Source organism: Schistocerca serialis, chromosome 1 (assembly GCF_023864345.2).
Source record: "Schistocerca serialis cubense isolate TAMUIC-IGC-003099 chromosome 1, iqSchSeri2.2, whole genome shotgun sequence".
Classification (NCBI taxonomy): Eukaryota; Metazoa; Arthropoda; class Insecta; order Orthoptera; family Acrididae; genus Schistocerca; species Schistocerca serialis.
The window spans coordinates 305225668-305297756 of NC_064638.1; the positions used below are offsets into that span (position 1 = coordinate 305225668).

The 72089-nt window shown below is 44.7% G+C and overlaps 1 protein-coding gene across 1 annotated transcript; it reads right to left on the bottom strand.

The window, feature by feature from the left end:
- Positions 1–19472: 19472 nt before the first annotated feature.
- LOC126468896 (glucose dehydrogenase [FAD, quinone]-like) lies at positions 19473–58041 on the bottom strand. Its single transcript, XM_050096591.1, has 3 exons — positions 57978–58041; positions 45134–45465; positions 19473–25874 (listed from the first exon to the last, which is right to left on the bottom strand). Exons 2-3 carry the CDS (start codon positions 45461–45463, stop codon positions 24288–24290), a joined length of 1917 nt encoding a protein of 638 aa, XP_049952548.1. The 5' UTR covers positions 45464–45465; positions 57978–58041; the 3' UTR covers positions 19473–24287.
- Positions 58042–72089: the final 14048 nt, after the last annotated feature.

Sequence of the window (72089 nt, forward strand, 5' to 3'; positions counted from 1 at the left end):
ATACTAATAGAAATGGGCTCCCGAGATCACTGAAGAGTTTTATCTCATGCCGCTCTGGTCATCGTCAACTTACATTTGGCACAGGGTCTGGTGTAAGCGAAATGATTGATTTTACTGCGTGTAACTCTCGTTCCATTTCTCAGCGTTGTGAGTTAAATCCCAAACAACTCTCCTGCGATTGTGGAAGGACACAATACATCCCTAACAGTGATTCACTCGCCAGGAATGTATGAAACTGATACGGTCACGTTTGTTCGCAACGCACCACACAATAAAAGCGGATACTGAGTGTAAAATTGTATCTAGTTCTCCCACCACGTAAGGGCACCATTTCTTCGTAATTGTGGACAGCAGACATATAGAGCTTAACAACGGTTTAGTGCACTCATAGTGCCACACTTGACTCTGTACGTCTGCAGGAGTACAATACGCGGAGGCTGCTTTGGTGGAGCGGACACGCCTTTCGTGACTCAGCCGCTGCCGTCGTTTGAACTTGCGTGTTGGAACGAGTGAATAATAAAAGAAAAGTGATTCACAGGAACTTGAGTTATTTATAAGGAAAGACACACCCCAGATCAGACAAAGGACGGGCTGTTTGAAAAGGCTACTTCCTTGTTATGAAACATCAGTGACGTTTGCCGTCGGCATGTTTATAGAGTGCAGTTCATAGAATCCCTGGAAAGAACTTAGTTCGAGTCCCCAGTTAGGTACAAGGTTATAATCTATTTGGAAGCTACACGTGTCGTACACTCCGTTGCAAAGCAAAACATTCCTTCTCAAAACCCTTTTAAAATTTCCTGAAATCACATGGCAACAACCTAAATTCAAAACACGGAACTTAATTAAAAATAATCATAGATAAGCTCTGCTCGTGAAAGAAACAATTTTCACTCTTTTCTATAGAATGCTTTTTCGGTTAAACAGAGACTGACAAAAACCGGTTAGCGAAAACCCTTTGGAATTATGTATTGTTAATTACTTCGCTCTCATGAAATAATTCAGTAATAGGTAACTGAACTGAAAATAATTTACGAGGAAGAAGAATGCCAAAGTCGCTTACAACGTACGCAGATATCAAGGACCTCAATTCCACAAATCTATAAAGCCTAATCCGCAGTTACAGGCGGAAAGATACAGTCACTTGTGCAGCCAAATAAATATACGCTACTACCATACGAAAGAGATTTCCTTGAACGGATGCATGCCTTTCGTGAAGGCAGATACCACTAGACAGTTGAGTCACATGAATAAGTTGAAATACTCAAGTTGGAAACTTCTACAGACTAACACCACGCCAATAGAAGTGTGCAACTGCGAGTCAAGGACAATCAATTTAATTTTGCTCGAATCTCAAGTCTACCGCTGGTCATCATACCAGAGTAGGGGAGTATTTAAGTTGACTGTTTAGCTGAGTGAGACAGAGTGACTTTCGCTTGGTAAGTGAGAACATGACGAAGCCATAGCGATGGCGCAGTAGAGGAACGAAAAAGACTGCAAACACATTCCTAAGAGGAATGGACATGAATACTTCGGTCCTTTGCGTATTTTTCTAAATACACCACGACCCATCCTTCAACAAGAATATCGCCCGTTCCTTCCTTTCAACTACATCTGATTTGGGTCAACGCTCTATCTCTACTGATATTTCCAGAATGAGATTTTCACTCTGCAGCGGCGTGTGCGCTGATATGAAACTTCCTGGCAGATTAAAACTGTGCGCCCGACCGAGACTCGAAAAATCTGCCAGGAAGTTTCATATCAGCGCACACTCCGCTGCAGAGTGAAAATCTCATTCTGGAAATATCCCCCAGGCTGTGGATAAGCCATGTCTCCGCAGTATCCTTTCTTTCAGGAGTGCTAGTTCTGCAAGGTTCGCAGGAGAGCTTCTGTAAAGTTTGGAAGGTGGGAGACGAGATACTGGCAGAAGTAAAGCTGTGAGTACGGGCCGTGAGTCGTGCTTCGGTAGCTCAGATGGTAGAGCACTTGCCCGCGAAAGGCAAAGGTCCCGAGTTCGAGTCTCGGTCGGGCACACACTTTTAATCTCAAAGTTTTTATTTCTTCTCCATGGATTTTAATTCCTACTCCAAATTTTTCTTTTGTTTCCTTTACTGTTTGCTCAATATACAGATTGAATAACATCGGGGATAGGCTACAACACTGTCTCACTCCCTTTCCAACCACTGCTTCCCTTTCACGTCCCTCGACTCTTATAACTGCCATCTGGTTTCTGTACAAATTGTAAATAGCCCTTTGGTCCCTGTATTTTACCCCTGCCACCTTCAGAATTTGAAAGAGAGTATTGCAGTCAACGTTGTCAAAAGCTTTCTCTAAGTCTACAAATACTACAAATTCTGAAGGTGGCAGGGGTAAAATACAGGGACCAAAGGGCTATTTACAATTTGTACAGAAACCAGATGGCAGTTATAAGAGTCGAGGGACGTGAAAGGGAAGCAGTGGTTGGAAAGGGAGTGAGACAGTGTTGTAGCCTATCCCCGATGTTATTCAATCTGTATATTGAGCAAACAGTAAAGGAAACAAAAGAAAAATTTGGAGTAGGAATTAAAATCCATGGAGAAGAAATAAAAACTTTGAGATTAAAAGTGTGTGCCCGACCGAGACTCGAACTCGGGACCTTTGCCTTTCGCGGGCAAGTGCTCTACCATCTGAGCTACCGAAGCACGACTCACGGCTGGTACTTACAGCTTTACTTCTGCCAGTATCTCGTCTCCTACCTTCCAAACTTTACAGAAGCTCTCCTGCGAACCTTGCAGAACTAGCACTCCTGAAAGAAAGGATACTGCGGAGACATGGCTTAGCCACAGCCTGGGGGATGTTTCCAGAATGAGATTTTCACTCTGCAGCGGAGTGTGCGCTGATATGAAACTTCCTGGCAGATTAAAACTGTGAGGACCGGGCCTGAGTCGTGCTTCGGTAGCTCAGATGGTAGAGCACTTGCCCGCGAAAGGCAAAGGTCCCGAGTTCGAGTCTCGGTCGGGCACACAGCTTTAATCTGCCAGGAAGTTTCATATCAGCGCACACTCCGCTGCAGAGTGAAAATCTCATTCTGGAAACATCCCCCAGGCTGTGGCTAAGCCATGTCTCCGCAGTATCCTTTCTTTCAGGAGTGCTAGTTCTGCAAGGTTCGCAGGAGAGCTTCTGTAAAGTTTGGAAGGTGGGAGACGAGATACTGGCAGAAGTAAAGCTGTAAGTACCGGGTGTGAGTCGTGCTTCGGTAGCTCAGATGGTAGAGCACTTGCCCGCGAAAGGCAAAGGTCCCGAGTTCGAGTCTCGGTCGGGCACACAGTTTTAATCTGCCAGGAAGTTTCTACTGATATTGTTACTAAAGGGTCGTAAAACACTAACAATCCTTCATTCTTCCTACAGACGTTGGGTCTATATATGCACCCAGTGTTGGACAGACAATTCAGTGTCTCAGTATGACCCGCTATGGAGTATCATCAACGAGCTACTACACACATCAAAAAAGGTTTTGCATAATCGCGGTTCCCAGAACTCCTGAAGATAGACGTTGACTGTGGATATTGTTTCACAGACACTGTCCCTTTGACTGTTCAGAGATGTCACTAAACCAACCCAAAGATGTAAACAACCAACGTGAGCAGCGCCTATTAGACGGACGGGATCCGACAGCCGATCAGATCCAGTCATTCCACCAGGAAGGAGGTACACGGCTCGTGTTGTCTGTGGCTCAACCATGCCTAGACGTCAATACCGCGGTTCGATCGCGTCCCCATTGTTACTTTGTGCCAAGAAGTGCTCACAACAAGGAAAATGTACGGGCGTCCCTGAGTGAGCCACAGTGATGTTGTTCGGACATGGAGAAGATAGAGACAGACAGGATCTGTCGATGACATTCCTCACTCAGGCCGCCCAAGCGCCAGAACTGCAGTGAATGACCGCTACCTACGGATTGCGGCTCGGAGGAACCCTGACAGCAACGCCACCACGTTGAATAATACTTTACGCGCAGTCACAGGACGTCGTGTTACGACTCAAACTGGGTGCAGTGGGCTGCATGATGCGCAAGTTCACTACCGACGTCCATGGCGAGGTCCATCTTTGCAACCACACCATGCAGCGGGGTATAGATGGGCCCAACAACGTGCCGAATGGACCGCGCAGGACTGGCATCGTTTCACCGATGAGTGTCGCATGTGCCTTCAACCAGACAATCTTCAGAGCCAGCCTGGTCAGGCTGAACGCCTTAGATACACTGTCCAGCGAGTGCAGCAAGGTGAAGGTTCGTGCTGTTTTGGGGCGGTATTATGTGGGGCCGACGTACACCGTCGGTGGTTATGGAAGGCGCCATAACGGCTGTACGATACGTGAATGCTATCCTCCGACCGATAGTGCAACCATATCGGCAGCATATTGGGGACGCATTGGTCTTCATGGACGACAATTCGTGCCTCCATCGTGCACATCTTGTGAATGGCTTCCTCCAGGATAACGACATCGCCCGACTTGAGTGGCCAGCATGTTCTCCAGACATGAAACCTATCGAACATGCCTGGGATAGATTGAAACAGCTCTGAAGGATCTACTCCGAATCGCCGTTGAGGAGTGGGACAATCTGGACCAACAGTGTCTAGATGAACTTGTAGATAGTGTGCCACGACGGATACAGGCGTGCATCAATGAAAGAGGACGTGCTACTCAGTATTAGAGATACCAGTGTGTACAGCAATCTGGACCACCACCTCTCAGGGTCTCGCTCTATGGTGGTACAACATTCAATGTGTGGTTTTTATGAGCAACAAAAAGGGCTGAGCCGGCCGATGTGTCCGAGAAGTTCTCGGCGCTTCAGTCTGGAACCGCGCAACCGCTGCGGTCGCAGGTTCGAATCCTGCCTCTGGCATGAAAGTGTGTGATGTCCTTAGGTTAGTTAGGATTAAGTAGTTCTAAGTTCTAGGGGACTGATGACCTCAGATGTTAAGTCCCATAGTGTTCAGAGCCATTTGAACCATTTTTTGAAAAAGGGCTGAAATTATGTTTATGTTTAATTCTATTCTAATTTTATGTACAGGTTCCGGATCTCTCGGAACCGAGGTGATGAAAAACTTTTTTTGACGTGTGTATTTGCACACAGCTGTATTCGCATTGCCTGTGTATTGTTTCCAGGGGAATTTCATATCATTTGTACATGTAGTCATTGTGATATTCTCTCAAGCACAAATTCTCCGTTACGTTTAAGCCGGGCGTTTGGATGTATGTACATCTGTAATCTGTCGATCAACATAAAAGGTACATCTTTACGATATATTGGGTGTTTCAAAAAGATTGATCCAGCTTCACTGGACTATATGTTCTACATGAATTAAGATAAATACTAGAGGAAACTTTTAATTTACACTCCTGGAAATGGAAAAAAGAACACATTGACACCGGTGTGTCAGACCCACCATACTTGCTCCGGACACAGCGAGAGGGCTGTACAAGCAATGATCACACGCACGGCACAGCGGACACACCAGGAACCGCGGTGTTGGACGTCGAATGGCGCTAGCTGCGCAGCATTTGTGCACCGCCGCCGTCAGTGTCAGCCAGTTTGCCGTGGCATACGGAGCTCCATCGCAGTCTTTAACACTGGTAGCATGCCGCGACAGCGTGGACGTGAACCGTATGTGCAGTTGACGGACTTTGAGCGAGGGCGTATAGTGGGCATGCGGGAGGCCGGGTGGACGTACCGCCGAATTGCTCAACACGTGGGGCGTGAGGTCTCCACAGTACATCGATGTTGTCGCCAGTGGTCGGCGGAAGGTGCACGTGCCCGTCGACCTGGGACCGGACCGCAGCGACGCACGGATGCACGCCAAGACCGTAGGATCCTACGCAGTGCCGTAGGGGACCGCACCGCCACTTCCCAGCAAATTAGGGACACTGTTGCTCCTGGGGTATCGGCGAGGACCATTCGCAACCGTCTCCATGAAGCTGGGCTACGGTCCCGCACACCGTTAGGCCGTCTTCCGCTCACGCCCCAACATCGTGTAGCCCGCCTCCAGTGGTGTCGCGACAGGCGTGAATGGAGGGACGAATGGAGACGAGTCGTCTTCAGCGATGAGAGTCGCTTCTGCCTTGGTGCCAATGATGGTCGTATGCGTGTTTGGCGCCGTGCAGGTGAGCGCCACAATCAGGACTGCATACGACCGAGGCACACTGGGCCAACACCCGGCATCATGGTGTGGGGAGCGATCTCCTACACTGGCCGTACACCACTGGTGATCGTCGAGGGGACACTGAATAGTGCACGGTACATCCAAACCGTCATCGAACCCATCGTTCTACCATTCCTAGACCGGCAAGGGAACTTGCTGTTCCAACAGGACAATGCACGTCCGCATGTATCCCGTGCCACCCTACGTGCTCTAGAAGGTGTAAGTCAACTACCCTGGCCAGCAAGATCTCCGGATCTGTCCCCCATTGAGCATGTTTGGGACTGGATGAAGCGTCGTCTCACGCGGTCTGCACGTCCAGCACGAACGCTGGTCCAACTGAGGCGCCAGGTGGAAATGGCATGGCAAGCCGTTCCACAGGACTACATCCAGCATCTCTACGATCGTCTCCATGGGAGAATAGCAGCCTGCATTGCTGCGAAAGGTGGATATACACTGTACTAGTGCCGACATTGTGCATGCTCTGTTGCCTGTGTCTATGTGCCTGTGGTTCTGTCAGTGTGATCATGTGATGTATCTGACCCCAGGAATGTGTCAATAAAGTTTCCCCTTCCTGGGACAATGAATTCACGGTGTTCTTATTTCAATTTCCAGGAGTGTATGTATAGGACTAAAAAGTTCTCATTTTTAAAAGAATCATTCGATTTTTTGTGCATGTGTATATATTTTATGTACAACCTTGGGGTATTTCTTACAATTACGGTACGTTTAGATTCAAACTTTTCATTCGTCTTTCACAGACGTAAATTTTCCCTACACCGGACGTATGAAAAGCATCCAGATGAAAGTCATATTCTTCCTGTACTATTGTTAGTACGTCTTTAGTTACCACATTCACCACTGTTGCTACAGGCCGGTGCAGTTCACCCAAAGTTGTCGGAAGGAAACGCACACATATTAAGTCTTTGACAAACCTTCACAAAAGTAGTTACATACCATGAGATCAGGCGCTGTTCGAGGCCAGTGGTGCAATGTGGGATCTGTACGTTCCTTACTGTCAGTCCGCCTTGAAGAGATCACGCTCATAAAATGCCTTTATGTGCAGGTGCCAGCACTGTGTTACTCTGTCCTGTTGAGAAATGAAATTTTCGGCTCGTTCTTGTCTCGACGTACGTTGTATGACGAACGAACGAGCGATCAAGCAACCGAGTGAGTGAGCTACCCGTACCAGGAAGCCCTTACCAGAAACCACAGACAACCGGACGCGTCCACGGACCCGTCCGGCGACTGGATCTGCCGCGACCCGTTCACCTGGGTGAGGCCGAAGGGCTCGCGGCCAGGTTCTTGATCTGGCTCCGTCGGGTCGGTCGGTGGACCCCTACCTGCTTGCCCCCACAGCTACGTGCAGTCCCACAGTCCATGTTAATGCAGGCGGGTAGGATCCACCAAGCAGTCGCCGGTGACCACGCACAGTCAGACGAGTCTGTGGATGGGTCAGTAGACCAATCGGGCTGTGAATGGGTTCCTTTACCAGCAACCACAGCAACTGGTTACATATAACTGGCTTTGAGGTAAGCTTCTACTTTCTATACATTAGCTAAAATCTATATCTACGCATTTCAAGCCACAATACAACTCATATGGACGGTACTTACTACCTCTCCTGAGTCAACCTTTTCATCTCAGAGTAGCACTTCCAACCTACGACCTCAATTATTTGTTTCATATATTTCTGTCTTCCTTTACAACTTTTACTCTCTGCAGCTCCCTCTAGTAAAATGGAATCTGTTCCCTGACGTCTTGAGAGATGTCCTATCATCCCGTCCCCTCTTCTTGGCAGTGTTTTCCATATGCTCTTTCCCTCGCTGATTTTGCGGGGAACCTCCTTATTCCTTACCCTATCAGTCCACCTAATTTTTAACTTTATTCTGTAGCACCACATCTCAAATACTTCAGTTCTCTTCTGCTCCGGTTTTCCCACAGTCCATGACCCACTGCCATACAATGCTGTGCTCCAAACGTACATTTTTAGAAATTTCTTCTTCAGGCTAAGACCTGTATTTGATACAAATAGACTTCTCTTGGCCAGGAATGCCCTTTTTGCCAGTGTTAGTTTGCTTTTTATGACTTCCTTGCTCTGCCCGTAATGGATAATTTTGCTGCCTAGGTAACAGAATTTCCTAACGCCATCTACTTCGTTATCAACAATTTTTATGTTAATTTTCTCGCTGTTCTAATTTCTGCTACTTGTCATTATTTTCGTCTCTCTTATATTTACTCAACTCATATTATGCACTCATATGACTGTTCATTCCATTCACCAGGTCCTGTAATTCATCTTCCCTTTCTCTGAAGAATAGCAATGTCATCAGCGAATCTTAACGTTGACAACGTCTCACCTTGAATTTTAATCCCACTTTTTTATTTCCGTCATTGCTTCTTCGGCGTATAGACTCAACAGCAGGGGCGAAAGACTAAATCTCTAACTTACACCATTATTAAACATTGCACTTAGTTCTGCACAGCTTGGGCGAGACACTCATCATTGACACCCGTTTTAATTCATGCTCTTCGGTCTTTGTCTTCCAGTTTCATGGTTCCAATTTTTGTTTTTGTACGTATTGCATATAACCCATCTTTCCCAATAGCTTACACTTATTTTTCTCTGGATTTCAAACATGTTGCACCATTTGTCATTATCGAGCGCTTCCTCCAGCTCGAGATATCCTATAAACATGTCTTGTATTTTTTTAAATCTTTCTTACATTATGAACTGCAACGTCAGAGCTACATCTCCGGTATCTTTGCCTGTCCTGAAGGCCAATCTAATCGTCATGTAACAGCTACTCAATTTTTCATTTTTCTGCATATTATTCTTGTCAGGAACTTGGATGCATGAAAATGGACACAAACAGTCTCGACTACAAAAACTTTAATTTTGTGGTAACCGGTTTTGGTCACTTTCTGACAATCCTCGTATCATGATATAGGTGGTGACGGTGAATGGAGCGGGTGCTTTAACTCCATGAACATCAACCGAAACCAATTACCACAAAATAAATGTTTCTGTGGTCGAGATTGTTTGTGTCCATTTTCTAGACCGCTGGTCTCCATGAAAATGTCCGAAAAATTATTGGATGCATGAGCTGTCAAGTTGATTGTGCGAAAACTCTCGCACTTGTCGGGCTTGCATTCTTCGGAATTGTGTGGGTGATGTTTTTCCGAAAGTCTGATGGTATGTCGCAAGTCTCATACATTCACACATCAACGTGCATAATCGTTCTGTTGACACTACCCCAAATAATTTTAGAAATTCCTATAAAATGGTTCTGTTCCTTCTGCCTTATTTGGTTTTATGCCTTCCAGAGCTGTTCAAAATTCTGATTCTATTTCTGGATCCCCTATCTCTTACCGATCGGTTCTATTTCTCCATCTATCACATCAGACAAGTCTTATTCTTCATAGAAGCCTTCAATCGACTTTCTCCGCCTATCCGCTCTCTCCTCTGCAATTAAGAGTGAGATTCCCGTTCAATATTAATGTTACCACCATTGTTTGTAATTTCACGCAAAGCTGTTTTGACTTTTCTGTATGCTGAGTCAGTCCTCCCAACAATCATTTCTTTTTCGGTTCCTCACAATTTTCTTCTAGCCATTTCGTGTTAGCTTCCCCGCACTTCCTATTTATTTAATTCCTGAGTGACTTGTATTTCTGTATTCGGGAATTTCCCTGCACATTTTTGTACTTCATTCTTTCGTCGATCGACTGAAGTATTTCTTTTGTTCCCCAGAGTTACCTTCTTTATACGTATGTTTTTCTTTCCAACTTTTGTGATTGCCCTTTTTAATGAAGTCTATTCCTCTTCACCTATACTGGCTACTGAGCTATTCCATATCGCGGTATCTATAGCCTCAGAGATCTTCAAGCGTATCTCTCGATTCGATAGTACTTACATGTCCCATTAATTTGCGCATTGTTTCCTCCTGACAAGTGTCTTCCAGGTGCGATACCCGTGGTCTCTGGATAGCGTCTTTGAGTAACAAACAAAATGTCGTCGGTCCCGGATTCTAAACCCGCAGCTGCTTAAATTCTGATTAATACTCAGTATTGGCGGCCGAAGACTTCCGCCAAGAGAAGTCACCCTCATTCTGTCAACGGCCTTGTCAAAGAGGGCGAGGAGCGGACAGAGATTCAGGGCACTCTCTTGCCCTTGTGGTGGGAAATTACCCCTAAGGCGGAAGAACGAGCAATTATCAACGGCGTGAGGATGCAGAAGGCAATGGAAACCACTGCATTAAAGACAAGTAACATGTATCCACAGGACATGTGGCTTATAATTGAAAACGGGTCATGATGATCTCACCATTGGCAAAAGATTCGGCAATAGCCCCCATTCGGATCTCTGGGAGGGGACTACCAAGGGGGAGGTGACCATGAGAAAATGATTGAATAATCAACGAATGGATAATGTTCGACGAGTCGTGACGTGGAATGTCAGAAGCCTGAACGTGGTAGGAAAGCTAGAAAACCTGAAAGGTGAAACGGTAAGGCTCAATCTAGATATGGTAGAGGTCAGTGAAGTCTAATGGAAGGAAGACAAGGAATTCTGGTCAGATTAATATAGGGTAATATCAGCAGGATGATATCAACAGCAGCCCAAAATGGTATAACGGGAGTAGGATTCGTTATAAATGGGAAGGTAAGGCAACGAGTGTGTTACTGTGAACAGTTTAGTGATTGGGTTATTCTTATCAGAATCGACAGCAAACCAACACCGACAACGATAGTTCAGGTACACATGCCGACGTCGCAAGCTGAAGATGAAGAGATAGAGAAAGAATATAAGGATATTGAAAGGTAACATAATACATAAAGGGAGATGAAAATCAAATAGTCATGGTGGACTGGAATACAGTTGTAGGTGAAGGAGTAGAAGAAAAGGTTACAGGAGAATATGGACTTGGGACAAGGAATGAGAGAGGAGACAAACAATTGAGTTCGGTAATAAATTTCAGCTAGTAACAGCGAATACTCTGTTCAAAAATTACAAGAGAAGGAGGTATACTGCAAAAGGCCGGGCGACACCGGGAAGATTTCATTTAGATTACATCATGGTCAGACAGATACTGGACTGTAAGGCTTACCCAGGAGCAGACACAGACTCAGATCATAACGTAATAGTGATGAAGAGTAGGCTGAAGTTTAAGAGACTAGTCAGGAAGAAACAGTACTCAAATAAGTGGAATACAGAAATACTAAGGAACCACGAGATACGCTTGAAGTTCTCCAAGGCTATAGATAGAGCAGTAAGGAGTAGCTCAGTAGGCAGTACATTTGAAGACCAATGGACTTCTCTAAAAAGAACAATCACAGAAGTTGGAAAGAAAAACATAGATACAAAGAAGACAACCGCGAAGAAACCATGGGTAAAGGAAGAAATACTTCAGTTGATGGACAAAAGAAGGAAGTACAAAAATGTTCAGGGAAAATCAGGAATACAGATACATAAGTTGCCGAGGAGTGAAAAAATAGGAATTGCAGGGAAACTAAGACGAAATGGCTGCATGAAAAATGTGTGGAAATCGAAAAAGAAATGATTGTCGGAAGGACTGACTCAGCGTAAAGGAAAGTGAAAACAACCTTCGATGAAATTAAAAGCGTCGATGGTAACATTAAGAGTGCAACAGGGATTGCGTTGTTAAATCCAGAGGAGATAGCGGGTAGATGGAAAGAGAGCACTGAAGACCTCTATAAGGAGGAAGATTTGTCTGGTGTGATAGAAGAAGAAACAGGAGTGGATTTAGAAGAGACGGGGAATCCAGCATTAGAATCAGAATTTAAGAGAGCTTTGGAGGACCTAAGATCAAATGAGGGAGAAGGGATAGTCCCTAGATAACATTTCATCAGAATTTCTAAAATCATTAGGGGAAGCGGCAACAGAACCACTATTCACGTTGGTGTGTAGAATGTATGAGTCTGGCAATATAACCTCTGACTTTCAGAAAAATATCGTCCAAACAGTTCCGAAGACTGAAAGCGGTAACAAGTGCGAGAATTATCGCACAATCAGCTTAACAACTCATGCTTTCAAGTTGCTAACAAGAATAAATACAGAAGAGTGGAAAAGAAAATTGAAGATGTGTTAGATGAGTTTGGCTGTAGGAAAGGTAAAGGACCACAGAGGCAATTCTGACGTTGCGATTGGTAATGGAAGCAAGACTAAAGATAAATCAAGACTCGTTCATAGGATTTGTCGACCTCGAAAAAGTGCTCGACAATGTAAAATGGTGCAAGATGTTCAAAATTCTGAGAAGAAACAGGGGTAAGCTGTAGGGAGAGACGAGTAATACACAATATGTACAAGAACCAAGAGGGAATAATAAGAGTGAACAAGCAAGAACGAAACGCTCTAATTAAAACGGATGTAAGACAGGGATGTAGTCTTTCGTCCTTACTGTTCAATCTGTACATCGAAGAAGCTATGATGGAAATAAAAGGAAGGTTCAGAAGTGGAATTAAAATTCAAGGTGAAAGGGTATCAATGAAACGATTCACTGATGACATTGCCATCCTAAGTGAAAGTGAAGAAGAATTACATGATCTGGTGAACGAAATGGAGAGTCTAATGAGTACTTTATGTGGATTGAGAATAAATCGACGAAAGAAAAAAGGTATGAGAAATAGCAGAAACGAGAACAGCCAGAACGTTAACATCAGGATTGATCGTCAGGAAGTAGATGAAGTTAAGGAATTCTGCTACCTAGACAGCGCAATAACCAATGGCTGACGGAGCAAGGACATCAAAAGCAGACTAGCACTGGCAAAAAGGGCATTTATTACAGAATTCAATCAGCCGTTCTCCTCTCTCATCCCTAGTACCAACCCCAGGGTGTTCCATTACCCTTTCTTCTACTCCTTCCCTTACAGCCGCATTCCAATCCCCCAAGAGTATTAGATTTTTATCTCTCTTTACGTACTGGATTACCCGTTAAATATCCTCACATAATTTTTCTCTTTTTCTTCATCTTCTTCTTGCGACGTTGGCATGTATAACTAAAATATTGTTAGAGGTGTTGGTTTGTTGTCGATTCTGGTGAGAACAATCCTATCACTGAAATGTTCACAGTAATTCACTACCTGCCCTACCTTCCTGTTCATAACGAATTCCACTGTCGATATACCATTTTCTGCTGCTGTTGATATTACCCTATACTCATCTGACCAGAAATCCTTGCCCTCTTTCCGTTTCACTTCACTGACCATTGACCATTGCCATAGCATTTCGCTTTTTAGATTTTCTTCCTCATTCGATCTTCTGCCGTCCACGTCCCACCTCGTAGAACGTTATCCTTTTTTGTTTATTCAAACTTTTTCTCATGGTTCCCTCCCGTTTACAGTCCCCTCCAGGAAATCCGAATGGTGGACTGGTCCGGAATCTTTTGCGAATGGAGAGATTATTATCATGACACTTTTTCAGTTCCAGGCCACATGTCCTGTAGATACACGTTACGCGTCTTTAATGCAGTAGTTCCATTGCCTTCTGCATCCTCATATCATTGCTGATTCTTCCGCCTTTAAGGGCAGTTTCTCACTCCGAGGATAAGAGAGTGCACTGGATCTCTGCCCGCATCTCCGCCGTGTTTGACAAGGTCGCTGGCAGGATGAGTGTCATTGTTATGCTAGAAGTCATCGGCCGCCATTGTTGAAGAACTTTATTCAAGATGCAAGCAGTGGCAGAGTTCGAACCCGGGACCGAGGACGCTTTGATAACTAATCAAAGTCGCTATCCCTAGACCACGTGTACTCTGATTTGTCTTGTCTTCGTGGTCCTTACGGGAGATATGTGTTGGTAGCGGTAGGACCTTTCAGCACTGTGGCGCAAATACCTATTTTTAAGTTTCTCATTAGTGTTTCACGAAAAGAATGACGTCTTTCCTCCAGAGGGTCCCATCTGAGTTCACGAAGCACCTCCGTAGTACTCGCGTGTTCATCGAACTTACCGCTAACAAATCTAGCAGCATTCCTCAGAATTACTTGCTTGTCTTCCTTCAACCTGTGATGGTGGGGATCCTGAAAACTCGAGCAGTGTTCAAGAATGGGTCACACAAGAGCTCTGTACGCGGTTTCCTTTATAGATGGGCTGCATTTCCCGACGATCCTCCTAATAAACCGATCTCGACCATTTGCCTTCCGTATACACGACCTTACCTGCTTGTTCCATTTCATCTCGCTTTGTAACGTTACACCGGGATATTTAATCAATGAGACTGCGTCTGGCAGCACACCACTAACACTCTCTTCTAACACTGTTGTTCCTACTCATCCGCATTAATTTACATTTTAGCACAGAGCAAGCTGCTTCAAGTTCCTTATTTCATTCACATAGAAGAAACAATCTAGTAAATTCCTCTCAGCCTTTTTGAACTAGCCTTTGGAGAATGTTGGAATTAAAGTTCATGGACACTTCTTTGACTATGAGGTGGTGTTGGGGCCAAATGTAAATGTAGCTTACTGGAAGAAGCCGTCACCAGTGCCTTCAGCCATTCCCAATGTGTTGTATCTACGCCGCCCAACATCAGTTGGAATGTTAAACTACCTGCAATGTCAGTTTTACATCAGTACCTAATCCTAGCTCCCACATTAAGTTGCAGTCACGTTGGGTGATTTATCACCGAACGACGTAGCATAAGCAGCAGCAGCAACATCAGCGGAGTGAGCTCATTAGCAGAAATACCACAGCTAATCTTTACGGACAGCCAGCAAATCTCATCCGCAGTTTTCTCCTTAACTCAGAATCAACGGACTATCGACATTACAAGCAACATCCATCCAACGCATCTACAGTTTCAATCCTTTGCACACAGAAGATTTCGTTTCAGTTCATAGTTAGTCAAAAAAAATTCATTCCGTGACATGCTACACCGAGAGCTTAGTCGATCACTCATGTCACCCACATCTACATATACGAGGTGTGGCTAGAAAAAAACCGGACTAGTACTAGTGAAACAATAAAACGAATGCAATAAGGCTGAAAGTCGCGTGGCCTGTCACGTGACTCTCGCTCCGCCTACTGCTCGAGTTTCATCTGCCTCCTGCACTCAGTCTGCCCGTGGCGTCTGTTTTAAGTAGTTGACGTTTTGTCTGTGCGTCGGAAAATGTTGAGTGTACAGAAAGAACAGCGTGTTAACATCAAATTTTGTTTCAAACTAGGAAAATCTGCAAGTGAAACGTTTGTAATGTTATAACAAGTGTACGGCGATGATTGTTTATCGCGAACACAAGTGTTTGAGTGGTTTAAACGATTTAAAGATGGCCGCGAAGACACCAGTGATGACACTCGCACTGGCAGACCATTGTCAGCAAAAACTGATGCAAACATTGAAAAAATCGGTAAACTTGTTCGACAAGTTTCCTTGTCAACTCCTGTTAACTCAGACACTGCTCTGATTGTTAAACGGCGATCTTGTCGAACAAGTTTACCGAATTTTTCAATGTTTGCATCAGTTTTTGCTGACAATGGTCTGCCAGTGCGAGTGTCATCACTGGTGTCTTCGCGGCCATCTTTAAATCGTTTAAACCACTCAAACACTTGTGTTCGCGATAAACAATCATCGCCGTACACTTGTTGTAACATTACAAACGTTTCACTTGCAGATTTTCCTAGTTTGAAACAAAATTTGATGTTAACACGCTGTTCTTTCTGTACACTCAACATTTTCCGACGCACAGACAAAACGTCAACTACTTAAAACAGACGCCACGGGCAGGCTGAGTGCAGGAGGCAGATGAAACTCGAGCAGTAGGCGGAGCGAGAGTCACGTGACAGGCCACGCGACTTTCAGCCTTATTGCATTCGTTTTATTGTTTCACCAGTACTAGTCCGGTTTTTTTCTAGCCACACCTCGTACATCTACATGGATACTCTGAATATCACACTTAAGTGCTTGGTAGAAGGTTCATCGAACCACGTTCATAATAGTTTTCTATTCCAGTCTCGAACAGCGCGCGGAATAAACGAACGTCTATATCTTTCCGTGCGAGCTCTGATTTCCCTTATTTTGTTATGATGATCGATCATCCCTATGTAGGTCGGCGTCAACAAAATACTTTTGCGTTCGGAGGAGAAAGTTGATGATTGAAATTTCGTGAGAAGATTACACCGCATCGAAAAACGCTTTTGTTTCAATGATGTCCACACCAAAACGTCTATAATGTCAGTAACATTCTCCCCCCTATTTCTCGGTAATGCAAAACGTGCTGCCCTCCTTTGAACTTCCTCGATGTACTCCGTTAATCCCATCTGGTGAGGATCCCTCATCGTGCAGCAGTACTCCGAAAGAGGACCGACAAGTGTAGTGTAGGCAAGCTGCTAAGTGTTCTGCAATAAAACGCACTCTTTGCTTCGCCCGTCCCACATTTTCTATTTGTGCTCCCCAGTTTAAATTGTTCGTGACTGTAATTACGACCTCTAGATTTGACTAATTTATCGTGTAACCGAAGTTTAACGGATTCCTTTTAGCACTCATGTGAATGACCTTACACTTTTCATTATTTGGGGTAAGTTGCTAATTTTCTAACTGTACCGGTATCTTCTCTAAATCGTTTTCTAATTTGTTTTGATCTTTTGTTGACTGTACTAGGCGATATACGACAACATGATGTGAAAACAACCGAAGACTTGTCCTCGGATTGTGTCCTAAATCATTTTTATAGATAAGAAACAGCAAAGGGCCTATAACACTACCTTGGGGAACTTCTGTTTTACTCGATGACTTTCCGTCAAATACTATGAACTGTGCGCTGTCTGACAGGACTAATTGAGACGATGTTCCATGCCAATGCAAGCTGACTGCGAGTCGCTTGTGTGGTACAGTGTCAAAAGCCTTCTGGAAATCCAGAAATACGGAATCAATTTGAAATCCCTTGCCACTAGGACTCACACTTCATGTGAGTAAAGAGCTAGTTGTGGTTCTTAAGAACGATGTTTTCTAAATTCATGTTGACTGTGTGACAATAGACCGTTTTCTTCGAGGTAATTCATAATGTTCGAACACAATATATGTTCCAAAATCCTCTAGCGTTAATGATACGGGCCTGTAATTTAGTGGATTACTCCTACTACCTTTCTTGAATATTGGTGTGATCTGCGAAGCTTCCCAGATCTTAGGTGCGGATCTTTCGTCGAGTGAACGGTTGTATATGAGCTTTAAGTATGGAGCTAGAGCATCAGCATACTCTGAAAGGAACCTAATTGGCATACAGTCTGCATCGGAAAACTTGCTTTTATTAAGTAATTTAAGTTGCTTCACTACTCCGAGGATATCTACTTCTAAGTTACTCATGTTGGCAGCTGTTCTCTATTCGAATTCTAGAATATTTATTTCCTCTTCTTTGGTGAAGGAATTTCGGAAGGCCGTGTTTAGTAACTCTGCTTTAGCAGCACTTTCATCGATAGTATTTCCATAGCTATCGCGTAGAGAAGACATTGATCGTGTCTTGCCGCTAATATAATTTATGCACGACGAGAATCTCTTTGGATTTTCTGCCAGGTTTCGAGTAGAAGTTTCGTGCTGGGAACTAGTATAAGCATCTCGCATTGAAGTCCGCGCTAAATTTCAAGGTTCTTTAAAATACAGCCAATCTTGGAGATTTTGTGTACGTTTAAATTTGGCATGCTTTTTTCGTTGTTTCTGCAACAGTGTTCTGACCCGTTTTGTATGCCGAGGGGGATCAGCTCGGTCGCTTGTTAGTTTATTTGGTATAAATCTCTCAATTGCTGACGATACTATTTCTTTGAATTCAAGCCACATCTAGTCTACTCTTACCAGCACATTGTTAATTTGGAAGGATTGGAGATTGTCTCTCAGGAAGGCGTCAAGCGAATTTTTATCTGTTTTTTAACTACGAATATTTTTCGTTTATTTTTGGGCGATTTGAGAGTTTTAACTTGCAGCCTCACTACTACTACGACGACCCTGTGTTCACTAATCCCTGTATCCGTGTTGATTGTCATTATTAGCTCAGGATTATTTGTTGCTAAGAGGTCAAGTGTGTTTTCACAAGCATTTACTAAACGAGTGGGCTCATGAACCAACAAAATGGTTCAAATGGTTCCGAGTACTATGGGACTTAACATCTGAGGTCATCAATCCCCCAGAACTTAGAACTACTTAAACCTAACTAACCTAAGGACATCACACACATCCATGCCCGAGGCAGGATTCGAACCTGAGACCTTAGAAGTTGCGCGGTTCCGGACTGAAGCGCCTGGAACCGCTCGGCCACTGCGGCCGGCCATGAACCAACAGATGGAAATAATTTTCAGAGAAAACCTTATTTACGAGTAGTATATATTTCTTGCTCTCGCTCTGGAAACTTAATCTTATTGCTCTTCTTTACTTAGGACATGAATTTGACCACTTGTTTGTGTGAAGATCAGTCATACACTGAAGATATGATTGTATACTTGATAGCGGACATGATTAAGGAACAGAACATGAAGTGTCAGAAAATGAGGAAAGTGGATCAAAGGAAGATGTATAGTACTATTTCTTCCAGTATTTCACGAAATTGTAGAATTTCAAGCAGAGCCATAGTTTATGGTTGTGGATAAATCATTGTTTCTAGCGTATCCCCGCATCTCGTGGTCGTGCGGTAGCGTTCTCGCTTCCCACGCCCGGGTTCCAGGGTTCGATTCCCGGCGGGGTCAGGGATTTTCTCTGCCTCGTGATGGCTGGGTGTTGTGTGCTGTCCTTAGGTTAGTTAGGTTTAAGTAGTTCTAAGTTCTAGGGGACTGATGACCATAGATGTTAAGTCCCATAGTGTTCAGAGCCAGCCTAGCGTATCCCTTGCACTCGCACCGCACGAGTCAAATGTCACGTGGTTGTTCGGAAAATCTCGATACGGTATCGAACGCTGCGGTGTACAGGGCAATGTCGAGCCCTTTCGAGCTCTAGTATCGTTTGCCCAGCCCTACTTTTTACAAGTCGATGCAAAGATATAGTATGCTGAACATTTTAGCTGTCGATATTTACAGCAGAGTCGAGTAACAGGAGTTCAGATGGTTCAAATGGCTCTCAGCACTATGGGACTCAACATCTGAGGTCATCAGTCCCCTAGACTTAGAACTACTTAAACCTAAGGACATCACACACATCCATGCCCGAGGCAGGATTCGCTCCTGCGACCGTAGCAGCAGCGCGGTTCCGAACTGGAGCGCCTAGAACCGCTCGGTCACCGCGGCCGGCTAGTAACAGGAGTGTTCTCTGTTTTCTTCACAGATTCATGCGGCCCAAAGCTAAATGAATTATGAATATTTATGACACAAATCGAAACAGATAGAAAATAAAATTTTATTTTATCAGCAGCTCTTGGTGGTACATAAATATGACTTTCTGCAAATATTGAACGGTTGAGTCACAACCCAGGTACAAAATGTGAAGGCCTTACGTTTGATAACTAATACTAGGAATACATTGAGCGCGTCGAACGTTATTGACGATAAAAATTACTGAACTTATCTAGTGACAGAGCAACAGCGCTCTGTCTTCAGGACCAGTTAATGTTACTGGTCTGTGAAAATGGAATTTCATACACCCCCTATGGCGTCAGATTGAACATAAAAGAAAGACAACTCTTCCCTTGTACCACTGAGTCGAAAGCTGTTTATTATTTCAAGAATACTGGTCTCCGACACAGTCTGACACGTTCAAACATACTCATAGTTACACAGTTCCCATCTTACAGAAACAAAGAAACATTGTCAATTTCCCAGTTACATATATATATGAGATCTGTTGTTTTTTTTTTCCTACTGACTATTCTTTCTGTTTACTGCCACTATTACGGTAACACATATCGATAAAACGAATATCGCACTAGGCTGATTTGGTATCGCTCTGTCGCGTGGGCAGAAACAATTCCGCTTGGTACATCATTTTGCTTATAATTGGAAACAAACCGACGCTTTCCGTTGCCACTGAGCGTTTGCAAGAAACTTGTGACGAGCAGTACTTATTTGGGGCGACTCGAGCAATAACAAAATTGCAAATATCTCCTGAAACACAAAGGAAACGCACATGACGACTGTAGGAGAGACACCCGTAGCTGAGTCCATCAAAATAAGCAAGGTCCTGTGACTGCGGTTAATCCGCGTTTAAAATATCTCTGTGATTAATTGCCGGTCAGAAATCCGTCGGCAGTCAATCACACGTTTGATAGCTGTTTGCTCCGTGTATTTGAGTAGAAGGCACACCGGAAATGCAAAGATGTTAGAGATACGAATTTGCACACAGTCGCTTATATACGTAAGTTTTCTAGACAATCATTGTCACATAATCTCACTTTCGTCAAAAAGCAGAAGCGTTTATATCTCGCTACTAGTCCATTCGTCTATGTTTGGTGAAATCGAAAACAATAGAAGAACACCAAATTTTTCGAGATACGTTATCGACATACTTCTCGAACTGGCCGGTGCGACTGCATCAGTTCTTGAAAATAAAAGAACTGATAACTACAGTACAAAAAAAGAAATGTATAGAGTCTCATTTTGGTTACTATTTTTTTCGTTTTTTGTATTCAGTTCGAATACCTACGTCATTTAAACATTAAATTTATGAAATATGTGGTAATTAACACATCTAATAGACATTTTTATGAAAGATCCAAGTCTCCTTATTTCTAACTATATACTATACACAACCTTACAGTTTTCATTAAAATTCTTAGTAACGGGTCTTTTATACAAGATTGTTAATCAAGACTGTATAGTGAAAAAAATTTACAAACTATATTATTTCTACCATTTTTCATTCTATGCTTCGCGTAAAATGCTCATAGAACGTGCGCCTTTCTTTAAAAATTCCAATCTACCATGAATCGAACCCAGGTCTCCATGCAGCGAACAAGCACGCAACTAGAGAGACACACTGTTCGTCAAAACATTCTATATTAGTTTAGCATCTTAAGCAATGCCGGAAAATTTACAAGTCTATTTTCTCCAGAATTTTTGAGAGTTGCATCGAACTGCTTCGGGAGAGGTGTATTTGATTTTGAACTCCACACATCAGAAATACAAAATAATACAAAAGGGCGATTGTAGGATAGTCCTCCGTGTTGGTGGAAAACAGAAAATGTGCTTTCATATGGAGGCACAATTTAATTCAACCCCTTGTTAAGTCTGATTCACAAATTAATAAACTTTCTGGATTCGTCTCAAGTATAGGATACGGTATACGATACCCTGATTCTGTCCCAGTACATCTATTCAACAAGGGCTCATAGCTCTTAAGGTATGCGTTTTAGAGTCCATGTTTAATGGACTTTTTTTCTTGTTTTGGTCCATACTACTACCTCTGAAAGCTGACTACCCTACAATCTTAACAGCAACGGTACCGAAACATATATTCCACTGTCAGACGTGTCAGAACGGTTTTCGCTTGTAAATTTCGACTCCCTTACTTGGGACCGATGACCTCGTTGTTTGGTCCCCTTTCCCCAAATCAACCAACCAACAGAGGCCCTTACCTCAAATTGATAGATTAATCCTTCTCCATCATCCTAGAAAGTTTGTAACATCATCACGTGATCACCCTGTATATGCACGCTTACAAGGTGAAAAGTATTTAAACCGAAAAACTCTAGGAGGTTGTAGGGGACATCAAAACAAATATTTTTCCCTAATGTCATTTTTTCCTATGAGGAGTATTTAAACTGGTGGACGCCGTATTACGCTCTTCAGTTGTTAGAGACCGTATTACGATCTTCAGTTGTTAGAGGGCATATTACGCTCTTCAGTTGTAGGCAACTGCTGTCGACCAGTGTAGTAGTGGATTGTCTCTGTTTACTAATGGAGCGATACACCTGAAGTGGGTACACTGATGTGGTTGGTGCGTACTACGTAGCGCACCACAACGGACGAGCTGCACAGTGGGTTTATCAACAACAATATCCTAATCGCCGTATCCCGCATCATACGACCTTTGCTGCTGTATACCAACGTCTGCGTGAGACCGGGTCATTTAGCAGATTACCTGGACTGGGACGCCGTCGCACGGTAAGAACGTTGCAATTTGAGGAAGCTGTCTTGCAGCATGTGGAGCGGGATCCTTCAATCAGCACTCGTGCAATTGCACGTAACATGGGGACGAATCAGACGAATGTAAGAACAGTCCTTCGAGAGCAATTGTTACGTCCATTTCACTTACAGCGTGTCCACAACCTGGAACCAGTTGATTATCCACCCAGAGCACAGTTTTCGCAGTGGTACCTGGGACACTGTGAAATGCATCCTACATTTCCATCCTCTGTGTTGTTTACCGATGAAGCAAAGTTCGGGCTTGATGGAGTCTTCAACATGCACAATTCGCATGTTTGGAGTGAGGATATAACCCACATGCCACAGTTACTAGCGCCCATCAAGTGCGGTTCTTCGTTAATGTTTGGGTCGGTGTTGTTGGGGACCATTTAATTCGGCCTTATCCGCTACCTGGGCCATTAAATGGCAGGCACTATTACAATTTTCTCGCCAGAGCGTTGACAGAATTGCTGGAAGACGTCCCGCTCCCTACAAGACAACGAATGTGGTTCCAAGACGACGGGGCGCCGGCACATCTCAGTCGTCGTGTGCGTCGATTCCTGGGCCGACGGTTCCCAGAAACGTGGATTGCCAGAGGTGGTCCTATACCACGGCCTGCTCAGTCCCCAGGTATGTCCCCTCTGGACTTTTTTGTGTGGTGAGAGATGCGCAATCTTGTTTACGCAACCCCTGTTGCATCAGAAGAGGATCTGGTTGCCCGGATAGTAGCAGCAGCAGGAACAATTCAGGATACTCCTGGGGCTTTTTGCCCGTGTCAGACAGAACATGATCCGACGGTGTAACCTTTGTTTACGTGTCAATGGAAGCATTTTTGAAAATCTACTGTAATTGAAACTGGGCTGTGTTAATGTGTTGTCTCTTGGTCATTAAAAAAATGGAAAAGTGTTTGTTGGTTTAATTAATTTGCCGCCAGAGAAATCTTCCTCTACTGGTTTAAACACTCCTCATTGGGAAAAATGACATTAGGGAAAAATATTTGTTTTGATGTCCCCTACAACCTCCCAGAGTTTGTCGGTTTAAATACTTTTCATCCTGTATACAGGGTGTTACAAAAAGGTACGGCCAAACTTTCAGGAAACATTCCTCACACACAAATAAAGGAAAGATGTTATGTGGACATGTGTCCGGCAACGCTTACTTTCCATGTTAGAGCTCATTTTAGTTTCGTCCCACCTACGCTCAATAGAGCACGTTATCATGATTTCATACGGGATACTCTACCAGTGCTGCTAGAATATGTGCCTTTACAAGTACGACACAACATGTGGTTCATGCACGATGGAGCTCCTGCACATTTCAGTCGAAGTGTTCGTACGCTTCTCAACAACAGATTCGGTGACCGATGGATTGGTAGAGGCGGACCAATTCCATGGCCTCCACGCTCTCCTGGCCTCAACCCTCTCGATTTTCATTTATGGGGGCATTTGAAAGCTCTTGTCTACGCAACCCCGGTACCAAATGTTGAGACTCTTCGTGCTCGTATTGTGGACGGCTGTGACACAATACGCCATTCTCCAGGGCTGCATCAGCGCATCAGGGATTCCATGCGACGGAGGGTGGATGCATGTATCCTCGCTAACGGTGGACTTTTGAACATATCCTGTAACATTGTGTTTGAAGTCACGCTGGTACGTTCTGTTGCTGTGTGTTTCCATTCCACGATTAATGTGATTTGATGAGAAGTAATAAAATGAGTTCTAACATGGAAAGTAAGCGTTTCCGGGCACATATCCACATAACATATTTCCTTTCTTTGTGTGAGGAATGTTTCCTGAAAGTTCGGCCGTACCTTTTTGTAACACCCTGTATAGACACCGGCACCTATTAACTTTGACGCTCTGTAGTGTCTTCGTATTACGTTTCAGAACATGAGTTCCTATGTAAAAACTGATCTCCTTAAGTGCGTTCTACAACCTTTAGAAATGTGTAACATGAAATATGAAACACGCTGTAGATTAGCTGTAAGATAGGTTACTGTGTCACTACGAATATGGTCTGATGAGGACGAAATTACGTGAAACGGTTATCTTGACTGGCATACGGGAAAGGTTGTCCCTTCACAGCTCCTCCTTGAGCGGGTGAGCGTCGTCGCGGCGGCGCCAGTGCTGGGCGACCATGTGGGCGCACTTCTCGCCGATCATGATGGCCGGCACGTTGGTGTTGCAGCGCACGATCAGCGGCATGACGGACGCGTCGGCCACGCGCAGGTTGCGCACGCCGTGGACGCGCAGCTGCGGGTCGACGACGGCGTCGGCGTCGCCGGCCGGCCCCATCTTGGCGGTGCCCACCGGGTGGAAGAGCGTCGTCGCGAGGTGCGGCAGCGCGCAGCGCCAGTAGTCCTCCGTCAGCGGCGGCCGGTCGGCGCACGCCGCCAGCGGCAGGTCGCGCACCGAGTAGCCGGCGGCGCGCATCGCCCGCGTGGCGCCCACGCGGTGCGCGAACGCGACGCCGGCCACGTGGTTGTCGAGGTCGCGCGGGTCGGCGTAGTAGCCCGCCTCGACGAGCGGCCGCAGGCGCGGGTCGGCGCCGGCCAGACGCACGCGGCCGCGGCTCGTCGGCGCCAGCAGCGTCGGCATCGCCAGCAGCGCGTCGTCGCGCTCCGTCAGCCGCGCCAGGGCCGCCGCCGCCTCCTCCCCGTAGTTGTAGAACTCGGCCAGCGCGCCCGACTGTCCTCTCTCCACGTACGAGTAGTGCATCTGCACGTCCGGGTAGCTCGGCGAGTCCAACTCCGGGAGCCCGACTCGGTTGGGAGGCGCCCGATCCGTCCGGACGAATCCTGTAAACGTGCTGGTCCTGCTGGCCGACAGGAACCCCGTCCTGTTCAACAGGTACTCGAAGGCGGCGCCCTCGAGCGACTTCTTCGGCGGAGGCTCCCTCGTGTAGTAGAGCCCAGGGTAAACCTGGTGATCCTGTAGATTGTATCCGACTTTCAGATCCTTTATGACAGTTATGCCGAACTCCTCCAGGTGGTCCTTTGGTCCTATTCCCGAGTGCATCAGTATGTGAGGGGTGTCGATAGCTCCTGCCGAAACGATAACCTCCTTCTTAGCTCTAACTTCCTTCACCTCGCCGTTTTTTATAAACTGTACACCATACGCCGCCTTTGCCTTAGGATCGACGAGCACCTTCGTCGCGTACGCGGACTTGGCGACGTGCAGGTTCTTCCTATCTTTGGCTGGCGCTAGGTACCCTCGAGCGGCACTCCACCTGGTGCCGTTCTCGATGTTGCAAGGTACGTGTCCGAACCCCAGGTTCGGCTCGGCACTGTAGTCCTGGATAATTTTGAACCCCAGCTCTCGGGCTGCCTCTTCCAGAGCGACCGTGTAGGAAAGTGGGGACTCTGACTTTGTGGCCCGGATGGCACCATCGCGGCCGTGGACGGACTCGGTGTGCGGCCTCCTCTTCAGCTCCTTCTCGTCGAAGGCCTCCAGCTTCTTGAAGAACGGGAGGACGTCCCGGTATGCCCAGCCGTCGTTGCCCAGCGCGGCCCAGGCGTCGTAGTCCTGAGGGCTGCCGCGGATGTGGATCATGGCGTGGAGCGCGCTGGTGCCGCCCAGAGCCTTGCCGCGCGGCATCGGGCAGCGCCCGCCCTTGAACGCCAGACACGACCGCCCGTCTGGCTCGGTCAGGTAGGCCCAGTCCACCTGCAACACGACCAAGCCTCGTATAGTCCGTCTGTAAACTTTGTATACTCACTGATATACTTCGGTATCCAGAAGTGATGGATAATCGCCTAGCATTGCAAGAAAATGTACAGAATACGAAGAAGTATTTGCGGGGTAACGAGCGTTGAATCGTCTCTAATGTTACGAGGGCTATCCACAAAGTACATTACGTTTTGGAATTAAAAATAAAGTATTGGAAATTTTTTTTATTGTATACAGATGAAAGCCACGCTTAAATACTGCTTTTCTACATAGTTGCCATTTAAATTAAGGCACTTATCGTAGCGATGGACGAGCTTGGAAATTCCTTCGTCGTAAAATTCGGCCGCCTGCGCCTTCAACCACGTGGTTACCTCTTCCTTTGGGACAGAAAAGGTGTGGTTTTTGTAGATTTCCTGGAAAGAGGCACTACAATAAACTCTCAAAGATATTGCCAAACTCTGCACAACCTCAGAAGAGCAATACAAAACAAGCGTAGGGGAAAGTTGGGCTCAAAGATCTTGCTGATTCACGACAACGCCCGGGCCCACACGGCAAATGCCACTCGTGAAGTTCTCGAATCTTTTAAGTGGGAGTTGTTTCCTCATTCGCCGTACAGTCCCGGCCTGGCACCGAGCGACTTCCACTTATTCCCAGCAATGAAGAAGTGGTTGGCTATGCAGCGTTTTGATGACGACGCACAGCTTCAAGAAGAGGTAACCACGTGGTTGAAGGCGCAGGCGGCCGAATTTTACGACGAAGGACTTTCTAAGCTCGTCCATCGCTACGATAAGTGCCTTAATTTAAATGGCAACTATGTAAAAAAGCAGTATTTAAGTGTGGCTTTCATCTGTATATAATAAAAAAATTTCCAATACTTTATTTATTTTTAATTCCAAAACGTAATGTACTTTGTGCATAGCCCTCGTATTATAACGAGTGTTCAAATGGCACAAATTGCTCTGAGCACTATGCGACTTAACTTCTGTGGTCATCAGTACCCTAGAACTTAGAACTACTTAAACTAACTAACCTAAGGACATCACACACATCCATGCCCGAGACAGTATTCGAACCTGCGACCGTAGCGGTCACGCGGTTCCAGACTGAAGCGCCTAGAACCGCACGGCCACACCGGCCGGCTAGCGTTCAATCGTCTCCAATGTTAATATAACGTGCGTTAAAGAGGCGACACAAAAGGAACTGTTGGCTAATACTACCAGTCCAAATCAAGCGGCTGCAATTTTATGCAAGGGTCAGCCTCGCCACAATAGGACGCATAAGGAAGGAACGCGAAAATAAGCTGCGTCGTTTGCTGGAATCGCCACGAAAGAAAACTAATAATTTTGGAAGAAATCCATCGTTATAGACAGTTTCAAAATAACGTAAAGCCTTTTATGCTTGTGGAACTGCAGCATTTAAATGTATTCTGTCGCTAAATCTCTATCTCGGTTACTACTCACCTGATTCCAAGACACATTGCTTAAAATATGTGCGCATTAGCTGCTCTAAACACTGCTGAAATTTCCTTTGGAACATGTACACCGGTTCTGGACATCTATGTAAGAGGTTTGACATAAGAGGTGCGTTCACACATTAATTTTTATTTTTTGGTAAGAACTTTGTCAATCAACATCAATGTTGTCCTCTTCAAAATATTCCCCATTACATACTATACACTAATGCTAGTCTTTTTCCGTTCCCGAAACACTTTAGGAACTGTTTCCTGAGGGTAGTTTATAGGTCTCTTAACTGTGCATTTTTAATCTCATCCACGCTTGTAAAATCGCTGTCCTTTAAGGCCTACTTTGAAATGTTTATACCACGTGTATGCCCTTGGTTTACTCATAACAGACTCACCAAAAGTAATATTTAACATTTCTAAAATTTTCATACACTTTATTCCATTCTTATAAAAAAATTTAATACAGATTCTCTAATCCGGTTTATTACAGAACAAATAATCGTTAATGCGACCAAAACACATGTAACCTTTTTGACAGCCGACAAAAGAGTGAATACCCAATATACATAACATTGTACACATACTTTCCAGACATGTTTACGAAGACAGTGACAGAAAGTAGTGCAAATCGAACTAATACAACAAACAAAATTATAAATTCCTGGTACTTTTTAAGTTGTAAGAAGTGTTAAGTTTCAATGCAGCCCTTCAAATAAAACTTCTACCTCTTAGTAGAAACACAAAGTAAGAACAATCCTTAAATTCTACAGATTGCATTATATGGGGTTCGTTTTACGAATAGCAATAGACGAACGTACATTCACATAAACAGGCATTCTGTTCTATGTTTGTAGTAGAGTCCTGACTTCCGTTTTATGTTAATATTATTTACTATATAATGTTGTGTTTCAGAAGAAGCTATCGTCTTTTATATTCCTTATGGTCTTAACGCATTTGTCTAAAAATAAACGCAACCGGGACGTATCTGTACACGGCGTCGCCACAGATTTAAAGCGCGCGCCGCGGCAGGACCGGTACTACGTTGTGAAACTGCCTGTAGAAGGGCCTCGTGGCCTAGCTGGGTTGGCTGAGTGGGGACTCGCTCGCTCGCTTCAGTTTACCGACAGACTATACAACAGGGCAGCCGCACCTCGCGAACACTTAGGTCAGGTGACTTGTTTGTTGACAGATCCGTGTGTCGTTTCCTGCTGCTCTGGTCAACTACCTTATCCCTCCATAGAGGTAAAGCTCTCATCACCCCACAGGTTGTTACCAACAGAATACCATTTACATGGCTATAAGTATCTTCAATATTCCGCGGCCCTGTCAGCAACTGTATAAATATTAATTTTAATTTTAACAATGAACAGCCTCAGTTGCACCGTTTACCTAGAATTTACCTAGGTTTCAGTCGGGATAAACCAACCTTCTTCAGAATAACAGTATCTACCGTTTGTCCATAGTGGACAGAGTCAAGCTAAAAATACAAATCCATAAATTATCGTCAAACTGTAAAACTTACCTGGCACTGCCTCGGGCCTACTTCCCGACTGCGATGCGGCAGCCACGAGTGCTCTAAAGAAGGTTATCCCGACTGAAACCTAGGTAAATTCTAGGTAAAAGGTGCAACTAAGGCTGTTCATTATTTTAAAAAAATGGTTCAAATGGCTCTGAGCACTATGGGACTTAGTGGCTAGCACACTGGACTCGCATTCGGGAGGACGACGGTTCAATCCCGCGTCCGGCCATCCTGATTTAGGCTTTCCGTGATTTCTCTAAATCACTCCAGGCAAATGCCGGGATGTTTCCTTTGAAAGGGTACGGCCGACTTCCTTCCCCGTCCTTCCCTAATCCGATGAGACCGATGACCTCACTGTCTGGTCTTTCCCAAACAACCCAACCCAACCCCTCAATTATGGGACTTAACATCTGAGGTCATCAGTCCCCTAGACTTAGAACTACTTAAACCTAACTAACCTAAGGACATCACACACTCATGCCCGAAGCAGGATTCGAACCTGCGGCCGTAGCAGCAGCGCGGTTCCGGACTGAAGCGCCTAGAACCGCTCGGCCACGCCGGCCAGCCTCATCATTAAAATTAAAATTAATAATTTACATGGCTACTCTGCGATGCCTACATAAGTACCTGGCAGGAAGTTCATTGAGCCCGTTTCACACTATTTCCATACCATTCCGCTCTCGAACAGAGCATGGGAAAAACGAACAGTAAATCTTTCCATGTGAGCTCTGATTTCTCTTATTTTATTACGATGATCATTTCTTCCTTTGTAGGTCGTTGTCAACTATTTTCGTATTCGGAGGAAAAAGTTGGCTACTTAGATTTCGTGAGAAGATCTCGCTGCAACGAAAATCGTCTCTGTTTTAATTATTTTCAGCTCAACTTGGGTGTCATACCTGTGACACTCTCTCCCCTATTTCGCGGTAGAGCAAAATGAACTAATCTCTGGATCTAAATATTTTTTTAATACCCTCCATCAATCCTATATGGTAAAGATCCCGTACAACGTACCAACACTAGAGCAGATGATGGACAGGCGTAGTTAGGCACTCTCTGTAGTAGAGGCCTGCCAATAAGACGCAGTCATTGGTTCGCCTTCCCCACGATATCTATCTGATCGTTACAGTATAAGTTATTTCTAATTGTAATCCATAGGTATTTAGTTTAATTGACAGCCTTTAGACTGAATTCCTTTCAGTACTCATGTGGATGACCCACGCTTTTCATTATTTGGGGTCAACTGCCTCTTTTGCCACCTCGTAGATCTACTGCCTAAATCATTTTGCCATTGGTTTTTATCTTCTGATGACTTTTCCAGACAGTAAAAGACAGCGTCATCTACAAACGATCTAAGAGGGCCTCGCTGATTTATTCCTAAACCATTTGTATAGATTAGGAACAGCAGACGGCTTGTAACACTTCCTTGGAGAACGCCACATGTCGATTCTCTTTTACTCGATGACTTTCCGTCAATTACTACGAACTATGACCTTACCGACATGAAATCGCGAAACAGTCGTACAACTGACATAATACTCCAAAGCACGAAATTTAATTAGAAGCCGCTTGTAAGGACCGGTAGCAAAAGCCTTTTGGAAATCTAGAAACATAGTATCAATCTGACATAGCACGCATTACTTCATGAGAAAAGAGAGCTAGTTCTGTTTCACACGCTTCAGTCTGAAACCGCGCGACCGCTACGATCGCAGGTTCGAATCCTGCCTCGGGCATGGATGTGTGTGATGTCCTTAGGTTAGTTCTAAGTTCTAGGGGGCTGATGACCTCAGATGTTAAGTCCCATAGTGCTCAGAGCCATTTGAACCACTTGTGTTGCACATGAGAGATCTGTAGGTACGGTCTTTCGTCAAGCGAGCGGTTGTATATGATTGCTAAGTATCGAGCTATCATATCAGTATACTCCGAAAGGAACCTAATTGCTATACAGTTTGGACCGTAAGACTAACCTTTATTAAGTTACTAGAGTTGCAACGCTACATCGTGGATGTATACTTCTAAGTTACTCACATTGGCAACTGTTTTTCATTCGAATTCTCGAATACTTACTTCGTTTTCTTTGGTGCAGGAATTACGTAAAACAACGTTTAGTGCCACCACAGTGCTTTACCTGGAATGATCTTAGAGAAGGTGGCGCCCCGCTACCTTCACCCAGCCAGTTATGAACTACAATTTAGCGATCATTGCGAACCGTGAAGCTGCTCGTCATTTTCCACAGTAACAAATGTTGCCAGAGGTGGAAGAAGTGACAACCGGTATTAAAATCTCAGCACTGACTGGATCGAACCCCAGACTCCGGATCAGTACTTGGGCGTTTAACAACCGAGCTTTGATCCATTCTCCCTGTACAGCACTCTGGAAGGAGTTTGCTCAAAGGATATTTCGTGTTCGAACGATGCCACAAGAAAAATGTTTCGTTATTGTTGTGCTATAAGAATGTTCTTGACAACTACAACATACGACCTAAAAGTTAGTCAGATTGCGATGTTCACTTTTGGTTCAAATTTCATTCAAAAATAGGAATATATCAGTACATTAAAACTGAGGTCATAGTATTTTATAAACTGACAGCTTGAAGTTAAAGGTCTTTCTGTACAGAAAGATTGATCACGACCCTACAACATGTGTGCAACAAAAGACGTGTACACTCCTAAATTCTTCCTCGTTACCTCTAGAGACCTTCAAGTGGTTAAGACCACATGGCAGCGTACCACCAAGGCTGTATGGTCTTCCTAAAGTGCACAGAGAAGGTCTTCCTTTACGACTAATAGTGAGTAATATTGATGCCCCGACATATGATTTAGCCAAACATCTTGCTTTCTTGCTGAGACCATTGGTTGGCAAATGTGCACATCATACAAGGAACTCCGCCGATTTCGTCTTCAGACTGGGGGCTCTCCACCTAAACAGTTCGGATCTGTTAGTGAGTTTTGATGTAGTATCTCTTTATACAAAGGTACCTCTGCTGATTACTTGGCACTGATTGGTAAACAGTTTCAGTCGGACATCACTGCTTTTTTTCGGCTCACTCTTTCCTTAACGTATTTTGTGTTTAACCAACAATATTTTGAACAGACTTACAGTGCCGCCCTGGGTAGCGCCTAGTCTCTCCTGGTGGCTAATTTCTGTATGGAGGACTTCGAGCCGGCCGGAGTGGCCGAGCGGTTCTAGGCGCTACAGTCTGGAACCGCACAACCGCTACGGTCGCAGGTTCGAATCCTGCCGAGGGCATGGATGTGTGTGATGTACTTCGGTTAGTTAAGTTTAAGTAGTTCTAAGTTCTAGCGGACTGATGAGCTTAGAACTTAAGTCTCATAGTGCTCAGAGCCATCTGAGCCATCTGAGGACTTTGAGGAAACAGCATTTGAATCGGCAGTTCTTAAAACAACTGTTTTTTGGAGGTACGTGGGTGATACTTTCGTAATGTGCCTCCACAGAGAAGATAAGTAAATGGACTCTTTACATCGTGTTAATTCCATTATGAGAATATGCAATTTGCTACGGAATTAGAGAAAGATGGTTTTGTCCCATTCCTGGATCTCTTGATCTGATGGAAGAGTGACGGCTCTCTGGGACATTCTGCTTACCGTTCGCCCACTCACACTGATTTGTCTTTGTACTTTTCGAGTTGCCATCACTCATCCGAAACCATGACTATGCTTAAAACTCTTGTACACAGGGTCCATACAGTGTCGGATGCAGATAGATTACCTAAAGAGCTTGCACACTTAATGACAGTGTCCAGAGACAATAGATACTCAACCCGGCAAATGAACAGGGAATTCTCAGCTAGAACCAAGAACCGGAAAGTGGATAAAGAGGAGAACGCATCAGCAAATCTGTAGCTTTTCTTCCCTTCGTTGGAAATATTTCCTTCAAAACAGTAAGATCCTTAGCAACTTTCAGGTGAAAGTCATTTTCCGGCCACCATCTAAGATTTCGGACCTGCTGGGATCAATGGCTCTGAGCACTATGCGACTTAACTTCTGAGGTCATCAGTCGCCTAGAACTTAGAACTAATTAAACCTAACTAACCTAAGGACATCACACACATCCATGCACGAGGCAGGATTCGAACCTGCGACCATAGCGGTAGCCCGGTTCCAGACTGTAGCGCCTAGAACCGCACGGCCACTCCGGCTGGCCCTGCTGCGATCAGTGAAGGATAATTCGTTATTTCGTAAGGCGGGAATTTACGAAATACCTTGTCGGTGTGGTATGGCCTATAGAGGACAAACAACAAGCACAATGGAAGGACCTTGCACTGAACATAAACTTTACGTTCGTCTACTGCAAGCCAGAAAGTCTACAGTTGGAGAACATTGTATCTCCAACGGACATTCAATGGAGTATGACAAAACATTGATTTTCGCCAACAGCAACATCTTTTCGGGACTCCATTATAAAAGAATCCGTTGAAATAAGCGTCGCGGAAAATCTAATGAACCGTGACAGTGGCTACCAGCTAGATAATGCGTGGAATCCCGTCACCTCCGAGTTTCGCTCCAGACGGAGACGCCGGAATAATACGATAACTGCGACGAACAGCAATGCCGAAGACAGCAGATGCTTGCAGTTCCACCATCGAGGGCACTGCCGCCAGACAGTGCGGACCTTCTGTCACCGTAACACATGGGCGACAGTACTATATAAGGCAGAGAGGTGAATGTCTCCACCTACCAATCCAATCCGTCCCATCGTCTGTTATACCAGTCCCGCCTGGATATCCGAACCCCACCCCCCCAGATCCTCGAGGCTGTGCACTCTGCCTCGCCTTCCGTATATGCCTCCTGTCCCCCACGCGGATCCTCTATGACCTACTTCCTGGTTGCTCCTCTCCTCTCCTACCCCTGCCTGCTGCCGCACCTTCACCGTTGTGTCCCCCCTACCCTCCACCTCCACATCGTCCGTCTCCTTTCCTGGGGTGGCTTCCATCAACTTCCCCTCCTGGATGATGCCCTAACCCCCTCCATCAATCCCTCCTATCAACTACGATCCTCATCTCCCCCTCTCTCCTTCTGTCCTTTTCCCGGGCTCCCACTCCCCCCCCCCCCCCTTTCCATCCTGTTTTTTCTCCACCTACCCACTCCTTGACTCCATTCTCTCCCCCAGAGTCCCTTTTTCTTTCCCCTCCACTGCCTTCCCCACACCTTTCTCATGTCCGCCCTGCTTCCCCCGTTTTTCTCTGCCCTCTCCCACCATTGGCTCCCCCCATTTTTCTTGCTTTTACTCTCCTCCCCCCTCCCTCCCCATCCTCATCTGTCCTATGCCTTGATACTCTATAGTGCAGTGTTATGCGTCCCCCTTTTTAAGCGTTGTAAACAGTCACCATAAAGTCGCTAGGTGTGTTTTTAACTGTTGCGAACAGAAACCAGACTGTCGCCGTGTTTTTTTAATTGTGCATGTCTATTCACTAAGTGTTTTCATCAGCATCGCCGACCCTTTGTTTTTATATTTTCTTCGCAACTCTTTCGCCATGTTTCCGTTTTTAACAGTCGCCGGTTTATCGATTGCTTTTGTTATTATGATATCTCCTGATTCTGTTTTTCACCTTTTCTGTAGGCTGCAGAGCGGCGTATTGTGCTGCTCCCAGCCCCTCACCCCCCCCCCCCCCCCTCTGGGGCGGGGGAACGAAATCCAATAAAGAAAAACGCTCCGTCAGTCTTCAATGGCTCACTTGAAGATGACTGGCAGGTGTCCACTTGAATTACTGGAGTGAAGTTTACGACGAGCGGCTTCAATCCCGAAATCTGTTTGAATATGTATTTAAATTTAAACTGGTTTTCGATAGTACTTAATTTGATTTCATTTGTTATTTGTGTGTAGTAGGAAAATTCTGTGACAGTACTGACAAGATTTTCTCTACTGCGGTGCTTTTAAATTTCAATATAATACTTGTTCCCGAGCACATGACCATGCTATACCTTCAACGATGTTTTTACATTTGGGAATACCTTAGTTTTCCAGAGCAATTTTAGTAATTTCAGAAAAAGAAAATATATCAGACATTTGTTACAGGGCTAGCTATAGGTGAATCTCTGAAAAGTGTTCCAAGGTTGTGAAACAGTTAATCATCTGCTCACACAGACAATAAAATTTCGCCAGGCGATTATGTCACAATTTTTGGGTTGCTGAGTGTGGCGGCAATCTGAAACAAAGAACAGTCGACATTAATAATATTTTTGCAATGGTGCCGACTTTTGACGATCAGTACTCGGGGACCGGCGGCCTATCGCACCCTTACTGTAGCTAGTCTATTGGTGGCTCGTAACGCACTAACTTAGGTTGGCTACTAATTGGTATCGGTACACACGCGGGCCGCGGTGCCGTTCCAGAGCGTCAGTATCGGCTGCCGAACAAAAACGTGGGACGACCACCACTCTACAGGGTGAGCCATTCGCCGAAAATATACTCAGAGCGAGTAAATATACGGAGGCGCGGATTTCGCTGAGTTATACCGAACAGGGCGCCAAACTGTCTGACGTACGCAAGTAACCTTAACGTTTATAGCTCTCGAATTACGACACTCACTTATTTTATGGAATCCATTACTTTTTCTGTGCCGTTGGAAAGAGTGTCGCAGAAGGCTTCAACAACACAAAATATATTGAACTTGATATAATAGCAAAGTAACAGATCACTATATCGCCGTCAGGAGAATGGGGTACCATAAATATTTGGTCTATTGTGACAAAGAAAAGCATACATGAAACGTAGCTATGATGAGATGGAGATTTTCGTTTTACGTATGCGTTAATTTGACGATATTCTCTGTTTGTTGACTGCCTTTCCAGTGCATATTCATTGCACATTTATTTAGATCTTTGTACGTACAAAACGAAGTGTTAATGAATTAATATCGTTATTTGAATCATTAATTGTAAATGTATTCTTTTCTTGTATATTTATGCGATATAAATTTTAAGATATCTATAGTCAATATTATGCCCGTTCGATAGAAATACACTCCTGGAAATGGAAAAAAGAACACATTGACACCGGTGTGTCAGACCCACCATACTTGCTCCGGACACTGCGAGAGGGCTGTACAAGCGATGATCACACGCACGGCACAGCGGACACACCAGGAACAGCGGTGTTGGCCGTCGAATGGCGCTAGCTGCGCAGCATTTGTGCACCGCCGTCGTCAGTGTCAGCCAGTTTGCCGTGGCATACGGAGCTCCATCGCAGTCTTTAACACTGGTAGCATGCCGCGACAGCGTGGACGTGAACCGTATGTGCAGTTGACGGACTTTGAGCGAGGGCGTATAGTGGGCATGCGGGAGGCCGGGTGGACGTACCGCCGAATTGCTCAACACGTGGGGCGTGAGGTCTCCACAGTACATCGATGTTGTCGCCAGTGGTCGGCGGAAGGTGCACGTGCCCGTCGACCTGGGACCGGACCGCAGCGACGCACGGATGCACGCCAAGACCGTAGGATCCTACGCAGTGCCGTAGGGGACCGCACCGCCACTTCCCAGCAAATTAGGGACACTGTTGCTCCTGGAGTATCGGCGAGGACCATTCGCAACCGTCTCCATGAAGCTGGGCTACGGTCCCGCACACCGTTAGGCCGTCTTCCGCTCACGCCCCAACATCGTGCAGCCCGCCTCCAGTGGTGTCGCGACAGGCGTGAATGGAGGGACGAATGGAGACGTGTCGTCTTCAGCGATGAGAGTCGCTTCTGCCTTGGTGCCAATGATGGTCGTATGCGTGTTTGGCGCCGTGCAGGTGAGCGCCACAATCAGGACTGCATACGACCGAGGCACACAGGGCCAACACCCGGCATCATGGTGTGGGGAGCGATCTCCTACACTGGCCGTACACCACTGGTGATCGTCGAGGGGACACTGAATAGTGCACGGTACATCCAAACCGTCATCGAACCCATCGTTCTACCATTCCTAGACCGGCAAGGGAACTTGCTGTTCCAACAGGACAATGCACGTCCGCATGTATCCTGTGCCACCCAACGTACTCTAGAAGGTGTAAGTCAACTACCCTGGCCAGCAAGATCTCCGGATCTGTCCCCCATTGAGCATGTTTGGGACTGGAAGAAGCGTCGTCTCACGCGGTCTGCACGTCCAGCACGAACGCTGGTCCAACTGAGGCGCCAGGTGGAAATGGCATGGCAAGCCGTTCCACAGGACTACATACAGCATCTCTACGATCGTCTCCATGGGAGAATAGCAGCCTGCATTGCTGCGAAAGGTGGATATACACTGTACTAGTGCCGACATTGTGCATGCTCTGTTGCCTGTGTCTATGTGCCTGTGGTTCTGTCAGTGTGATCATGTGATGTATCTGACCCCAGGAATGTGTCAATAAAGTTTCCCCTTCCTGGGACAATGAATTCACGGTGTTCTTATTTCAATTTCCAGGAGTGTAAATACCAGTGGTTTGTAATCGACGTACGAGATTAGACACAGTTGAGGATGAAGGAAGTCCGTTGATGTGGGGACGACCATGTAATGTTGTAAAGAAGTAACTTCATTTGAAGAATTAATGCTTCGAATGTGACGCAAGGTGATGGGGATCGAAGGAAGAACTGTAATGAGAAGGAATTGAACTGGAACTATTCTGAGAAACTGACGACGTAATGAAGGGTGGTGTTATGGATGGAGCGGGCATTGTGTTAGTGTAGGACGAAGAACTACTCCCTGAAATACTGCGTACGTAGAAATTACTTATAGACTACGGAAAGATGTCCAGAGAGTATAAGACAGAAGGTGAAAGAGAGATTGTGTACGGGAGATTCAACATTTGGGAAGGAGCCAAGGATGTCCGTGAGCTGTTCTGTGGCAGATTGTAATTACATCTCGTTTGAAGAACGTTATTTATTGGACTCTTAAATTAAAGGTGTGTGCGCGGAGAAAGTGAAAGAAAAGTGTGACGGTTCGTAAGTTATACGTTATTTTATTCGTCAGGAAAGGGAAAAGCGTACGTGGACTGTGACAAATGAATGAACTGTGCTTATGAAAAAGTGAACATGGCGCGGAGTTTCGTATTAGGCAAACAAATTAGAATTAGCTTTAGTATTTGTGAGCTCATAACAAGCAATTTGTATGTGAAGATATGGCTCTGAACACTATGGGACTTAACATCTGAGTCCCCTAGAAGTTAGAACTACTTAAACCTAACTAACCTAAGGACATCACACACATCCATGCCCGAGGCAGGATTCGAACCTGCGACCGTAGCGGTCGCGCGGTTCCAGACTGTAGCGCCTAGAACCTCTCGGCCATGTATGTGAAGAGCGGAAGTTCTTAAATACATATTCACTTCATTTGAGCAATATGGTAATAGTTGAGATGTTAATCGTTAGAAGATAAACTTACGTTTTAAGCAAGTACCTCACGGTCATAGGCTTTCTGTCGAACAAGGCACAACAGTTCTTAGATTATCTCTCATTGGCTGTATACGTAAATAATGCGAGAGGTTTGATTGACAGTTTGTTTGACTGTGAAGTTTCTTTAATTTTGTTAAGTATCTACGACTGATACGTTAATCGTATCGACAGTTTCAATCAGAATATGTCTGCTTTAAACAAATATATGATTTTTTTTTAAATTTTTGTATTACAATGGGAATTAAAAGATTATGTAGATACTCGAACAATAATAAGTCAAGTCTTTCCACTTCACTGTAAGAGAGCAACAAAATTGAATTCAAGAATAATACGTCTCAGTACTGAATTCTTTTTCTTACACAAGACATTCATCAGATGTTGCAATGAATACCGTAAAAATCCCTATGCTGTTGACGAAGAAATGGCAACATCGTCAACACGACTTTCTGACTGCAACGGGTTAGCATCGCTGCTCTTTCAGATGAAGTGGGCATGGCTCACATACGCTATGGACTTTCGTGGAAATTTTTCGAGTTTTCTGTTCCAGAGTAAGAATTTATAACAGTGGTTCGAGACGGATGAGTACGAGACAATTCGCTCATGCTGTATTCTGACATCTTGCACGCCTACATTGAAAAAAAAATGGCACTATCTTCAAAATCAAAGTCGTTAGTTACACTACAGGCCATTAAAATGGCTACACTACGAAGATAACGTGCTAAAGACGCGAAATTTGACCGACAGTAAGAAGATGCTGTGATTAGCTTTTGAGAGCATTCACACAAGGTTGGCGCCAGTGGCGACACTTACAACGTGCTGACATGAGGAAAGTTTCCAACCGATTTCTCATACACAAACAGCAGTTGACCGGCGTCGCCTGTTGAAACGTTGTTGTTATGCCGACTTTGCTAAAGGTCGGATTGTAGCCTATCGCGATTGCGGTTTATCGTATCGCGAAATTGCTGCTCGCATTCGTCGAGATCCAATGACTGTTAGCAGAATATGGAATCGGTGGGTTCAGGAGGGTAATGCGGAACGCCGTGCTGAATCCCAACGGCCTCGTATCACTAGCAGTCGAGATGACAGGCATCTTATCCGCATGGCTGTAACGGATCGTGCAGCCACGTCTGGATCCCTGAGTCAACAGATGGGGACGTTTTGCAAGACAACAACCATCTGCACGAACAGTTCGACGACGATTGCAGCAGCACGGACTAGCAGCTCGGAGACCATACCTTTGACGTTGCATCACAGACAGGAGCGCCTGCGATGGTGTACTCAACGACAAACCTGGGTGCATGAATGGCAAAACATCATTTTTTCGGATGAATCCAGGTTCTGTTTACAGCATCATGATGGTCGCGTCCGTGTTTGGCGACATCGCGGTGAACGCTCATTGGAAGCGTGTATTCGTCATCGCCATACTGGCGTATCACCCGGCGTGATGGTAAGGGGTGCCATTGGTTACACGTCTCGGTCATCTCTTGTTCGTATTGACGGCACTTTGAACAGTGGACGTTACATTTCAGATGTGTTACGACCCGTGGCTCTACCCTTCATTCGATCCCTGCGAAACCCTACATTTCAGCAGGATAGTGCACGACCGCATGTTGCAGGTCCTGTACGGGCCTTTCTGGATACAGAAAATGTTCGACTGCTGCCCTGGCCAGCACATTCTCCAGATCTCACACCAATTGAAAACGTCTGCTCAATGGTGACGGGGAACTGGCTCGTCACAATACGCCAGTCACTACTCTTGATGAATGTGGTATCGTGTTGAAGCTGCATGGGCGGCTGTACCTGTACACGCCATCGAAGCTCTGTTTGACTCAATGGCCAGGCGTATCAAGGCCGTTATTACGGCCAGAGGTGGTTGTCCTGGGTGCTGATTTCTCAGGATCTATGCACCCAAATTGCGTGAAAATGTAATCATATGTCAGTTCTAATATATTTGTCCAATGAATACCCGTTTAACATCTGCATTTCTTCTTGGTGTAGCAATTTTAATGGCCAGTAGTGTATATGCATTGGAAGAACAGATAAAGGGTTCACAGTTTTAGTTGACTCAAGAATCTTGTGTAAACCTTGCGCAACAAAGACTTCGCTTGCTTTTGTTCGTTACTCTACAATTGCAACATTTCTGTCACAACCCAAAATGGTGCCCCTACTACCAAAAACTTGTGTGTTTTCTCTTGAAATCGTGCCAGACTAAATGTAGGAGTCATTGATGTATGGTACTTGGAACTCCATTGGGAAGCACTGCTTGGTATAAGCACCATGCCCATCTAGTAATGAATGTTTGAAACATTTCGTCCATGATTCGACACGAGGAACAAGTCTAGCAAGACGCAACAGAGTACAGAGAACATAATAGCACTGAAAACGCGTTCTGTGAGAGAAAGGTACTTCGAACATTTTCCATTTCCGGTCCTCTCAATTATTGAAGGACTTGAAAGGTAAGACTCAGAGCCTGCCCTCCAAGACGCAACCTGAGTCAGGAGATGCGGACTGCAGCTTGGCCACCGTCGTGCACATGAAATCAGGGAGTCAGTTACTGAAGTATTAGGTTGGTGTGTAAGGTCGTAGCATTTTTGTTTTGCATTTCCTATTCCAGTTGTTGTGGGTTTATTTATCGATTATCTTCTTCATTTGAAGTTCACTGTTGCTACACTACTGGCCATTGAAATTGTTACACCACGAAGATGACGTGCTACAGACGCGAAATTTAACCGACAGGAAGAAGATGCTGTGATATGCAAATGATTAGCTTTTCAGAGCATTCACACAAGGTTGGCGCCGGTGGCGACACCTACAACGTGCTGACATGAGGAGCATTACCAACCGATTTCTCATACACAAACAGCAGCTGACCGGCGTTGCTTGGTGAACCGTTGTTGTGATGCCGCGTGTACGGAGGAGAAATGCGTACCATCACGTTTCCGGCTTTGATAAAGGTCGGATTGTAGCCTATCGCAATTGCGGATTATCCTATCGCGACATTGCTGCTCGCGTTGATCGAGATCCATTGACTGTTAGCAGAATCGGTGGGTTCCGGAGGGTAATACGGAACGCCGTGCTGGATCCCAACGACCTCGTATCACTAGCAGTCGAGATGACGGGCATCTTATCCGCATGGCTGTAACGGATCGTGCAGCCACGTCTTGATCCCTGAGTCAACAGATGGGGACGTTTGCAAGACAACAACCATCTGCACGAACAGTTCGACGACGTTTGGAGCAGCATGGACTATCAGCTCGGGGACCATGGCTGCGGTTACCCTTGACGCTGCATCAACGACAGGAGCGCCTGCGATGGTGTACTCGACGACGAACCTGGGTGCACGAATGGCAAAACGTCATTTTTTCGGATGAATCCAGATTCTGTTTACAGCATCATGATGGTCGCATCCTTGTTTGGCGACATTGTGGTGAACGCAAATTGGAAGCGTGTATTCGTCATCTACATACTGGTGTAACACCCGGCATGATGATATGGGGTGCCATTGGTTACACGTCTCGGTCACCTCTTGTTCGCATTGACGGCACTTTGAACAGTGGACGTTACATTTCAGATGTGTTACGACCCGTGGCTGTAGCCTTCATTCCAACCCTGCAAAACCCTACATTTCAGCAGGATAATACAAGACAGCATGTTGCACGTCCTGTACGGCCTTTCTGAGTACAGAAAATGTTCGACTGCTGCCCTGGCCAGCACATTCTCCAGATCTCTCACCAATTGAAAACGTCTGGTCAATGGTGGCCGAGCAACTGGCTCGTCACAATACGCCAATCACTACTCTTGATGAACTGTGGTATCGTGTTGAAGTTGCATGGGCAGCTGTACCTGTACACGCTATCCAAGCTCTGTTTGACTCAATGGCCAGGCGTATCAAGACCGTTAGTACGGCCAGAGATGGTTGTTCTGGGTACTGATTTCTCAGGATCTATGCACCCAAATTGCGTGAAAATGTGATCACATGTCAGTTCTAGTATAATATATTTGTCCAATTAATACCCGTTTATCATCTGCATTTCTTCTTGGTGTAGCAATTTTAATAGCCAGTCGTGTATTTGAGTTTATGTGTTGCTATTTTGTCATTTGAAAATAGTGAGTGGAGCTGTGGACACTAGAAAATGCAGTGCCAAGTGGAGAAATCGGAACATTTCCGATATATTCTTATGTTTGAATTCACTAAAGGGGTGACAGCAGCGGAGGCAGAAATCTGCGCCCTATGTGAGGATAACGCCACAGGACAGAACACCGCCAGAAAATGTTTTTCTCGTTTTTAGGAAGGATCGTTTTAACATTAGTGTCTCTCCACGTTCAACCATCGGAGTTTGATGAAGATCGTTTAAACGCATTAATTCACAATGACCGACATCAATGTATCGAGAAATGGCAAATATGATGTAGTGTGACCATTCCACCATCGTGCGACATTTGCGTGCAATGAGGAAGGTTCAAAAATCGGGAGTACGGGTACCGCATACTCTACGTCAAAATCACAAAAATCACCAGGTGGCTATATGTGCATCTCTGCTTGTTCGTCATCAGCTGGATCGTGAACAACGCTGACCAGTCATATTCTGTATCGTTACCGGTGACACGTAATCGTGTCTTTATGCTAAGATAAGAAAAAGAAAGGAATGGTTGATCCCAACCAAAGTAGCAACTCCCTCTATGAAGACTTCCGCGAATCAGCAAAAGATAATGTCATGCATCTGGTCGAACAGCGACGCTGTAGTGTACTACGAATAGCTTCCACGAGGTATAACCATCACTGCTGTCGTTTAGTGTCAACAATTTAGATGTGTTCCGCACGCAGTCCAAGAATAACGATCAGGAAGGCTGGGCTGCGTGAGGTGATGCATCTCCACGATAGCGCCCGCCCGCAGTCTGCTACACTGTCAAAAAAAAAAAAAAAATAATAACAATAATGATCTTGCGCCATCAGATTTTCACCTTTTCCTCTCTCTGTCGGACAGCCTTCAAGGACCTTCCTTTGTGGGTGAAAATGCGCTCCGAACACGGCTCGACGAGTTCTTCGCCTCAAAACCACGTGATTTCTATAGTCGCGGAGTCGAAAATTTACCTCTGCGTTGTCACACTGTTGTAAATAGTGAATGAGAATAAATTATTGATAACTAAAGTCTCTTTTATGTGTATCTGTTGTATTTAGACTACTGCCCATTAAAATTGATACACCAAGAAGAAATGCAGATGATAAACGGGTATTCATTGGACAAATATATTATACTAGAACTGACATGTGATTACGTTTTCACGCAATTTGGGAGCATAGATCCTGAGAAATCAGTACCCAGAACAACCACCTCTGAGCGTAATAACGGTCTTGATACGCCTGGCCATTGAGTCAAACAGAGCTTCGATGGTGTGTACAGGTACAGCTGCCCATGCAGCTTCGGCACGATACCACAGTTCTTAAAGAGTAGTGACTACCGTATTGTCACGAGCCAGTTGCTCGGCCACCATTGACCAGACGTTTTCAATTGGTGAGAAATCTGGAGAATGTGCTGGCCAGGGCAGCAGTCGGACATTTTCTGTATCCAGAAAGGCTCGTACAGGACCTGCAACATGCGGTCGTGCGTTATACTGATGAAATGTAGGGTTTCGCAGGGATCGAATGAAGGGGAGAGCCACGGGTCGTAACACATCTGAAATGTAACGTCCACTGTTCAAAGTGCCGTCAATGCGAACAAGAGATGACCGAGACGTGTAACCAATGGGACCCTTTACCATCACGCCGGGTGATACGCCAGTATGGAGATGACGAATACACGCTTCCAATGTGCGTTCACCGCGATGTCCCCAATCACGGATGCGACCATCACGATGCTGTAAACAGAACCTGGATTCATCCGAATAAATGACGTTTTGCCATTCCTGCGCCCAGGTTCGTCGTTGAGTACACCATCGCAGGCGCTCCTGTCTGTGATGCAGCGTCAAGGCTAACCGCAGCCATGGTCTCCGAGCTGATAGTCCACGTTGCTGCAAACGCCGTCGTACTGTTCGTGCAGATGATTGTTGTCTTACAAATGTCCCCATCTGTTGACTCAGGGATCGAGACGTGGCTGCACGATCCGTTACAGCCATGCGGATAAGATGCCTGTCATCTCGACTGCTAGTGATACGAGGCCGTTAGGATCCAGCACGGCATTCCGTATTACCCTCCCGAACCCACCGATTCCATATTCTGCTAACAGTCATTGGATCTCGACCAACGCGAGCGGCAATGTCGCGATACGATAAACCGCAGTCGCGATAGGCTACAATCCGACCTTTATCAAAGTCGAAAACGTGATGGTAGGCATTTTTCCTCCTTACACGAGGCATCACAACAACGTTTCACCAGGCAACGCCGGCCAACTGCTGTTTGTGTATGAGAAATCGATTGGATACTTTCCTCATGTCAGCACATTGTAGGTGTCGCCACCGGCGCCAACCTTGTGTGAATGCTCTGAAAAGCTAATCATTTGCATATCACAGCATCTTCTTTGTGTCGGTTAAATTTCGCGTCTGTAGCACGTCATCTTCGTGGTGTGGCAATTTTAATAGCCAGTAGTGTATTAAAACTGATGGGTCGTCCGTTGTGGCCGAGCGGATCTAGGCGCTTTAGTCTGGAACCGCGCGACCGCTACGGTCGCAGTTTCGAATCGTGCCTCGGGCGTGGATGTGTGTAATGTCCTTAGGTTAGTTAGGTTTAAGTAATTCTAAGTTCTAGGGGACTGATGACCTCAGATGTTAAGTCCCAAAGTGCTCAAAGCCATTTGAACCATATTTTGATGGAAAATGTTACCCACTTATGCAACAACTCAATACATTGTTGGGTGCAGTCATTCGGAACCTCTGTGTTTATGCAAAATAGCTGGTGCTGCTCAGGTGATACGCACCTCAGTCTTCGCCAGCAGAGGGTAGAAGCTGGGAATGTCAGAGGTGGGCGGCGGGTCGCCCCCCGCCTCGAGCAGCAGCACCTTCCACTCGGGGTTCTCCGTGAGGCGGGCGGCCACCGCGGAGCCAGCGGACCCGGCGCCGACCACCACGAAGTCGTACTCCGGCAGCGGGAGCGCCGTGTCCGGCGGGTAGGCGCTGCGCTCCGACAGCTGGCACTGCGCCCTCACCAGCGTGGCCAGCAGCTGCACGAACAGCGCGCCAGCAGCGCCGCCCACGGGGCACATGCTGGCAGTCTGCGCCGCCCACTGGGAAGCGGCGGCCGGGTCCATAGCTGCACACGCAGGACCATTGAACAGTTTCTCAATTTGCACCAGCTGCTGTCAACAGGTAAGACCAGTAAAGTCAACCAACTCCACGATCAGGCCAGGTGACTACACGCTGCTGACCTCCTGCCACCTATGTCGTTTGCGCTGTTTTCTCCAAATTTCTTAGCAGGGTTGAAAGTCATACATATACATTGATATAAAAAAATGAAAAACTCCTAAGAAGAAACATTTCAGCTTTAGAAGTTAAACAAACACTGAACACAGCTACAAATTACATCCAGTCTAACGAAAAAGAGACTGCTATATCTCCCTGACACTGAGCTGCATACATAAGGAATAAAATTGCTCGAAACAGGTCTGAAACAAAATATCAGAGAGCAATAGAAGAAAAATACGTATAAAATCCCATAGCTGAGTCAGAAAGCATTCTCATACAGGTATGTCCAGATAAACAGAAATAACAGGAAAAAACTGGTCTGACGAAAGAGGTAGTAAGCAATGAAATCAAAAACACAACACTATATGTTATGTTTGCCATAGACGGCCTCTGCCAGGCAGACTACGCTCACGGCACCCCTGTGTACCATATAACATACACAAGCACTTGCAGGCGCAACCAAGAGGAAAACAATTCTTCAAAACAAACAGAACTTGCTAGAGACTAATGCAAACCTTTTTCTGCAAAGGTCGCCTCACAGATACAGGGAAAGTTGGAGTACTCCGCCGACCTCCGCCGGTTTTGTAAGGCCAGCGCAGCAGCAGTACAGCCAATTCCTCGCCAAGCTAGGACCAACTCCGACGGACCTCACCGACGCTCTTGATGAATGGTCGTTTACAAGTTATTTGTTTTTGTGTGTATATAGTGATTGTTCGAGAAGTGTAGTTCGGTTTTGATAAACGACATTATACTGAGTATTCTACAATACTGAGTATTCTCCAATACAGATGAAAGAAAACGTGGGAAACCAATACAACACAGTTGTAGTAAGCAATGAAATCAAAAATACAACACTATATGTTATGTCTGCCATAGACGGCCTCTGCCAGGCAGACTACACTCAGGGCACCCCTGTGTACCATATAACATACACAAGCACTTGCAGGCGCAAACAAGAGGAAAACAATTCTTCAAAACAAACAGAACTTGCTAGAGACTAATGCAAACCTTTTTCTGCAAAGGTCGCCTCACAGATACAGGGAAAGTTGGAGTACTCCGCCGACCTCCGCCGGTTTTGTAAGGCCAGCGCAGCAGCAGTACAGCCAATTCCTCGCCAAGCTAGGACCAACTCCGACGGACCTCACCGACGCTCTTGATGAATGGTCGTTTACAAGTTATTTGTTTTTGTGTGTATATAGTGATTGTTCGAGAAGTGTAGTTCGGTTTTGATAAACGACATTATACTGAGTATTCTACAATACTGAGTATTCTCCAGTACAGATGAAAGAAAACGTGGGAAACCAATACAACACAGTTTCCATAACATTAACAAAACAAGTAAAGATGGAGAAGTACAGCGGAATATATACTTTAGTTGTTACTCTCTGATGCCAACACAACACAGGTGATCCATATCAGACTAGTTCAAGAGTTCTGATGAAGCAGAATACACGACGAAGAATGTCACTTGGTCTTTCGCACAAAAAGAAGCGGCGTATGGCATAGTAAAATTTAAAATGAGAAAAGCTTCACGGCCAGACATCATTCGCTCCGACACATTTAAACGAGTTGCGCCACAGATTATCCCGTGTTTAACGGATGTAATAAATGAAGACCTAAGACTGGGAAGAGTACCGCAGCCTGGAAGTTAGCAAACGAAGTGATCATCGAGAAATCTGACAAACAGCGGGCCAATTTGAAGTCATACAAGTCAGTTCGCCTCGTCGACGCCTTGGCTAATCCAGGAGCAGCTTCTTTGTAACTGAGAAAAGGCTGGCAATCAGGTCCTGAGACTCTGCCTTCACAAGGTCGTGTAACGTAAAAAAATAAGTCGATTGATTATGCAATTAATAGGAAACTAGAATTATGACAGAATGTCAGACTCAAGTACGCAGACGTCCTAAGGACGCCTGACAGCCTCTGGTGGCTCGAGATGTTAGCGATTTGTGGGTACCACCGAATCTGTACAACAGTCTTCTAGACTACGGTACTATAACTATAGAATAGTTGAATGAATAAACAAATACCCTCTCGATCACTTCTTTCATTAACGGCTACCGGTTTCAATATGCGCTGTGGATCATCGTCAAGCATGGCGCCGCAAAGTACAGTTCGTCATCAGTGACGTAAAACTAACTCACTACACTACGTATTGAAAGGGGTAGTCGTTAATAAATGACGGTTTTTGTAGTTGTGTGCTTATAACAACAGAGATCACAGCTCCCATGACGTAGCTTCAATTATAAGAGCAGTTGAAAGAGGGGAGCCAAAACTGAAAATGATCAAGAGAATCAGTAACGAATGCCCGCAGGGTTCAGTCTGAGGGCCGAACTTTTTCGATCTTTCAATCGTGCCACCTAACTGAAACGGATGAGGACATAACACTGATGGGATTGTCGCATACGCTGGTGATCAATTGAATGAGGTGTCAGCGAACCAGAAATCAAAGTCGGTGGTATTGGTGCCTGAGAAACACCCTCACCGTGGCCCCAGACAAAAGAGTCTGCATATTTCTAAAAGCAAAACTGCAGGGAGACCCCATTATAAAACTGTACGATGGAAACATTCCTAAATAAGGCGTAACCAAATAGTTAGGGATACAGATTGGACTGACGCTTATCAATCAAATGATAGAGCAGAAAATTTTTTACACTAACTCGCACGCATCAGCACAATCCCTTATAGATTTTCACGTCGTGCTACGCAAATATATAACTGGGCCTTGCGTGAATCATTGGTATTCCTCGCGGAAAGCACATGGGCAGGCGGACTCTGCCTCACAACGATCAGAGCCGTTGTCTGCTGACATTATCAGAGGCTGACATTGTGTCAGCAGGAGCACTGTGCTAGTACTCATAACATACCCGATCGACCTAGCAATCCACCAGGGAGCTGTGATGAGCAGACTGACTGAAGATACACTCCTGGAAATGGAAAAAAGAACACATTGACACCGGTGTGTCAGACCCACCATACTTGCTCCGGACACTGCGAGAGGGCTGTACAAGCAATGATCACACGCACGGCACAGCGGACACACCAGGAACCGCGGTGTTGGCCGTCGAATGGCGCTAGCTGCGCAGCATTTGTGCACCGCCGCCGTCAGTGTCAGCCAGTTTGCCGTGGCATACGGAGCTCCATCGCAGTCTTTAACACTGGTAGCATGCCGCGACAGCGTGGACGTGAACCGTATGTGCAGTTGACGGACTTTGAGCGAGGGCGTATAGTGGGCATGCGGGAGGCCGGGTGGACGTACCGCCGAATTGCTCAACACGTGGGGCGTGAGGTCTCCACAGTACATCGATGTTGTCGCCAGTGGTCGGCGGAAGGTGCACGTGCCCGTCGACCTGGGACCGGACCGCAGCGACGCACGGATGCACGCCAAGACCGTAGGATCCTACGCAGTGCCGTAGGGGACCGCACCGCCACTTCCCAGCAAATTAGGGACACTGTTGCTCCTGGGGTATCGGCGAGGACCATTCGCAACCGTCTCCATGAAGCTGGGCTACGGTCCCGCACACCGTTAGGCCGTCTTCCGCTCACGCCCCAACATCGTGCAGCCCGCCTCCAGTGGTGTCGCGACAGGCGTGAATGGAGGGACGAATGGAGACGTGTCGTCTTCAGCGATGAGAGTCGCTTCTGCCTTGGTGCCAATGATGGTCGTATGCGTGTTTGGCGCCGTGCAGGTGAGCGCCACAATCAGGACTGCATACGACCGAGGCACACAGGGCCAACACCCGGCATCATGGTGTGGGGAGCGATCTCCTACACTGTCCGTACACCACTGGTGATCGTCGAGGGGACACTGAATAGTGCACGGTACATCCAAACCGTCATCGAACCCATCGTTCTACCATTCCTAGACCGGCAAGGGAACTTGCTGTTCCAACAGGACAATGCACGTCCGCATGTATCCCGTGCCACCCAGCGTGCTCTAGAAGGTGTAAGTCACCTACCCTGGCCAGCAAGATCTCCAGATCTGTCCCCCATTGAGCATGTTTGGGACTGGATGAAGCGTCGTCTCACGCGGTCTGCACGTCCAGCACGAACGCTGATCCAACTGAGGCGCCAGGTGGAAATGGCATGGCAAGCCGTTCCACAGGACTACATCCAGCATCTCTACGATCGTCTCCATGGGAGAATAGCAGCCTGCATTGCTGCGAAAGGTGGATATACACTGTACTAGTGCCGACATTGTGCATGCTCTGTTGCCTGTGTCTATGTGCCTGTGGTTCTGTCAGTGTGATCATGTGATGTATCTGACCCCAGGAATGTGTCAATAAAGTTTCCCCTTCCTGGGACAATGAATTCACGGTGTTCTTATTTCAATTTCCAGGAGTGTAGATTGGGCAGACTGGGAAAAGTAATGGAAATTACGGAGGAAGATTTAACGGACAACTTGCGTGTAAAACAGTGGCGAGTTAGTTCGTGGCAACGTAGAGCATGCTCCTTTTCCTCCGACATTCGGTTGAACATGTTCTATGCAGACCTCAATGGTATCATGGTTCAGTTTTTTGACCGGACAGGGTCCATACACCGTGCACCATCACCGAGTGGACCTCGGTCAGAGTGTGGAGTGTTCGTGTGTGCAACCGGGTACACTTGAGCATATACTTAAATAATGCGCGCTTTCCTGAAAAACAAATGTCACAAAAGATGTCTACGAATCCTTAAGACACCCCCAGCAATAGGCAAAGCCTAAACAGAGCTGCTGACGGTTCATCTGATCGACTATATGACGAATATGTAGAAACAAAAAATACATATGGGAGAGACCGGCTCGTGGGAGTATCAGCCGAAAGTACAGACTCTAACAGTAACAACTTATAATTAATGAGAGACACATTGTAGCAGAAATAGATCACGCACCATCATATTAATAACCAATAGACAGACTGCTAACAGCCGGCAAACAAAGCATTTATCATCTAGGTCGTAGATGCAGAACTCACGGCTACGTATACAACAGCCAAGTTAAAGTGAAATCAGACAAAAATGAAATATATTAACTACATAAACAGCACACTACCATGACTTTACAATAGAATATCATAGTAGACAGACTTAAGGGAGCGACTCCCCGTTATTTCGGACGAGGTTTCCTACAGTCAGTCAATCACTATGAGTACACCACATAAGAGCGAGTTGCTAGAAGTGCACTAATGCATCTGGAATAGCACTAGTCGTAGGATCTTACATATTCTATTGTAACTTCCTTCTTTTTTTCTTTTCCAATCAAATATCCTTAAGCTAAATTCTTCCAGTCCCTGAGTCTAGAATTTTTCTAAGTTTTACTAATTTTTTAAGGTCTGAAGTATGTGCACGTATCTTATTTAACAGCAGTAAAATGTATGTCTTATTACAAAAGCATAATAAACAGTCCATTTTGTTAGCTGGGTTATATACCATCATGTCGATGTAGTTTTAGCCATATTCGCAGTAGCTAGTTGTAATGTTTATTGAAAATTGGCTCAGGGCAAAACCTAATGTTGTGCAATACGTTTCAAGCAAGACTCTGGCTAGCTCATTGGGTCGTTATTGCATCTTGATCGCTGACTAAAGCGTGACATTCCGCTTCTCAGTGGCTTATCGTAAAATGACCTAATGTGATAGTTTTGCTTTTCTGGCCCGATGACTGGTCAAAAAGCACAAGACAGATACTCCACTACCGCTTGCGATAAACGTCTGTGAGGTCACGGGTCACGATTATTAATCTGAAGCAGAGGCCTTTTGACTGCCAAGAATAGGTATTATTGATCGTTAATATTGATTCAGTGATATGGAACTGTGCTCGACATTATAATTAATGGGTTTCCGTCCGTGACTTACGAAGCAGTCAGTATGTGGAATGTTGTGTAATGGCTCGTGATTGCACTTTGAACAGTGTTGTGGCAAGAATTACAACGCTGTATAAATTAATGACGCCCTTTAAAATGAATTTACATGTTCTTTTCTGGAATGTAGACAGATGAGTTTCAGCCATCACTTCGTAAACGGAACCAAGACCGTGTATGATGCTCTGCGAGACGAACATCGATTTTAGAAAACGCAAGGTAATCAAATAGAATCCTGCGATATGTACCTACTGCTGTACACATCCAGCCGCATCCCTCTCGTTTACAGCCCCTCCGTTACCACCCGGTATACTTGAACGGCTTGTAGAGCGGAGGAGTTGCACAGTAACAACAATGGAGCCGTATTCATCGCTTTGCACCTTGGTCGTTGCTCATTTGGCATTCCGCCTGTGGCCTACACTGTATTAAGGTCTAATCATCTAGTGAGCAAGATGTATGAGACAGGCGAAATACCCTCAGACTTCAAGAAGAATATAATAATTCCAATCCCAAAGAAAGCAGGTGTTGACAGATGTGAAAATTACCAAACTATCAGTTTAATAAGTCACAGCTGCAAAATACTAACGCAAATTCTTTACAGACGAATGGAAAAACTGGTAGAAGCGGACCTCGGGGAAGATCAGTTTGGATTCCGCAGAAATGTTGGAACACGCGAGGCAATACTAACCTTACGACTTATCTTAGAAGAAAGATTAAGAAAAGGCAAACCTACGTTTCTAGCATTTGTAGACTTAGAGAAAGCTTTTGACAACGTTGACTGCAATACTCTCTTTCAAATTCTGAAGGTGGCAGGGGTAAAATACAGGGACCAAAGGGCTATTTACAATTTGTACAGAAACCAGATGGCAGTTATAAGAGTCGAGGGACGTGAAAGGGAAGCAGTGGTTGGAAAGGGAGTGAGGCAGTGTTGTAGCCTATCCCCGATGTTATTCAGTCTGTATATTGAGCAAACAGTAAAGGAAACAAAAGAAAAATTTGGAGTAGGAATTAAAATCCATGGAGAAGATAAAAAACTTTGAGATTAAAAGTGTGTGCCCGACCGAGACTCGAACTCGGGACCTTTGCCTTTCGCGGGCAAGTGCTCTACCATCTGAGCTACCGAAGCACGACTCACGGCCCGTACTCACAGCTTTACTTCTGCCAGTATCTCGTCTCCCACCTTCCAAACTTTACAGAAGCTCTCCTGCGAACCTTGCAGAACTAGCACTCCTGAAAGAAAGGATACTGCGGAGACATGGCTTAGCCACAGCCTGGGGGATGTTTCCAGAATGAGATTTACACTCTGCAGCGGAGTGTGCGCTGATATGAAACTTCCTGGCAGATTTTTCGAGTCTCGGTCGGGCACACAGTTTTAATCTGCCAGGAAGTTTCATATCAGCGCACACTCCGCTGCAGAGTGAAAATCTCATTCTGGAAAAACTTTGAGGTTCGCCGATGACATTGTAATTCTGTCAGAGACAGCATAGAACTTAAAAGAGCAGCTGAACGGAATGGACAGTGTCTGGAAAGGAGGATATAAGATGAACATCAACAAAAGCAAAACGAGGATAATGGAATGTAGTCGAGTTAAATTGGGTGATGCTGCGAGAATTAGATTAGGGATTGAGATGCTTAAAGTAGTAAATGAGTTTTGCTATTTGAGGAGCAAAATAACTGATGATGGTCCAAGTAGAGAGGATATAAAATGTAGACTGGCAATGGCAAGGAAAGCATTTCTGAAGAAGAGAAACTTGTTAACATCGAGTATAGATTTAAGTGTCAGAAAGTCGTTTCTGAAAGTATTTGTATGGAGTGTAGCCATGTATGGAAGTGAAACTTGGACGATAAATAGTTTAGACAAGAAGAGAATAGAAGCTTTCGAAATGTGGTGCTACAGAAGAACGCTGAAGATTAAATGGGTAGATCACATAACTAATGAGGATGTATTGAATAGAAATGGAGAGAAGAGAAATTTGTGGCACGGCTAGAAGAAGGAATCGGTTGGTAGGGCATATTCTGAGGCATCACAGGATCACCAATTCAGTATTGGAGGGCAGCGTGGAGGGTAAAAATCGTAGAGGGAGACCAAGAGATGAATACACTAAACAGATTCAGAAGGATGTAGGTTGCAGTAGGTACTGGGAGATAAAGAAGCTTGCACAGGATAGAGTAGCATGGAGAGCTGCCTCAAACCAGTCTCTGGACTGAAGACTATAACAGCAACAATAGTGGTTCTCACTACAGCAGTCTCTTACCACTTGTTGCAAGCATTCTACTGGCTGGATTAGGTAAGTAGTTTTCTTGTAGAGTTTTCAGTTTAATTTCGGTAAAAGTAGATTTTATGTTGCTGTAGGAATCTTGGAAATGTATTTCTGGCATCATAAAGTTGTTTAACTTATTTTACAGTACAAGTGAGCATTCATATCGTGTACTGAGGACGAGTGGTTGACAGAGAGCTTTGGCAACCCGGTGGCGATGTTTATGGCGGTGGTCGTCAGACGATTTCTGGGCTGGGCCTCTAAACTGTCTTTCAGAAACATTAGAAGTGTCCAGGGGTTGGACAAAAATATGTAACGAGAAATCCATGCTTTAACATAGATACAAATACTAGACAGGCAGTCGGTTGCGCTGTTGTATTATTCACAACAGGTACCTGTGCAATGTCCTTAATACGTTGCAAATGTCTGTTGTGGTCAGAGAGGTGTTCTGTATAGCTGTGAGTGCATTATGTGGAGCTAAGTGCATTCGAACGTGGGAGCGTTATTGGTGCTCGTGTGGTGAGTGCTTCTGTAAACAAGGTAGCCGAAGTGTTTGCTGTTTCCAGAGACAGTATATCGGAGTTTTCTACCGCACACAGAGAACGCGATAAAACATCATTCCCTAAGTCACAACGTGGACGAAACTGTTTCTTGAGTGATCATGTTAGACGGCCGCCGAAGGGAATTGTGACGAACTATAAGACGGTGGCTGCTGCAAAAGTCAGTGCAGGACTGAATGTAGCGCTTGGGAATTCTGTCAGCACCAAATGAACACGAACGGAACTCCATAAGCAGAGAATTTCAGGGTGACCTGGAATTCCGAAACCGCTACTCAAGGAGGAGGAGGAGATTAGTGTTTAACGTCCCGTCGACAATGAGGTCATTATATATGGAGCTCAAGCTCGGATTAGGGAAGGATGGGGAAGGAAACCGGGAGTACCCTTTCAAGGAAACCATCCAGGCATTTGCTAGAAGCGATTTACGGAAATCGCGGAAAACCTAAATCAGGATGGCCGGAGAAGGATTTGAACCGTCATCTTCCCGAATGCGACTCCAGTGTGCTAACCGCGACGCCACCTCACTCGGTACCACTACTAACATGCCCGTAACAGGAAAACACGGTGTCGAAGCCATAAAGCAGGATTATGGAGCAGTAGAGCCAACAGCTTTGCCGCAGTGGTAACAACCGTTTCCCGTCAGTTCATCGAAGTTAAGCGCTGTCGGGCTGGGCTAGCACTTGGATGGGTGACCATCCAGTCTGCCGAACGCTGTTGGCAAGCGAGGTGCACTCAGCCCTTGTGAGGCACACTGTGGAGCTACGTGATTGAGAAGTAGCGGCTCCGGTCTCGTAAACTGACGTATGGCTGGGGGAGCGGTGTACTGACTACGTGCCACTCCATATCCGCATCCAGTGACACCTATGGTTTGAGGATGACACGGAGGCCGGTCGGTACCGTTGAGCCATCAAGGCCTGTTCGGACGGAGTTTTGGTTTATGGAGCAACAGAAGAATGTCGTTTGGTGGGGTGAGTCTTGTTTCACACTGTTTTCAACTTCTGGCCGAGTTTTCGTCCCAAGAATGAAACGTGGCTGAGGTTCCATGACGATTTGGGCAGCCATTACGTGTGAAGATACAAACAGTCATGGTTGCAAGACTGGTTGCCGCGCCATTCGCTGTATGAGTTGGAAAAAGTTGTAGCTATATATATCTTGGTATTCCATGAGCCCCATGTTTATTCTGCAAGCTCACATTATTGCCAAGAATGTATGATCATTTTGCTTGATCAGGTCCGTCCATTGGTACAATGTGTGTTCCCAAATGGCGATGCTGCGTTCCACGACAACAGGTCCCCTGTTCACACAGATCGCGTCGCCCAGAATTGGTTTTATGAGCACGAGGATAAATTGTCGCATCTCCCCTGCCATCACAGTTATCAGATCTCAACATTGTTGAGGATTTGTGATCTATTTTGGAGAGGAGAGTGCGTGATCACTATCCACTTCCATCATCGTTACCCAAAATTGCCACTGTTTTGCAGGATGACTGGTATAAGATTCACCTGTAATCATACAGGACCTGTATTCATCCATTCCGAGACAAAAGGAAGCTGTTTCGAATGCCAGCAGTTTTCTTAAGGGGAGTTGGAACGACCTACCCCGATAATGTTAAATTTAGTGACTAGGCTTCCCTGTATTTCAGGAACCACTGTAGCCACTGACATGAAACTTTTACAGGACTTTAAACTGTATGCTCTGAGTCTACTGAACTACAATAATTACATTTCAGCCACTGTTTTCGGGAATACAATTTTTTAATTAGATGGTTAAAATTTTGTGTACTTTTTTGTACGTTATTCTAAATAATTTTAATAATACATAACATTATGTTCTTCTTTTAGTTTAGTAGACTCAGGATATGAATGTTATTACTCCCTTAAAATTTGAATGCTCTACTCGAAGAGGTTTCTCACATTTAGGGAAAAATGCAACATAAAATGTAAATTTTCAGAAACGGCTTCTTAAGTTTCAAAAGACTGTAACTCACTTAATATATGTTTAATTCTTTATGTTTAGTACTCAGAAGTACCCTGTACCATACTGTATATCATCCTCTACATCTTTTCCAAGTTTTTCTTCTTTTCTTCTTTCTGGACTCCTAAGTGGCCTATTGTGTTGCATACTCTGCTTTATCAATGTGAACCTAGTCCATCCGTTCAAGTTCTCTGATGCAATTTCGCCCTGCCAATGTTGTAATCTTTAAAAGTAGTAACTGCTTCACTGGCCCCCCGCTTTAGTGTGTTCATTCCGACAAAAACATTTTTTGATAAGATTATTGAACGACTCACTGGGATTTTGAGTCTAACCGTGTAGACACTTCTTCAGTAATTCAGGATTTGCCAGGTCTCTAGCCGGCCGGAGTGGCCGAGCGGTTCTAGGCGCTTCGGTCTGGAACCACGCGACCGCTACGGTCGCAGGTTCGAATCATGACTCGGGCATGGATGTGTGTGTCGTCCTTAGGTTAGTTAAGTTTAATTAGTTCTAAGTTCTAGGGGACTGATGAGCTCAGATGTTAAGTCCCATAGTGCTCAGAGCCATTTGAACCAGATCTCTGCAAATAGGTTTTATGATATCCATGACTGCAACTGGGAAGGAATGTTTATGGCTGTATGAACTGTTTGAGTACTGGGGACTGCGTTATTTGCACCATGAATCAGGTCCAGGAGGGTGGTGCACTGGTTTTTCATGAGTTGACAGTCTGTGGAAGAAGGTAGCCCATACTGCCTGCTTCATTTTCAACAAATCCTCAGTATTATTTCTAATGGCCATCCCATAATACTGCTGTAGTTCATCAATCATTTTGTCTGTCAGCTTGCCTCTTATGGTTATACCATCAGAAAGTTTCTTGTCTCTCAAACTTTGTTTCAACTTCCTCAAGGTGGTGCCCATCCTCTTCTGGACATGACCTATATAACACAGCAATCCACAGCCTTCTATTTAAAAATTACCGATTTTATTAGATCTTGAAGTAATGCACGGAAAAATTTTAACACTTTCAACCGGTGTAGACAATATTTTAAAAAATAAAGTAAAATATTTCCCATGAGAGTTTATAAGTAATATATACATCATTTTATTCCGAGAATTGCAAATTTTATAATGAGATAAAAATCCTAAAATATGAAAAAAACATTTTTTTTCGTTCTAACTCCCTTGTAACCGTGTTAGGCATGGTACTGTGCTGTGTTCGCAATGTTTCCAAAACTTTTGTCCACCCCTTTTCTCCGACGTCGCGAGCTTAAGGCACGTGCTTTTTTCCTGGTAGTATGTTTATAACAACTACGCGATTGAATTTTGGGTGCAGCATTTAACACGTTTATTTTTGCTATTTCTAACAGTTCTTATTTACATAAGAGAAACACTAAAAGTATTTCCTAATACTGAAACACTCCAAAATGGAGTACTGAGCAGCGTATCGTAGAAAAAAACATCGCTCCTAGAATGCGGAAAGAAACGAAGGATGTCATTCACTGGTGCTGTGGACGATGAGTGGGGCGAAGTGCTCGTAAGCCGCGGCCCCTGCAGTAAACCAATAAAGCTATGGAACACCTCTTCTTCCCAGTCGCCTCCTGCGATGCCCTTGCTATGAAAATAATTACCTGATCTGAAAGTGTTTTGCTCCTGTCTCAGAGCGCACGACGCACGACTAGTTTCGCAGACCGGTGTGCACGCAGCCTCAGCTAGACACGGTTAGCCAGCCAGCGCCCTTACCTTGGAGTGTCCAGAGGCTGGTGAGCAGTGAGCAGTGAGCAGTGTGTTTGGAGTAGTTGCCGGCGCTGCCTGCAGACTGGATGAACCTGCGCTCTCCCTCCGGCAGGAGGCGCCATCCACGTTACGGCTATCAGAGAAGCCCACACCAGTCGTGCAGTCCCTATCCTTGACCACTGCGACCCCCAGTCTGCGATACCGCCTATCGACAAACCTTTATAGCTGAGCGTCGGATGCACGTGTGTAGTGTTGAGTGATCCCTGTACTATCTCAGTATAGAACTCTGAGCACACGAGTACAGTGTGTCTGCAGGTGCTTGCTGTCTGCGTCGTCCGAAGTGCACTACCTGATCTAAAGTATCCAGACACCTTAGTAGTGGGTAATATTATGGTGTGTGTCCACCCTCTTCTTCATGATGGCTTGAACTATGCTGGAGATATTTTCAATAATGTGTCTGAAAGTCTGTGGGGGAATGACAGCCCATTCTTCCTCAAGATACGAAACTGTAGAAGGTAGACATGGCAGACGCTGGGATCTGGAGCGAATTCGAGTATGTTCCCTTACTTGCAGTTCGGGACTCTGGGAACTCCAGTCGATTTCAGGAATGTTATTCTCCACAGATGACTGCCTCACAGCCGGTGCTCTACGACAGGGTGCATTCTCATGCTGTTACAGCCACCGTCTCCGAACTATTTCTGTATTCTGTTCATGTTCTTTCGCATTTATCGTTTCCATAAGCTCAATAGGGAGATCACACCTTAATCTTGACAATCACCCCCACACCGTAACACCACCTCCGCCTGTATTTCACTGTTGATACTACGCATGATGGCAGGTACATTCTCCACGTATTCGCCAAACCCAAACCCTTCCGTCAGACTGCCACAGGGTACAGCGCAATTCATCACTCCAAATCTTTAGTTTCCAGTTATCCACTCCACACTGTTTACATCATGTCAAGCGTCGCTTAGCATTGACATCGCTTACCATTGCCTACAAAGATGCGCGGCTTATGAGGAACTGGTCGACCATTGTACCTCAGTCCTTTTAACTCCCTACGCCCATCCACTGTGCTAGCTGGACCGCTGGTAACACTTCGGAACTCACGAGTGATTCCTTCCACTTATTTCGTGCAATTTTTTGCAACTCTCTGCCAGTAGAGCGAGCCTCCTTGGCCCTGGAACAGTTCTGTTTATTCCTTTGGATTTTGAAATCGCATCACCAATAGTCGACTTGGGCAGGTTTAGAAGGGTTGAAATGTCATGATGGATCTGTTACAATGACCACTCCACGTTCGAAGTCACTACGACCCATTCTCCTGTTACTGCTTCTCCACGACAACACAACGCAAACCTACTAATTTCATCTGAAGCGTCTGCATCTAGTGATATCTAGTAGCAAATTCCGCATTACATTGGGGTGTCCCGATAATTTGATCGGATGGTGTATATGTTCGAGATGGCTCACAGTTGATTTCAGGAATTGCACTGAAAATAACTATCAGCTTTCTGCATGATACATACACTACTGAAAGACAGCAGTCTGCTCTCGGCCTCTGAGACGTCACTTTGTGTCGCGATGTGGACGCGGGTCTAGCTCGTTTGTTGCTCGGTGATGACAGCCAGCTGTCATCCAGGAAAAATATGACCTCATGTCGATTATATGTTTATTTCAAGATGCATCTGAAGCTGGGACTGGTTGTCCAGAAAACGATAATTCATTAAATAAATTAAAACCATTCCTTTTAACAAAAAGCTGACTTATTTATAATTGCAAATCATCACATGGTGCGTTCCCACCATCCATTACGATGTAAAGTCGAGATTTTTGCATACGTATTCTTACAAAGCCACCTTATTTAATTCTACCTAGCTCTATTTCTTCATTCTCTTCCACAAACAAAAAGAAGGAACAGATTTCAAACATTTACTCCCTAGAAACTACAAAAGATAGAAACTCAATTCCAACATTCCTGGAAAGAGAAAGGTTCAAATTTTTATGCATTCAATGTGAGCACCATGTGTTACACTACAAATATTAAAGCAGTGTCTCGTTTCCTGCCACGCATGAGGCAACTTGACTCTCGCTATCAAATTCACAGCTTCAACAATGCTATGTCGCAGACATTCAAGAGTGTCAGGCAAAGGGGGATCTTTTACGTTACCCCACAGATAAAAGTCACGAAGTGTGGAGTCTGGAGATCTGGGAGGCCACTGGTGATGAATTTCATCTTCAGCTCCTCCTCTTTCCATCCTACGTCCTAGAATGGTGTCATTCAGGTAACGTCGGATGCGCTCAGATAACTTCTCTGCTTGCACTATGCTTGTCTGCCCTCTCTGGAATACTGCTGTGCGGTGCGGGATCTGCACCAGGTAGCCGACGAAGGACAGCGAAAAAGTTCAAAGAAGGGCAGATCGTATTGTACGATCGCGAAATAGGGGAGAGAGCGCCACGAAATGGTATTAGAATTGAGCTGCCAATCATTAAAACAAAGGTGTTTTCCGTTGCGGAGGATCTTCTCATGAAATTTCAATCACCAGCTTCCCCATCAGAAAGTGAAAATATTTTGTCAGTGCCCACCTACATAGAGAGGAATGATCATAAAAGTAAAATAAGAGAAATCAGAGCCCCTACGGAAACATTTAAATGTTCATTTGTACCGCCCGTATTCTTGAGTGGGACGCTAGAGAAATAACTTGAAGGTTCGATGAATCCCCTGCGAAGCACTTAACTGAGGATAATCATACAGATGTTAATGAAAAATAATAAGTAACTAATTTCATGATACCAAATCATTACAATGGCCATAATTAGTGAAGAAATGGTTTAAACATAACTTTTTTGACACCATACACATAAATAGAACGAAATTTCTTCCTCTAATATACACGATGGTGTGAATGGTAAGGAATAAAATTCAGCAAGATTTCAAATTTTCACGGGTGATCCTCTAAATATCCTTATTTGTATCAGGTATATTTCAGTACATTGCTAAGCCTTGGTGAAGAGAATTGATTGTGTGCTAGTGACTATAGCTTATATTTTTCTCAAGTGGAAACTGACATCGTAATCATTCAACAGAACCACATGTGAAAATCTCCTCACAAAGTTCTTCCAAGATCGAATGCCTTATACGTACCATGGCTGTTCCTGCGCCATCGATCCCTTCGGGATCGCCAGATGAACAAGCTCCCTGTTCTCAGATACGGCGCTCAAAACGGTTCTTTCACACAGACCATCCGCCTTTTTCTAGTTTTAAAAAAAAGATAATGTTGAGTTTGTATCGAGATCTTCTTTTTGATGCCTCTGATGTCCCTGTGACAGCATCGAAATCTGGTAAACAAACCTCTGACCAGGTTAAATGATATTTGAAAGACGTTTTCGTCCCAGTGAGGAAGAAAATGCTGTAATATTGTTAGGTCCTTGGGGCAGTCAAAGTGAAAGAAACGTTTAGAGCATCGTACCTGAAGACGATGAACTTGTTCATCTGATGAGCCCTTTGGGGTCCAAAAGGGCTCGACAGCGCAAATACAGCCGTTGGTGTATACAGCTTTCGATGTTGGAAGAACTTCATGAAAAGACTGTCAGATTAGTCCTATTGAATTGTTGTGTGTCAATCTCCATTTAAGAAACAATGTAATCACGGTGCAGCCCCTTCAACCTGTCACCAGTACATACTCAGTACTCTTCGCCAAGGCTTACCAATGTATAGAAATATGTCTGATACAAATAGTGATATTTAGGTGATCGCCCGCAACAATTTGAAATCCTGCCGAACTTTGTTTTATATTTTTTACTACATCGCGTATATTATGTGAAGAAATTTCGTCCATTTTATGTGCATCATTATTTTAATGATTTTTTATCATAACAATGAATTACCTATTATTTCTTACTAATAAAATATATGTAAGTGAAATGGTAAAGTAAAAAATAAAAACTTGAATGTAAAACGTAAAAAACCAATTTAAAATAAACACAAGTAAAATAAATGATTATAATAATGGTTAACATTTAGATTTTTTTAATTAGGTGTGTTGAAAACACTTTGACAGCGCAGTGTGTACAGCATATTTTCCAGAAATGGTGTTTCAGAAACCAGCTTAAGTACTCTTGGATGTGTGTAGTTCGAAAGCTTCTTTAATTTATGTTATGTCAAAAGTATTCATCTTCCAAAATTAATTAATGGTGGTGGGACATTTTGCAAAACTTCGAATTAGAAAAAACTGGATTATACAGTTTTCAAAAACGTTAATTATATGTCACCTTTTATATGATGAACATTTTTATACTTAAGTTGCGATTACATTTCCTCTAACCTAACCTGCCAAATTACCTGATGGGGTGTGTTACCCTTCAAAAGTGAAATTTGGCACATACAAAAAAATACGTACTGCATTATTTTTTCCACCTGTACACACTTACCAAGTTTCATTAAGATGGTTTATTTAGACTTGGGAATGTTGCCTTGTCAGTTAGGTCGCGTCAGTTGATGCAGCTTCGTTAGGCTGTATGTGGTCCATCCACAGGCAGAAGAGTACAGCACTAGACTGGTAATACCTATACAGTATAACTGCTGTCACTATGGCCGCACATTGAACCCGAAACCATGTTACGAGTCTCACGGACGTGTAAATAACTTTTTGTGCAGTGATAAAACAATGTTGCTTAATTTTGTACTGTATGTAAGTCTAAATAATTGCGTTGCAGTTTGACTTACCCGAAATACCACCAGTGTTTCAATACCACAGTTTATTTTAAGTATTTAAACAAACTTCTTTTTGTCAGACGCAACTGAATGATGGTTTTTTAATCAATGACGCAACCACCTTGCTGTTAGTTATGTTATTTTGTTTCTTATCTCGTAATTATTTCGACATTTCAGATTTCTAAGAATGAAAGTTCTACTACGAAGTGCCTGGTTAAAGCAGTTCGCAGAGAGAACTGGTCACCTAGACATGCTTCAGTATCTCAATGTCTATGAAAAATTTTAAAAGTGTAAGTGCAAAAAACTTGCGTTATTCTTTATTTCTCATTATATTCTGATACATACAGTAACCAGTCGTCTAGCGGTTCTAGGCGCTCAGTCCGGAACCGCGCGACTGCTACGGTTGCAGGTTCGAATCCTGCCTCGGGCATTGATGTGTGTGATGTTCTTAGGTTAGTTAGGTTTAAGTAGTTCTAAGTTCTAGGGGACTGATGACCACAGATGTTAAGTCCCATAGTGCTCAGAGCCATTTAGTAACCAGTCGCGTTGCTTTAGTGGTGTTACTGGGTTTATTAATCTGATGCCAGTTTCCCACAAATTCAGCTTTTCTTTTCTTCGAATAGTATGCTCGCTATGAAAGTGTTCCCATAAGCAGAAAGTGATCTGTTTATCGTTAATAACAAGTGTCTTTCTTCATTTGAGTGTTCTTTCGAAAACTACAGTCAGCTTTAAAGATGTATATATATCTTCTTCTCATAACACGAGTCTACAATGTATACGTTAAACTCAACCAGAATGCAAATATTATCTCAACTGCGAAACTTCTTTAGACTACCTCGTAAATTTTACAACTTCATTTCGCTTCAGAAAATAGTAGTAATACCATACACGAAGTTTTTGACGTTTGGTGAGGTAAGATAGCGCCAGGCTTCAGTAAAAGATGCGCCTTTGCCCGTGTATGGTTTCATCTGAAGCTGCTCTCTAGATGCGTGCCTTGTGCCACGCTGCGCGCCATGCCACTTGCCACATCACCATAGTGTACAGGTTAAAGAAAGATAATCCTACGTAACAGCATTTGCAAATTTAAAGAAAGCTGATTGGACCACACTTGGAAATTTTATCGGGAACAGGAATAAAATACTGGGAGCGGAACGCAATTTACAACTTACACAGAACAGGACTGCATTCATGAAGGACATGAAAGAGAAGCAGTAGTTGAAAAGAGGGTGAGACACGGTTGCAGTCTGTACCTGATATTATTCCACCTGTGTGTAAAAAAAAAATTTTAAAAATAAAAAAGTGTGATGTTTGCTGATGACTGATGACTGTAATTCTGTCAGACACGTCAAAGAACTTGGAAGAGCAGCTGAAAGAAATGGATAGCATTTTGAAACCAAGCTATAAGATGAATTTCAACAAAAGTAAAAAAAGGGTGATAGAATGTCGACGAATTACATCTGGCGATGCTGAGGGTGTCAGATCAGGAAACGAAACACTAAAAGTAAAATATGAATTACACAGTGACTGACACGAGATATCTGTATGGCGCGAAAAGCGGCAATTGGCCTTGAACAATAAAATCTGCGAAGACCTACACCTGAGTAGAATAAGAATCCGTTAAATGTCGGTCACAAAATAATACAAATGTAAAGGTTGTCGGATCAACTAAGTGCGTAGTAATTACGATTATAAACAACTTATATTGGAACCATTACATGGAAAATGTCGTGGAAAGGCGAACCAGAAACTGCGTTTAATTGGTAGAACTCTTAGAAGCTGCAACGAATCTGCTTAAGGGACTGATTATGTCCGTCCCCTGCTAGGGTATTGGTGTGTGGTGTGCGATCCGTAACAGACAGGATTGAGGGAGGACATGGGAAAAGTTCAAATAAGAGCAGCTCGTTTTGCATTATTGTGAAAAGTGGTGAGAGTGTAACGGATATGATACGGGAAATGGTGTGACAGTCATTAAAGTAAAAGCGTTTCTCGTTGCGGTGAGATCTTTTCACAAAATTTCAGTATCATATTTCCATACCGCTGCGAAAATCATTGACACGTGCGTGAATAAAACGGCTTAGGTTTCCTCTTAGACTATCAGTTCAGGAACTCGGTGCACCCGCCCAGTTTTATACAGAATTTTAAAACGTACCTGTCCTGAGACAACCGGTGATGTAGTCTTAGCTGCACGCAGGCAAGCAACCCCTAGACACCCCTCTGATCCACGATGCCTGCTAGCAGGCGGCTAGGACTACATCACTGACTGCCACAGTAGAGGTCACAGGAACTACTTCTGAGCTGTGGCCATTTCTTCGCATATGTTGCTATCTGAAGCGTCGTTGAGCCCGAGGGTGACATCGCAAGGAAACACGCTTTTGCACCATTACAGAGGAAAATTGTAGGCACGTTTGATCCCAAATTCAAACGCCTGCGCACACTGCGAGACAGTTACGAGGTTTCGAAAATGTTATCCTTGAACTGTGTTGCACAATGTAGCTATGGTGGATATATTTGAACGTGCAGAAACAAGCGTGGCTAAGGAACGCCTGTGGCAATATCAACCAAGTCATGGTGTTCATACATATTACAAAAAGTAGTGTGGGTGCAAGGCGCACATAGCACGTTTGTGGGTGGGACAAAGGATCAGAAAGAAGTGACACAAGCGTGTTAAGTGTTTTCAGGATTGCTAGGATGACAACTGACGGTCCCAGAAACATTCAGGTACAAAATTAGTCAACCAGATCAAACACAATTTTATAGAACCTTCTGAAATCAACATTAACGAAAAATCAGATAGGCTGCTACATCTTACAAAATGGATACAATACAAATATAACTACTATTATGCAAAACTGATGCTACATAATCACCTCTAGTAAATTTACAACCACTAAAAAAAGAAAATATTTGCATGCATGCCTTTCCTAGCCACGACCTCGTACCTAGTTGCAAATCTCTTTTAAAGGGCAGGATTTCAAAGAAATTTATGCATCAACAACACTTTGTAACACAGCATAGTTCATAATCCCAAACCTTCTTTTTTTTTTTGGCAGGTTACTAATACACAACGTCACCGGTTCAGATCCGGTCCAACTGTCTCGGTGGACAAGTAAGAGGAGACTCAAAGCAACGGCTGAATAACAGCCGAGCATAGCACTTTTAAGGTGTGGTGGCGGAACTTTAAGTTCCGTGCCACCCTCCGACGGTGGAAGGACAAAGGAGGGTGCAGTAATGCGCCAACTCTATGGTCAAGGAGAAAAGTGGCTGGACATGAGCAGACCACTGCTGGTGACTGTACGAAACGGGCTGCAAAACGTGGTCGTATCGGGCCTATCTTCAGTCATTGCCAGAATCCGAGTCCTCCAGGATGGTGAGCGGAACGGGGTGTTGGTGCCAGTGCCGTGGAACTGTAGTGCCGATGGTTTGGAGTCCAGCGATTATCTCACGGGGGACACCCACTTTTCTGTACAGTTGGCGAGCCTTACAGCGGCGAATGCTCGTCGCCAAAACTACCAGCTTAGTTCCTGAAAAATCACGAATGTGTGATAACTGTACCAGGTTCTGAATTGGCCAGGCTGGCATAAACTTTAACATATCATTAACACAGAGCTGCTATTAATCTATAAAATTTAAGCAAATCTGTAGTTATCACTCACGTGGATCAACATGGAAAATGTATTCCCACTGTTAAAGATAACTTACACATATCACATACAACTACTAGGTCTACAGCTTTCCTTCCATCGTTTTGCAATAGATGGCAGTAGCGGCAAGTGCTGGTGCGGGTGGTAATAATACACTAAGCTTAGACATCTCTAAACATAACGCTATTAAATTATTAGTCTATCTGCAATTGCATCATAAAGTTATTCTCTATTGTATACGTGAACATACGAGCCCAGTTCTCGTCTTTTGGAGGCAGTTTAATTTTTTGCTTTAACATTAAGAAATCTGCCGCTGATGCTCATAAATAATGGGTAAGACTTACGGTGGGCATCCACTCAAATTCTATACCCCCCCTTCCCCCTCCCAAATTTTATAAGTCCCTCCAGATCCTCGAGCACCATGCACTCTGCCTCGCCTTCCATATACGCCTCCCGTCCCCCCCACGGATCCTTTACAACCTGATTCCTTTCCCCCATCTGCTCCTATTCCTCGAACATATCTGCATACTCTACACCTCCCGCCCGCCTTGATCCCCCTCATCCCCTGGTTGCTCCTCTCCTCTCCAAGCACCGCCCTCTGCCGCACTTTCACTGTTGTGTCCCCCCTTCCCTCCATCTCTACCATCTCTACACCCTTCATCTGCTTTCCCAAGGTGGTTTCCCATCAACTCCTCCTCCTGGATGATGCCCTCTCTCCCTCCACTTATCCCTCCTATCAACTCTGATCCTCACCTCCCCCTCCTTTCCTCTGTCCTTTCCCTGGACTCCCCCCCTTCCATCCTGTTTTTTCTCTACCTATCTTCTCTCTGCCTCCCTTCTCTCCCACCCCCCCCCCCCGAGTCCTTTTGCATTCCCCTCCTCTGCCTTTCCCATCTCACGTCTTCCCAGCCCCCCCCCCCCTCTCTTATGAGTCCTCGTTCTCCGTCGGCCCCTTCCCCCACACCCCCACCCACTTTGTTCCTCCTCTCCTTCCCCCTTTTCTTTCCATCATTTGTCCAGGTTCCCCCCGTCTGGCCCTCAGCTGTGGTGTGTCATATTTGTGCCAACTTTTTAGTGCAGTGTTCAAGTGAGTGTTCAGTGTTGTGCGTTGTTTCCTATGTGTTGCAAACAGAAATCATGCTGTCGCTGGGTGTGATTTTTATATCTCTTGCGAACAGAAACCAGACTGTCGCCGTGTTTTTTAATTGTCTGTCTATTATTTTACTGTCTGCTTCCTGTGTATTTTATTAGCATCGCCAACCTTTTGTTTTATGTTTTAAGTTCCACAATTTTCCGCCATTTTACCATTGAAGTCACCTATTTTACCACCTGCTTTTATTATTTATTATCTTCATTTTCTTAAGAAAATTCTGTAGGCTGAAGAGCTGCGTAGTAAGCTGCCTGCCTGCCCGCCCCCTTCGGGGAGCATCGAATCTCAACCAAAAAACAAAATTTAAAAAAAGTATGGTGGGCACCTGTTACGTGCATCAGAATAGTTTCAACGCTTCAAGAACGATGATTTTGACTTCGAAGACCGGCGTGGCAGTGGAAGAGAGAAGGTTTTCGAAGATAATAGAACGGACAGAAACAATCACAGGAGCTCGTTATCGGAACGCAATCGATGCGTCCGAGGCGAGAAACTGAAAGAGAAAAGGCCACAACACAGCGACAGACATTAAAAAGGTGATTTTGCGACATGATAGTGTAGACCCAATGTCACAAAACCCGTCAAAATGTGCTTTGAAACGTAGAAATGAGAAGTTCTACCCCACTCGCAGTATTCTCCAGATATTGCTTTCTATGATTACCATCTTTTTCGATTAACAGCCTAATAATAATTATTTTCAACTTCTAAGCTTCCTATGATTTGCCATTATTGTACTTGCATAAATTTATTTTGGATGTAATTTATGATGTCAGTGTGAACTTAAGTAATTCCAAACGCTCAGTGTGTGCAAATACAGGGTGACAATTATTGAACTATATGAAAAAAAACGTAGATTAGTTACAAACTACGGCGTGCACTTATTTTATTCAACATGTAAACGTCACTACAGATATTTGGATTTAGTTTATGACACATTCGATATGCCTGCCATCATTGGCGATGATGTGGCGCAGACGAATTCTGCATGACCCCCTGAAGTGTCGAAACATCGATGCTGTCGGTGACATTCTGAATGGCTGTTTTCAGCTCAGCAATGGTTTTGGTGTTATTGCTGTATACCTTGTCTTTAACATAGCCCCACAAAAGGAGTCTCATGTGTTCAGATCCCGAGAATATGGCGGCCAATAGAGGCCCGTGCCAGTGGCCTCTGGGTACCCCAGATCCCCAAAGTACTCCTCCAGGGCATCGAACACTCTCCTACTTCGATGGGGTCGAACTCCATCTTGCATGAACTACATCTTGTCGGAATCAGTGTCTCATTGGATAATGGGAATGAAATTATCTTCCCTAATCTTCATGTACCATTCGGTAATCGCCGGGCCATCAAGGAATATCGCACCGATTACTCCATGACTGGGCACTGTACACCATACAGTCACCTGTTGAGGGTGAAGAAATGCGGATTCTCAGTCCCCCAAATGCGCCAATTTTGCTTACTGACGAACCCAACCAAATGAAAGTGGGCTTCGTCGGTAAATCAAACCATGCATGCGCATATTAATTCCCAGCACGCCCTGCGGACAACCATGCAGTTTGAACCTCCTAAGACCTAAGGCAAACCGTTCAGAACTTATGACGATTTTATTTCATATAGTTTAATATTGTCACCTTGTATGTCCCCTTCTCTCCTCCCTCACCTTTTAGGTTCTATAATACCCTCAACCAACAGCCTAACTGTAAGAATTATCCAATTATCTGTACATATATATTTACATATATTTGTAATCTGTAGTATGTTCTATGATGACTTTACCACGCTTTGTGACAGTTCCACTGTCAGTTACTCCACGTAAAGAAGCATCTGTAAGATAATAATACATTCACTCTTATGAATAAAATGTTATATCTGTTTTTAACTTTTGCGTCTCCTGCATGTACTAGTTGCTTACATTAGGTGGTTGATATAACTGTTTCTTGGGAAATCAGTGATATCTTTGCTTAGTGGATAATCTTTGCATTGTACAGAGAACCAGTACATTCAAACCAAATGACTAAAGGCAACTGACAGGAAAAAATTCAATGTACCACAGTTGTCTGTGTGGTATGCAATGGTCATTCTGAAGAGGTACACAGCCAAATTGAAGTCTGCTGAAGCTTTGCAGATAATCAAACGTGCAAGAAAGCTTCCCGTAGTATCCTTACATAATGAGTAAGCAAATGATAAGACTGGATATCACTAAATAGCACAAAATAATAAGTTCAGACGATTACAGCAGTTAAGAAATATCACAGAACTGTTACATGATATTCGATCTCGTTCGAGTAGAATAGTAAAATTATGGTATTAACTTTAAAAGTGACAGTCTAAGCTTCATTCAGTCAATGAAATCAAATGACGTAGGGAAGCAGTCACATGTTTACGTGGTAATGAAATCAATGTTTCGTCGAGCAAGCAGCCTGCCACTTCAGGTGTAGTAACGCATGCTGATCGGTAGCCTCATAGAGTTAATAGAGCGGTAGGTGTGTATCTAGGGAGTGAGCGTCCAGATGTGCAGACCGTATATAGCCAAGGTGCATGGTCTCAAAGTCACTTGACTTTGTGATACTGAACTATGAAACGTAACTGTTCCTAGTTTCGCGTATTTCGCCGGCCGCGGTGGCCGAGCGGTACTAGGCGCTGCAGTCCGGAACCGCGTGACTGCTACGGTCGCAGGTTCGAATCCTGCCTCGGCCATGGATGTGTGTGATGTCCTTAGGTTAGTTAGGTTTAAGTAGTTCTAAATTCTAGGGGACTGATGACCTCAGAGCCATTTTTTTCGCGTATTTCTAAGTGCATCGATAGCAGAAAAATTTATTCACCGTTGCTGTTTTTTTCTCTTTTGCTTCATCGGTCTTCCGATTGGTTTGATGCACTCCTCCATGAATTCCTCTCCTATGGCAACCTTTTCATCTTAGAGTAGCAACAGCAAATTATGTCTTCACTTATTTGCTGGATGTAGCCACTGCAACTCCCTCCAGTACCATGGAAGTCATTCCCTCATGTCTTAACAGATGTCCTACCACCTTGTCCCTTCTCCTTGTCAGTGTTTTCCACATATTGCTTACCTCTCCGATTCTGCACAGAACCTCCTGATTGCTTACCTTATAAGTCCATCGTCTATAGCACCACATCTCAAATGCTTCGATTCTCTTCTGTTCCGGTTTCCCCACAGTCCATTTTTCACTACTACACAATGCAGTGCTCCAAACGTACATTGTCAGAAATTTCTTCCTAAAAGTACGACCTAAGTTCGATACTAGTAGGTATCTTTTGGCCAGGAATATCCTTCTTGCCAGTACTAGTCGGCTTTTTACGATCTCCTTGCTCCATCTGTCATTAGTAATTTTGTTACTTTGGTAGCAGATTCCTTAACTTCATGTACTTCATGATCACCAATTATGATGTTAAATTTCTCGCTATTCTCATTTCTGTTACTTCTCATTGCTTTCGTCTTTCTTCGATTTACGCTCAACGTACATTCTATACTCATTAGACTGTTTATTCCATTCAACAGATCCTATAATTCTTCTTCACTTTCACTTCTTGCCGCGTGGGCCTGGCTTTCCTGCTGCCGTGTGCGCGGCTATCGAGTACTTCCCAGTGCGGCTTGGTGTCTGCAGTCGTGCGTACTGGCTGTCTGCACTCAAGTTGAGTATCTCACGTTATCTGACTTGCGCTGTAAACGAAATATTGCTGTCGGCCAAGAGGCCTTTGATTTTCTCGATTTGCACAGGAAATTTTCTCTTTAAGGTTTAATACATATTGTATTCATGTTCTAAGTTTTATTGTAATTTTTTTGTGTAAACCTTCGGATAATCCTTATGTTTGTTAATATTTATCTTCTGGGGATCCGCCTGTCTTTGACTTAAATTCCCTTGAAGAAATTTATCTAGAACAATTTCAGTTAATTTAATTGGTTGGTTTATTTAAAATTGTTGAATTTAAATTTTTTTTAAAAGTCCATTACTGTTAGCTCTTGTTTCTTGAATATGTTTGATGTTATTGTAGTTTAAAGGCTGTCTTAGTCACCATTTTGAAAGCCCGTAATGGCAATTTAATTGCAGTTTTTCTACCTGTTTTTCAAAGAGAACCTGTTATCAATGAGAATTATATAAAAATAAATGTTGTTGTTCAAGGATAAATGATGTTATTTATAGGGGTCAAATTCCTCCATATCGTTTCCCTGATCGTGCTAAATACCGATTTCAGTGAAAAACCAGGAAAAAATGGATAAAATTAAAGTTTCAGTCTTAGTGCAACACCATAAAGTCATATGACCGTTAGGGTTTGTCGCACTACGCTATGGTGACTCCACAGTGTTACTGCTCGTCGACGGCGGCGGCGGAGAACGCACGGTAGAGCGATGCCTCTGGGGTTGGAAGTAAACTGCTCCAAACCTCGCGTGGAAGGCTGGTTCGTAGGCGGTGCTCTGTGGGCAGACGGACTCGCGTGTAGCGCCCCAGTGTCCTGGACTGAGCTCCAAACCTCACACCATGTAACGTGCGATGGCGAGCACCCATCGCAGTCGGACTTTGACTTGAAGGCACCATTAGAATTCTCCTCCCACCCTTCTCTCCCTGATGGTCAGCAGCACAAAGAGGCACCCGACGCTATGCAC

Coding starts and splice junctions, on each gene's coding strand:
- LOC126468896 (XM_050096591.1), bottom strand. CDS start 45,463: ATGGACCCGGCCGCCGCTTCCCAGTGGGCGGCGCAGACTGCCAGCATG. Junction 25,875..45,133: donor CTCTGCTGGCGAAGACTGAG/GTGCGTATCACC, acceptor GTCGTGTTGCAG/GTGGACTGGGCCTACCTGAC.